The sequence below is a fragment of the Dermacentor variabilis genome, chromosome 7 (genome assembly GCF_050947875.1).
Source record: "Dermacentor variabilis isolate Ectoservices chromosome 7, ASM5094787v1, whole genome shotgun sequence".
NCBI classification, from domain to species: Eukaryota; Metazoa; Arthropoda; class Arachnida; order Ixodida; family Ixodidae; genus Dermacentor; species Dermacentor variabilis.
The window spans coordinates 159,028,562-159,095,338 of NC_134574.1; the positions used below are offsets into that span (position 1 = coordinate 159,028,562).

At 45.8% G+C, this 66,777-nt stretch overlaps 1 protein-coding gene and 2 long non-coding RNA genes across 3 annotated transcripts; all 3 read right to left on the minus strand.

Moving 5' to 3' along the window:
- Positions 1 to 1,348: 1,348 nt before the first annotated feature.
- LOC142587240 (uncharacterized) lies at positions 1,349 to 13,126 on the minus strand. The gene is made up of 4 exons (XR_012829408.1): positions 12,643 to 13,126; positions 12,501 to 12,568; positions 12,219 to 12,418; positions 1,349 to 1,507 (listed from the first exon to the last, which is right to left on the minus strand). It is a non-coding gene; the product is annotated as an uncharacterized LOC142587240 (long non-coding RNA).
- A 15,403-nt stretch (positions 13,127 to 28,529) lies between these two features.
- On the minus strand, positions 28,530 to 32,134 carry LOC142588919 (uncharacterized). The gene is made up of 6 exons (XM_075700730.1): positions 32,073 to 32,134; positions 31,638 to 31,845; positions 30,513 to 30,710; positions 29,962 to 30,161; positions 29,424 to 29,609; positions 28,530 to 29,345 (listed from the first exon to the last, which is right to left on the minus strand). Exons 1-5 carry the CDS (start codon positions 32,132 to 32,134, stop codon positions 29,429 to 29,431), a joined length of 849 nt encoding a protein of 282 aa, XP_075556845.1. The 3' UTR covers positions 28,530 to 29,345; positions 29,424 to 29,428.
- An 11,514-nt stretch (positions 32,135 to 43,648) lies between these two features.
- On the minus strand, positions 43,649 to 45,383 carry LOC142587241 (uncharacterized). The gene is made up of 3 exons (XR_012829409.1): positions 45,190 to 45,383; positions 45,049 to 45,105; positions 43,649 to 43,877 (listed from the first exon to the last, which is right to left on the minus strand). It is a non-coding gene; the product is annotated as an uncharacterized LOC142587241 (long non-coding RNA).
- Between the last annotated feature and the right edge of the window lie 21,394 nt (positions 45,384 to 66,777).

Sequence of the window (66,777 nt, forward strand, 5' to 3'; positions counted from 1 at the left end):
AATTGTTTATAAATGATAAAATCAAACAGGCAGTTAAGGGAGTTGTCAAAGTTGTCAGATGTGACCGAGCTTCAATTGAAGCACATGAAGTAAGCAACGTGAGCATTTTTGTAAACGTATCGAAGCACGGGAGTAAACCCTTTATGCCTAGCGGCATTGATAATACAGAGCGGACATGCAGTACACTATTATTGAATGCTTTTCATGACTACGTTGGAATGACCACGTTGGCATTTTAAACATGAAGCGATCTGGTAGAATAGGTGCTTTAGGAAGGACGAGACCAAATGCCACTGAGATGCAGGTCAAGCCCATCTTCGATACGATCACAGATCCAGGATGTATCGTCATGTGGGGCACAACTTCTAGCACTAAAATTAAAAGGCGAACGACGAAATAAAGCATTTCCTTTCGCTTCAATACTGCCGAAGAACAGACTACTAGGGATTCCAGAGTTCGTTACAAAACGAACCACACAAGTGCATACTGGCGACATTAATACTGAGGTTAAGAGATCTACAAAAAACTTGAACCAAGGACAAATTACGGCAGACAGCCTTGACTTCTTGAACCCCGCTGTCGGGAATGGTTGCAATATTGAAACTGAAATTCAGCAAGCGCAGTCCTAGAAACATTTCAGAAAGCTAACAATCCTTGTTTTTTTTTTTTTTTTGCCTACGCTTAGGTAGTATAAAGCATTTTCTTTTTTTTTTTTTTTTGCTTTTTAGATGCCACGTTTCCCGGGGCTATCCAAGTTCACGCTACAAACTGTTAGTAGTGTTTTCCTCGCCTAAAAAAGTTTTGTATTGCCTTATCGTTGTTACAGACTTGTTCTTTCATCTTTACTCGCTAACGGTGCATACTATCTTCGTACTCCTTTTTGCTAATTCCCTGTATCCTCCCCTCACGCAATACTCCTTCGGGAGCCTGTGAGGTAACTTAATAAGTAATTGCTGACAGAACGTTAAGCTTTGTTTAGTCATGTGATGAATTATAATTACTACATAGTTATTGCATTTCATACTTGCTTATGAAATGGTAGTCCAGAGAAGTGAATTTTGATGAAGTGCATAAAAATTTACATTTCTTCCTATTTTAGTGACAATTTTTTGCTGGAATACAAAATTTTGGTGACAGGGACTTAAGTCAGCTACCGACAAGCACTTGTATTCTCTGGTATTCCTCATTCCATTTCCTTCGTCGTATATTTGTTTAAGCGATCAAACAACTTTATGTAACGAAAGGGAAGGTGAATCTGAAACGAACTGAAGCAATAAGGCTCATTTTTCAACCACTCGTGGACACAGCCGTACTACGAGTGGCCTGTGCATGGTACTTGCCCGTAGCTAAGAAGGGCGACGAGCGATCTCGTCTGCCGGCGAGACCACACCGGCGAAGGGGAACGGTCGGTCACGGTAGGAGCGGTGCTCGAGGCCATCTCCTGAGGGGGACGTTGGGAGGATGGCAAACGTGGAGCAGCGCGCTGGATATCCATCTTACACGTGGGCTGCAATCGAAAGCACAGGTCAAGATTCTGGAACAATAAGGCATGGATGCAGTAAGGCTAAGTGCTGGGGGAGTTGGTGCATACCGAACGAGGAATTAAACCAGTTAAACAGGCGCATACAATGCAAAGAAGAGCATAGGAAGGTGCTTTATTTTTTTACTATCAAGCGACTCAACAAGCATCGTGCTGTGCACTTATTTGTACTGTATATGCATCTTGAGGGCTGGTTGCTTGTTTAATAATGCATGGGCATGGCAGTGCTACCAGCACTCACCTCGTAATTCACAAGTTCTACGTCCTGCAGCTAACGTTCGCGCCGGATCTGCCGGCGCGCGTGAAACAAGCGGTGCGGTTCAATGAGACTTTGGCTGCGCAGGAGCACATCGCCACATGCTGCTCCCTGCTACATCTTTCGTCGGATTAAATGGCATGACTGAACGGCTAAACGTGTGGACGGCTCTGCACATATCGACATAGCGCAACGATACCTCCGAACTTGAAAACGCCGCACCGTCAACGCCTTGGTGACCGGGCATGGCAGCGCTACCTGAACTCTGGTCTCAAATTAACCCCTCACCTACATTGTGCAGGTGGGTAAACGTTGTGGTACGTGTGTTAGCGCGAGCAGTACCTTTTTAGTAGCGCTGGCTTTCCCACGACCATTCTTTGGGATCGACACGGTTGTGTACTTCAGCTAGTTTATGCGAGGGCACATTGAAACCAACCCAAGACTAGAGCTGGAGGTGATCGCTAAGGAGCTTGAGGAAATTGCTGTCGATATTAAGGACATTTAGTAAAAGAGACTGGTTGAATAAAAGAAACTCGTTAAGAATGTCGCAAAAAAAATTTAATGCTTGCGAAATCTAGGTTATTAGTATGAATGGAATGATTGAAACAATAACAAGACCATCTAGAAAACGTCGATAGGTTATCAAATTATATCGGTTTACGGCATACGGTGTCTATAGCAAACGAGTACGCAAGCAGAATATACCGTTGCTACGGGGTTTGACAGTTGGAAGCCAGGTTACGTGGAATCGTGCGCAGAGCACCCGAGTCATTCCCAACAGACGCAAGCGGGTGTTGGAGCGCCGAACTTTGCATCATCTCGGCAGTAAAGAGGCCGGCGTGACACACGAGCTCTCTTCGGCTTACACAATCGGGACGTGCTCGGTCCGGAAGCGGCAACTATCGAAAGCATCCACGGTTAATGCAAGGTAAGACGAAAGGCAAAGCAAACCGTCTTATATGCAAGCTCTCCAATTATCGAAGGATATTTCGATGAGGTTACAAATTGAAAAATACGGGATATGGTTTATCGAGGAAGACGGCAAGAAAAGCACGAAAAAAAAACAGAAGCTCGGGACGGGACTAAAGAATCCGTACGAGACACGAGAAAGCGTCGCTCGCGTTCGACAAGCTATGCAACAGCAATCGGCCATGCTTGTGTGGTGCGACCGTAAAAAACAAAGGGCCATTGGAGACAAATGTGGGGTCATCGAACATGTTGGAATTTCTGTGAAACGAAGCTTTCTTAAAGCTGTTCATACCGGCGTGTTTGTCGGAAAAAAAACAGGTGAGTGCAAGTTCTATCGCGTAATTAACCGCGCTACACAATTACACATCTTAAGCAGGCTTGTATTGGTTCGTGTCTTATTTTAATTGCACCGGCTGCGTCCTCGGCAATGACCCGTTATGTGCATGTGCCATTGCACCACCCACTTTTTGGCAGCTCCCCCGCTGAGGCTATGAGCCACAGTATTAAAATCTATTGTAAAATGTCATGGAAGCACTCGAACAATGAGCAAGAGAGCAATTTCTTGTCGCGAGCACGTGCTACTTTAATAAACCGCTCATACTTGAAGCAGTCATCGGTCTATCGTTTTCATCAATGGTGCTGTGAACCAGCCTACTACCTCTCCGCCCATAAGGAAGGTCAACCTGCTAAGAAGCAGAATAGGAAACGGTGGTGGAGCAGTGGATCGGGCAACATGACCGAAGAGAAGACCATATATAAGCATCGGACCAGCTCACTGAGAAGCAAGACGCCATTGTTACACGACTAGAAATGAGCGAAGCATATATTTACGAAGAAAAGCAAAGCGATTCACCCTAGATCACGAAGCTGATCAACGCAATTACCAGACAAAAGTTGCACACAACGCAAGAGAATAAGCGAAAGCCTCAACAGCGCCAAAGAACAAATGGAGGAATTTGTAAGAGAAAATACTTCCGAAGCAGCATTTGAATTATAGAGTGCGACATGAAAATAACGACTATCTTGCCTAGAATAGAGTTCAGAATTCAAGAGGCCATACAGTTAGATTTGGACAATGGAACGCAGGTGGCATCACAGTTCAGAAGACGCAAGTGAAATACATGAGCTTCCAATTCTGGAAATAAAGTTTGGCGGAAGAGCCCTGGAGTGGAATCGCTTCTGGACTCAATACAAGTGAGCAGTTCACTTCAGACCTAACATGAGCAAGGGACAAGTTTATTAGCACCTCTAACCGGAAACACAGCGTATGCTCTAGAAGGGCTTCATTGCTTTATCTGGATATGAAAGTTCCGATGAAGCGATAAAAATACTGCGAACAACGTTCGGAAATCGTGAGCAATCACTGGAGCTGCGCATGAGTGCGCTCTGCAGTCTAGAGAAAGTGAGGTCTGTGCAAGAAACTGATTAACTACGCAAGATAGTGCCCCGAGAGCAGTTGAAGAGATTGTCGGTATGCGCCTTCAGTGATTCCAGTGCCAGTTTCGCGTCGATGCTGACAGCGTTGAAGAGAGCAATTCCACCGGAGTTATCAGTGCAGTTCAGGTCAAACGAAGCAATGAAAAACAGCTCAGCCATGAAAGCTAGCGCGCAAAGCAACAGGAAAGCAATGCAAGGAAAAGCTGGGCAGGCTTAAGTTATTCCAGCGAATGACACGCAGAAAGGCATGTCATTAAACGACTATCTGGAGGCAGGACATCAACTCTAAGGAAAAAGTGGCCCTATTTGGAGACGTTTAAAAGGCATTTCTGCAAATTTCGATGCACTAAGAGGACAGATGCCATGAGATTTCTGTGGTGGGTGCATGATGATGAGAGAAAAAGCTGCGGAATGAAGTACAAACCTGCCGCATGACGAGTGACTTCCGGTAAAACTCCGAGCCCGTTACTTCTGGCAGCTACAATCAAGCACCATTTAAAACAAGTGGCTGAGTGATTTGAAGATGCGAGAACCAGTGCAGAAAGATTTACGTGGATGATGTAATCCTAGGGGCAGCAATGTTTTAAGGTGCTGTCAAGTTATACAAAAAGGCAAAACAACTGATCAAAGAGGTGGCGATAAACTTCGGGTAATGGACAGCTAATGAAGAGAGCCTAAACAAGATAGACGAAAACGAAAGGGACGACGATGACATAGGGATGCGATCGAAAGGATACACCATGCTTCTTGCCATTTTATGGGAGTACTCAAAAGACGTGCTATCCTTTGAACAAGTATGCATCCTTACCAGCAACAACGTACTTAATCGAAAGGACAGTGCAGCACAAGCAGCAGGAAAGATATTTGATGCGCTTAGCTTGTCACCTTTTACGATACGCGCAGAGATAGCCTTTCAAAAATTAGAGAAGGGAGGATGCGCGAGATGAGCCACTCCTTAAATCGGAACGCGACAAGTGGAGGGACCCGATTTCTAAAACGAAGGAGCTGCTGGTTTCAGTTCTCCAATACTACGCAAGCAAGGATCAAATAGAACAAGCATACAATCTGTACGTCGACGGAAGTGCAACAGCATACGAAGCGGCACTATACTTGGCAGTCATGTAAACCGATGGAACAAAGTCAAGCCTACCGACAGCGAAAAGCGACGCAGTTCAAATCAAAGAGCCAAGTTTCACGAGACTTGAGCTAATGGCAGCGGTGATGGCATCAAGGCTAGGCGTCTAAATCAAAAGTCATTTCACCACAAGAATTGAAGCGGCCTGCTTGACCGACTCAATGATTGTACTTCATTCTATCACAGGAACAAGCAAAGGGGATACATTTGTTAATAGTCGCAGAAGCAAGAGGAAACACAAACGAGCGAATCGTGCATTCAAGTTGAGGACAATCTGGGGGATCTACACACACGTGGTGTAAGCGCAAAGACGTTGACGGACTCGAAAAATAGGGTGGCATGTACCCGAATGAGTTACATCTGTGGAGCCGCAAAGAGCAAGCGTAATTCACGCGAATGTAGAGGTGGACGATGAAAACGAATCACATTGTCGCACCCGCACAGGAACAAGAGAATAAACTAATCTTGGAAATCAAATTAGTCATACGGGCGGCATCTAACAGCATGTGTCTGCAAGTTCATAGACAACGCAAGATCACAAAGGCCGTTTACAGGCCGTTTAATTGCAGAGACATAGGATACGACGAAAGTACTACTCAGGCAGGCAAGTGAAAATGTCGATTCCAGCTCTGAGTAAATTAAAATAAATGGTCAAGTATTGTCACAACAAAGGACTCTCAAGACAAAAGACTTGCACCACAGCCGAGAATCAAAGCCGGCACGTCATCGCATTTCCAAAGGACGGGTATTTCACTGAACCGCCAATACGTCACGTTGATCAAATATTGCTTGGCGAATTTCAAGCAAAGCTAGCGCAAGTGCGGGTTAAGTTGCGAATATTGCAGGGCCGCCAAGATGTGAAGAGTGCTTTAAATAAATGCATAGTCTGCAAGGGCCGTAACACATCATCAGCATGGTTACGCCCACTGCAGGGCAAAGGCTTCTCCCATACTTCAACTACCCCGGTCATGTACTAATTGTGGCCATGTTGTCCCTGCGAACTTCTCAATCTCATCCGCCCACCTGACTTTCTGCCGCTCTCTGCTACGCTTCTCTTCTCTTGGAATCCAGTACGTAACCCTTAATGACCATCGGTTATCTTCCCTCATTCTTTTTTTTCCCTCCCTTTTTCTTGATTTCAACTAAGATATCATTAACTCGCGTTTGTTCCCTCACCCAATGTGCTCTTTTCTTATCCCTTAACGTTCAATTCAATTCTATTTTATTTCCCAGAAGCACCTGGATGGCTTGTTGGCTAAAAGCTGCTAGAGCAGCTTGACAAAAGGCGCAGGAAGCCGTTACAAGGCATAGCGGACAAGACACAAAAAAAAGTGTTATAATCGCAAGCAATGGAATCAAACACGATTTCAGTTTGAGAAATCAGTTTTACAAGATACGCCAAAGATCAGCAAATTAAGTATTGAAAGAAAGAAACAATATTGAGAACAGGTAACGAAAAGACACAAAGTTGTAGTTCATTCTCAAATAACAAATTCAAGTGCACTGTACGCAATCAGTACGCATGAAAACACGAAATAAGAAAACAATATGAATTACAACACGATACATAAGCAATCGCAAACACTCTGTACATAAATACACAATAGGCCAGAAACACTTGTGTCAAACCTAAAGGTCACTCACATTACGCTGGATCTTTTATTTAGTTACAATTGCACAACATATGTTCAAAGCTGCCTTCTACTATATCCAGCATTATTTTGGTGCTTATCAAGTGTTAGGGGAACATTGTGAGCCAGTGACTGAAATATAATTCGTACGAAAATGTGGTATCGCCCACATATCAGTACATCGCGTTTTAACAGTCGACCAGTAACGTTGTAACGATGCCAGAGAAGAGAGGTAATTAACGATTTTAGTTGATGAAAAATTAAAATTAAACCAACAACGTTACACCTATGATTCTTTCCATAGCTCATTGCGTCATCCTCAATTTAAGTAGAACCCTTTTCGTAAGCCTCCAGGTTTCTGCCCCGTGCGTGAGTTCTGGTAAGACACAGCTGTTATACTTTTCTCTTGAGGGATAATGGCAACCTGCTCTTCATGATCTGAGAATGCCTGCCAAACGCACCCCAGCCCATTCTTATTCTTCTGGTTATTTCAGTCTCATGATCCGGATCCGTGGTCACTACCTGCCCTAAGTGGATGTATTCCCTTACCACTTCCAGTGCCTCGCTACCTATCGTAAACTGCTGTTCTCTTCCGAGACTGTTAAACATTACTTTAGTTTTCTGCAGATTGATTTTCAGACCCACCCTTCGGCTTTGCCTCTCCAGGTCAATGAGCATGCATAGCAATTCGTCCCCCGAGTTACTAAGCAAGGCAATATCAGCGAATCACGAGTTACTAAGGTATTCTTCATTAACTCTTATCCCCAATTCTTCCCAATCCAGCTCTCTGAATACCTCCTGTAAACACGCTATGAATAGCATTGGAGAGATCGTATCTCCCTGCCTGACACCTTTATTGGGATTTTGGTGCTTTCTCTATGGAGGACTACGGTGGCTGTGGAGCCGCTATAGATCTCAGTATTTTTACATACGGTTCATCTACACCCCGATTCCGTAATGCCTCCATGACTGCTGAGGTTTCGATTGAATCAAACGCTTTCTCGTAATCAATGAAAGCTATATATAAGGGTTGGTTATATCCCGCACATTTCTCTGTCACCTGAAAGTGTGAATATGGTCTTGTATGTAACCTTTACGAAATCCAGCCTGGTGCTTTGGTTGACAGAATCAGAAACACCTTAGACTTGCATATGTAATTAATACTTTGTAGGCAACGGACAGTAAGCTGATCGGTCTATAATTTTTAAAGTCTGGCGTCCCCTTTCTTATGGATTAGGATTATGTTAGCGTTTTTCCAAGATTCCGGTACGCTCGAAGTCATGAGGCATTGCGTATACAGGGTGGCCAGTTTTTCTAGAGCAATCTGCCCGCCATCCTTCAACAAATCTGCCGTTACCTGATCCTCCCCGGCTGCCTTCCCCCTTCGCATAGCTCCCAAGGCTTTTTTTACTTCTTCCGGCGTTACCTGTGGGATTTCGAATTCCTCTAGACTATTTTCTCTTCCATTATCGTCGTGGGTGCCACTGGTACTGTATAAATCTATAGAACTAGCCACTTGAACTATCTCATCCATATTAGTAATGATATTGCCGGCTTTGTCTCTTAACGCATACATCTGATTCTTGCCAATTCCTAGTTTCTTCTTCACTGCTTTTAGGCTTCCTCGGTATTCATTATCCGCATCTTATTTTGTTCTGCAAAGTCTACTAATAGCTCTCCCCTGCTATTCCTAGTGCATATGCCATATTCCCTCACTGCCTTGTCTCCAGCCTGCTTCTTGCCTACCTTGGCATTGAAGTCTCCCATCAGTACAGTGTATTTTGTTTTGACCTGACCCATCGCTGATTCCACGTCTTCATAGAAGCTTTCGACTTCCTGGTCATCATGACTGGATGTAAGAGCGTACACCTGTACGACCTTCAAATTGTACCTCTTATTAAGGTTCTCAACAAGACCTGCCACCCTCTCGTTAATGCTATAGCATTCCTGTACGTTACCAGCTATAGTCTTAATCAGGAATCCGACTCCTATTTCTCGCCTCTCCGCTAAGCCCCGGTAACAGAGGCCGTGCCCGCTTTTTAGCACTGTATATGCTTCACTTGTCCTAACTTCAATGAGCCCTATTATATCCCATTTACTGGCCTCTAATTCCTCCAATAGCACTGCTACACTCGCCTCACTAGATAACGTTCTAGCGTTAAACGTCGCCAGGTTCAGATTCCAATGGTGGCCTGCCCGGATTGGACAGGCCGCCAATCCGACAAGACAGAGTCAACGAATCGGGGTAATTGCAAGTCACAGGAGCTGACCTCACCGGAAGACTTTATGCGAAAAACAAATACGACATTGTGGAACAATACGTTTTCCCCTGCGCGGTAACGAGAGGAGTACACTTGCAGATGACCAATGAGATGTCGATGTGCAGTTTTCTTTTTGAAGCTTTCCGGCAATTCACCGCACGACTGGGTATACCTGCCGTAATCTGTTCGTACAACGCCAGCACCTTTACTAAGGCCGAGAAGGAAATGCTTGAAGCTGTTGGGCACGAATGAGCGAAGGATTACTGCAGTACCCACCAATGGAAAACAATAGCCGAGTGTGCCCCGTGGAGGTGTGGGAGGATTTTTCGAGTGCCTCACACGAAGCCTGAAGACATTGATGCGAAAAATATTCTCAGTGGAGCAGCCACGCACAAATGTAGCAGAAGTTGAAGGAGCGCTCAACAATTGACCGTTAACATACGTGCATGGCGAACCTAATGAGCCCATGCCTCTGATACCTGCCAACATAGGCGGACGCCAACAACTTCAAAGTGGACAAACAAGGCTATACAACGGAGACGTTGAAGAAACACGGCGAAGCAGATGCGAACTCGTAAAAGCTTGGTGGATGAGATGGCATCGCGAATATTTTAAGTAAATAGGTGCTAATGTTCTGGTGTTAAGACCGAGTCAGGCGTTTTTTCATCATTCATCATTAGTACAGAAGGAGGTCCCGGAGTTACAAGAACTGTCAGGGGGACCTCCTATTAGTAATTTAACATTGCATGATTTAATACATTTTGGCAACATAGCAGCGACAGACATCAGAAAACACGAAGTTAATGAAAAAATAAACAAATACAAAAAGTTGCTTACAATAACTGAAGTTCAAAACATAAGCAAATGAAACCGATACAGCGTATGAATAAATAAATAGGTAGTAATTGACACGTTATGGAAACATAGGAATGACATATGTCAAAGGACACGGGGTTAATTAACAGATAATTAGAAATAGATATATGCTTACAATACACAAAGTACAAATGTTATATAGACTATGCGACAAAAAAATTGAAATGCCTAAGAAAGGATAAAAAAGAAGACAAAGGAAGATATAGAATAACCAATAAATAAAGGCTGTCGATAAAATAGGTATGTACAGAATCATTGAAAACTGGGGAATAGATTTGTACACAATATATACTTCTAGCAATGAATCAGTAGCCAGTAGTGTCGTTAGTAAATATTTCTTCGTCTCTCTCCTGAATGTTAATGTGCGGCAGGCTTTAATATGGGGTGCTGGTTTGTTCCAGTATTTAATGGCCGTAAAAAGGGAAGTAAACATTCCATAATTAGTGTTTATTCGAGGGAGCAAAAAATTGTTAGAGGAAAATCTCGTATTGTTAGTGTTGGTAAGAGCAGAGTTATTAAATGCATCTAAAATTATTTCATGATTTAGTGTGCGGTATATTAGTAAAACCAATTTGAGCTGGAGCATGTAACGTAATGGTAGTATTTTTAAGGAACTGAAAATTGGTACTGCATGTGACATGTAACTAGATAAATTAATGATCCTCAAGGCTTGATTTTGTAAATGTTGTAGATGTATTATGTGCGAACAATATGTGTTTCCCCAAACTGAGATTCAGTATTACAAGTGACACTGAATAAATGCGTAATAAAGTGAAGTTCTAACGTTTTGTGGAAAATACGAGCGCGTTAGGATTAGTACTCTTATTCCAAAGACAATTTTTTTTTAGACCATGTCAGCATGCAAGTTAAATTTAAGTTGGGGGTCAAGTTTGACGCCAAGGAAGACAACTTCATGTGCAGGTGACAGAACATGAGTTTGTAAGACGAGCGATGGCGCGGGCGTGATGAAGCGTTTATGTGCATGAAAAAGCATAACCGAGTTTTCGAAGGGTTGACGTGAAGTTTGTTACTTGTGCACCACGCAGATAAGTTGCTTAGGTCAGAATTTAGTCGTTTTATTACAGTATTTATGCATCGAAGAACATATTGGGAAATGTGCCGAATTGAAAGAAGTTACCCTGGTCGCGACGAAATAACAAGGGCTTGTCTAATTCAGAAAGGCAACAAATAATTTCTAGGAACATCTGCGAACATCTTTGAAGGGTGCCTCAAACATCCCGCCATAGCCTATCTCATGCAAGTTGGAAGGCGGGAGCCTGTAAAATATCTTCACAAAGTACTCGAAGACGAGAAAGGCTCCTTGTCGCTAGCTACTGCAATAAACCATTCACGTTCGAAGCAGTCACCGGTCTCCATCGTTCTAACATGCGTCATCAACACGCCGCGGTCATCCGAGAGCTAGTTACGTTGTGCGCAGTGGGGCATATCCCGCTTCTCGGTCCGATACCTCGCTCTGGAAAAGTGCCACACGTATTATTGGTTTGGCAAGTAAATACACGTAATTTATTTAGAGTTTACCACTTCTATCACTCGCCGTGTGAGGGAATGACAGTGTCGACCCTTCTCCCCAACTATGAGCAATGGTGCACAAGCAAAGCCTGCATCGCTGTATGTCCTGTACTACGTAGACAAATCGTGTACGCAAGGCAACATATCACACTAACTCGGCGCTAGAGTGCATACGACGTGAAAAATCACCAATTGCCGTCAATTAACGGAAACAGTACAGAAAGCTTCGCTTATATGGATTCGAACAGCACGTGGGAGCCGCGTAATTTATTTTTCATGCGCTATGGCGTCCAGTACCACCTACGACATGCGAGCAACTGGCAAAGCGGCCACACGTTGCGGCTCTTACTAAGGGCGTTTGTGCCTGAAGTAGTCCCACCTGCTGTGCTCAGAGTCAAGAGCGGCAGTATTGGGAAAAGCACTAACAACTAAATATTAATAACAATGAATAATAATATTACCAATTAACAATAATAATAACAATAATAATAACAATAATAATAACAATAATAATAATAATGACAATAATAACAATAATAATAGGACATAGCGATAGTACGAATAATGTTTAAGCGATATTTACCAGTAGTAGCAAACGAAGTTCCCCGGAGCAGAAGGACGCCATGAACGTGGAAATGCAAAGGAGCCAACGCGGTCAGCCACGGTAAGGGGTGCTCAAGGCCATCTCCGGTGGAGGACGTTGGGAGGATGGCAAACGTGGAGCAGCACGCTGGATATCCTTCTGACTCGTGGTCCGCAATCTCGAAAGCGGACCTCGGGATCCTGGAACGACAACAAGGCTTTTTTTAAGCACTCGAGAAAACCAGATGTACTCCTATTCATCTGTACTGTACGCGGTATTTACCCGGTACAGGGCCACAAGGCAACACCGACGAGGGAACACGGTAGACCGGGCGCGGTGCGAGTGATGCTCTGGAAAATAGCGAGGACACTAAGCCCACATCGAAAAACGAACAGCAACAACGGCAACGAAACGGGCCGCTTACTGTAGCTGCTGCCCGGCCCAGCTCCGACGAGAACAGCAGGCGACGTCCGGCGTCGAGGTGCTGCGTAGAGCGGGTTAGTGCCTAATAGCTGGCGAGGTTATGTCCGAAGGCCGTTTGCTTCCGTCATTCCCACATTTCGCTCGATAGCACGCGCACTGACGCGCGCGGGCTATCTATGTCACGAAATAGTGGGGTCGGGTCGCAAGGCCGTTCGGATGGGTCCATGTCCCTGACGCAGTCGTAAGAGGACGGCTATCAGCTGTAGCCTGCCTAGTGTTAGCTAAGCCTGTGTGCCAGCTAAATCCTGAAGCTATACACCGCCACCCCGCAACACGTGGCCCATCCTCTTCGATTCCGGCACGGAGAAGACCCGTGTGGCCGCAAGCCATGCCCACGAAACCTCGGGCTTACAGCTAAGCAAGAACACTAACTTTACGCAATTCTGTAGTGCAGCTATACAACCCTAGTGAGCGCTAGCTAGTGCAACTGAACAGTTAACTTCTCTAAGGCATGCGCCACCCTCGCCAGCTAGACCATCTAGAAATAAATGCACAAAGTGCACACACAGGCCTTTTGAGCGTTTAGGACGCTCGATGCGAAGCTCGTAGAGACGACGCTCGCCGTGACGAGGGGTTGTCGCGCAGGTCCTGGGGTTAGTGGCCACGCTCAGAGTTCATCCACAGTTCAATAGTCCCGGCGCCGTCGGGGGGTGGGAACGCGCACAAACAAAAGAACGAGTACTCCGCAGGAACGACTTGCGGCTCATATACGCTGCGCCGGCTCGACCGGAGTGTCGTCGGCGTTTAGTAACGTAGTTACGCCGGCTGGCGGTCACTTACACTCCGGGAGCTCGAAAGCGGGGCCAGGAATTGCCGAGACGGAAAAGGCAGGCGGGTCGGGCAACAAGTCTCTCGAGGAGTGCCTCACGTTTTTCAGGTCCGGTGCATGAAGCCAGTGCTTCCAGAGTCAGCCGAAGGCGGGAAGATGCGCAGCGTGTAACTTCGACAAGCGCTGCCACTGTTAGCGCGTAATTAAGACCAGCAGGAGCTCGAGGTATGGTGCGACGCAGAAGGCAGCAGACACGACGCACGCCGAAGCAGACGGAAAAGGCAAAATGGCGGCCCAAGCCCCCGGATGCTCGCTATGTGCCCTCGACGACCGCGATGCCAAGCTCTTCGGCGCATGCGTTGATACACCCGGGCAATTTCTTTTCTTCTCTCATTGGTCTAATGTCGAACTATGTCACCGGCTCGCTAGCCGCCGTGCCGCTGTTATCACCGCGACTGACGCGAGGCCGATGGTTAAACCAAAGGAATAAAAAAAAAAGTTGCAGCCTGCGTACAACTGCCGACCTCGGAATGTTCTAGAAGCTTCCACATGCTTCCACTGTGTTCTTGGACATGCAATGGCGTTAGCGCTATCGGCGTAGTTTCATGGATATTATAACCCGTGGACGGAATCTTCGCGGTTCCGCCATACAGGTTCCGTGGCCGCCTTCGCAGTCGTGTTGGGCTCCGGCAGCGAGCATGACTTGCAACTCGTGAGCGCGCGCCGCGACATGTGTCGAGTTGTCTGTACGCGCAGTCGTCTGCTCCTGCCGCATCGTTTCTCTTGGAACAAAAAAATTGAAATTATATACCTTCAATTACGTGCCCGAACAACGCGATCTTATTTTGAGAAATACCGTAGCAGCGGCACTAACGGGCTAATTTTGACCACCTGGGGTTCTTTCACGCGCACCTAAGACCAAGCAGACGAGCGTTTTTGCATTTCGGCCGTTATCGAAGTGCGACTGCCGCGGCTGTCATCAAACTCTCGACCTGGAGTTGAGCAGCGGAACCCCACAGTCACTCCACTTGCGCCACTTGTGCTTTTTCCGGATGTAGGTGTCCCAAAACGCTAGCATTCGGTCTTTGTTGGTAACGTAATAGAGAGGCGAAGAACGAAGAGCTCAGTTAATAGAAAGCCATTCTTCCTCTACTCTGAATGATTCGGCGCAAAAGACATCGCGAAAGATTTGGGACGAGAAAAATCACACGCATGAAGAGTTCATAACCGCAAGAAATATCATGACCAAATTATTCTATGAAGCACCTAATCACAAATAACACTTTTCAATAAATTTCGATTCCTTGTTGAAAACTTCATTTACTAAAGATTAGTGCATCTGATCCCACCACCCGTTTCCTTCGCGTTGGTATGGTCGATAGTATATAGAGTTAATTTTCTTTACTTCCTAATTTTTTTTCATAACCTTACTTAAATATTGTTTTGCTTTTGCTTTGCGCAGCGACCTCTCTACAGTGGCCTCATTGAGCTATGACCTTCTCGTGCTAAGCGCGAGTTGTCGTCGGTTCGATGCCTTTGGCCAAGGAAGGCAGCTGCTGCTTAGCATGGGTGCCAGTTTAGCGCAGGGTAAAAGAACCTTCCATTTTGGGTTCAGAACTGTACGTAAATAATGTAGGGAATGAAGTAGCTGCGTCTCTAATCAACAAAACGTTTATAGCCATGACAACTTCAATGAATACTGCACGATTCACCGCGAGAGAGAGAGAGAGAGAAATAAACTTTATTGCTAGACCAGGCTTCTGTAGCCCAAAGGTGGGTGGCCTCCTCAGTCCAGGTAGCCATGGCTCGCCATCGGCGCCCGAGCCCTGTTCACCAACCGTAGCTGGTTGTCAGGGTCTTGCAAAAATAATAATAATAATAATAATGATAATGACAATAATAATTGTCAACGCGGGTATGTTTTCTGTTCTTTTGCGTAGAGGTCCGAAATGCCAAGAGGCACTTTACATCCTAGAAAAATAATTATAGGCATGTACAGTCGCGGACAGATTAAAACGGACCACGGCGAAGGCGGCCGGAGCGGCTGCGGGGCCGGCGCTGCTATCGCGCTTGGCGAGCTCACGACCAGAGCACGCCGTGTGACGTCAAACTTCTCATTCGCACCATCGCCCTCGCGCTGGTGCTTGTCATGCTCGGGAAATTTCAAGTGCAGCGTTCGGCTGCTCTGCTGCTGACGGTCGGGACCATCGAGTTTCTAGATAAGTACCCTAGAGGGAAATGTGGCGCTAGTGTCTACGGGGCTCTCCTGAGCGTTGCCTCAACCTACATGGGAATGACGGGAAGTACAGGCTTCGGATTGACTTCGATCTTTAGAGTAGTGCCGTTTGATTTCGGCGCAGTAAACGAAGCTATACGCAAATATTATCGCGAAGGATCTAATTTTATTTATTTTTTTTGTATGTTATATAATGTACAACAAGCTACATAAACTTTGTATGACTTTGAGATGGAAGCATGGTTTACTATGGCTTATCACCAGGACACACCAGTGTATGCATTCTGGTGCGATTTTGTTCCCGATTTAACGCCACAGAATAATTATTTATTTATTTTGCAACTGTAATAACAACCGTGCATGTACGTATATAAAAATACTCTTGAAGTATTTATGGAAATAATTTTTTTTTTTATTGTGAGAAAGTGTTGCGCCCTTGAGAGGGATGCTAGAAGTGTCGTCTGCTACGAGCCTGCTCGCTACAAACGCGAGAGTTTTCCCCCCGAAGACAGGCGCTTGCGAAGTCTCTCGCTCTTTCGAAAGGCTGCGTCGGCTGTCACGATTGCTGAACGTCTTCAAGTACTTTTAAGCACATCTGCTGCAGTGCAAGCTAGGACGCTTGTGGCCTCCTACGAGTATGCTTCATTATACTTTATATTGACGTACCGCTTCCGAAGCATTATGGCGTGGCTTTGCACTTACCCGTCTTGCGACGCTAGGCTACAGCCAGGAAGCAGCAACCTTTACTACCACAAGTAAGTTTGTGTTCTCCAAGTCTTAAAAAACGCATTTCAATGAGCACATAAACGAGCAATGCATAATGAAGCCCTCAATAAAATTTGATTGTCAAGCCACTGGAAGTACAACTGTCTATGTCTTGTATCAGTAGTACCGTCTTTTCCTATTCTGAAGTTTCATAAAGCATGTGACGCTACAGCGCCAACCTAACACACTTAACAAACCAAAGTCCAAACGCTCAAAACATGTTCTTTCAACGTTTACGATGCCGTCGCTTTCTCTTCAGGGCTTCGACACCACACCGCGACACAAACATCGTCCCAGCCGCTGGCCCAGCGCGCTATCGCCACTTCGAGCAACATAACAAAGGCAGAGAGCTTTGCGTTGCACTGTCCCACTGAAAGTTATAGCAATTGCGCTTGGAGCGAAACCAAAACTGCCAAAAAAATACTTGTAGACTAGTTCGCCAGTCAATAGAATGCCAATCCGTAGCCTTCATTCTCATCATGGTTGAACGATCGCAGCGCTAGATTTCCCTCTAGGTGTACTAATATGAAACTCTATGGTCGGAACGAATGGGCACGTGAATCGCCAGTAGTTCACCACTAGCGCTGTCGCGCAGTACGGACGGCCGCAGGCCATCAAACCACCGCGCTGTGAAGGAACCAAAACCAGATGTTTTTTTTTTCCTTTTTTTGTCGGCGACTTGCAGTCGCGGACAAAAATTCTTCTCTGCGCCCAGCTCAAGCTGCAGCTGACGGCTGCCACCTTAAAGCCGCAGGCTCTATACATTTTTTTTTTTTTTCTGTCGCGTGACCACGATACCGCGGAGGCAAAGGATCGCTGCGGCGTCTCGTATGCTAGACTCGGAATTATCCGTGCGCGATAGGTTGTTGGAATGACGGTGCGCGACCCATTTTTTTTATATTTGCCCATGCTATCTCGCACTGCTGGGTTTATTCGCAGTAGATGAAGCGTCTTCGGTAGGCTTTCTCCAATAGTAACTGCCATCATCGAATCTTGGATTTTTTTTTCTTTTTGCTGGAACGTGGAGCGCTTGACGCCGTGCAAACCGTGTGCCTTGATGCTCTACCGCCGGCGACTCGTTATTAGCTGACTGCTTGGCCGGTGTCGTGAGCTTGCTGGCGGACAGTTCTTACGCCAGCATGTTCCTGGTGACAGTTGCACTGAGGGGTCCTTGTTGGGGTGGCGACCACGTTAAATGGAATTATCTCTGTTTCTGGCGCATGGTATTAAAATGTGTTCGTTCAAGATTCGGCGATAGCAGTGCTTATCGGAGAAAGCCTGCCGAAGCCGCCTTCGCCGTGGTCCATTTTATTCTGTCCGCGACTGTAGAATTAGCATTGATTATGGCGGAATAGTCAAGAAAGAAATGTCCAATCTTTTTTATTTTATTTCTTTTTTTATGTACAACACTGAAACGTCATGAAACATGTTTACAAGGGCATCCATATCTCAGAGGTGTGCGACGACCTTAAGTTTGAATTTTCGCTTTCCCAAGAAAACACGCCGTGGGAACCGCGTAATATCTCCTTAATCGCGTGTCGCCTCGGATAAGCGCAGCGATAATCTGGACCGCAGACGAAACGATACGGAAGATATCGTCTGCTCTGTATGTTACGTATTCTTCGGCAGTTCACGTTTAGAAGACCAACGCCATAGTCTCCCGTGTGTCTTTTGCAGGCGGGACAATCAGCTGTTTACCGAAGCTAAGCTCCTGGGAGAGTAATTTCGATGATAGAGTGATCAGTACCGAGGTTGTGTTGGGTGTTGCGCCAATGGGCGTTGTCTGAGTTTTTGGTTAAAGTGAGGTCTGGTGTCGTGACTTGTTCAGTAGAAGTGCCGAGGCGAGTGGGGAAAGCTGGGTCAATAATGAATGTAAGCCCGAGATCATGGGAGTCTTGCCATAAGTTACGACCTGCCGCAGAGCAGTGTCTGTAACGCCATCCTGTGTGCGGGAGATTGAAGTCGCCCCCGATGATAAGGGGGCTGCTGCCTGCGATGTTAAGGGCCTTTTCGAAGAGGGTTAGAAATCCGCTATGGCGTTGAGATGTAGTATTGTAGATATTGAGGATAAATATTCCTTCCTTTCGTTTTCTGTGCGGGATGAACTCAATAAGGAGGTGTTCGATGCGCCGATCGTGGAGATCGCGTTCGATTGCAGTAATTCGTTTTCGAACGAGCGTGGAGACTCCGTGTGGAGCGTTGTTCGCGGTGAAAGCTTGATATCCGGGAAGGTTGACCGGAGTGTCGTGCGTTTCCTGGAGCAAGATTGCGTCGGGTTGACATGAAGTAGTACGGAGGTGTTGATGGAGAACGGGTTGTTTATGGAGGTATACCTCCATAAACAACCCGTTCTGACGAGGATATAGCCTCGGCAGTTCCACTGCCTGAACGTTGTGTCAGTGTTAGTGTGGGCCATGTTGAAGGATAGGGGATGCCACAGGTGGCAGGGTGGCGGCGACGGTTCCTGTTGTGTCCATGGCTACGGCTTGAGCGGTGGAAGCGGTTTGTGTGAAAACGGTTTGAATATTAGCTTCCATGGCGGTGACTCTGTGCATAAGGGTGATCAGAGAATTCTGTGAAGTTTCTACCGTGCTTTGGAGTTGTATGAAATTCAACTCGGAGCAGTGCATCTCCCACCTGCACGCACTGCTGCGCTCGCAAAGTCCATTGTCACAACAGCAATCGACTGGAAGCACTTACCCGCCGACGCCGTGCACCACTCCAGTCCCGATGATTTCAAGAAATACATCGAATAACTCATCCATTGTTTCTAAAGGCCCACCCATCAGGTAGCACCCCAAATGCAGGGGCATTAGTGGCAGAAGAAAGAAAGAAAGAAAGAAAGAAAGAAAGAAAGAAAGAAGGAAAGAAAGAAAGAAAGAAAGAAAGAAAGAAAGAAAGAAAGAAAGAAAGAGAAAGAAAGAAAGAAAGACACGTAGTGTTAGCTAGAGAAGCTCAGCTCATTGTGTACGGCAACAGCAGTTTCTGAGGACTGGATTGATGCAAACAAATAATTTTAATATATCGTACCAGGGCGGCCTGAATATTAACTCCTTCGCGATTGTCTTAATCTCGCCTACTATACGGTGGCATCTCAATTTCCTTCACCGCAGCAAGCGTGAACAAACCCACGCGCCCAGTAGCTCGCGCTGTGGCTCACATTGATGAAGCGGACGTTTCGGCCCTCTTGCCATTTGCTCTCCTTCGCGGTTGTCGTGGGCAAGCGATTAAGAAGCGGCTGCGAGAGTGCGTTGCTGAAATATCCGTCCCGGGTCACCTCGCGCGTATCGTGATCGTGATATGCAAAATAGTGGGAGGACAGCCTGTGGTAAGACGCCTGACGGACGACGCTGTAACATAGCCTGCGTCGTCTGCGTAAGCGTGGCGACATGTCGGGAGAAGTTCTTCAATTCCTTAGAAATACTAGTGGGCGTCTCGAAAGGAGCTCGGCGCCTCTGCATTGTAGGCGCCAGACAAATGACGTCAGACGCACAAGACATGACTTTGCATGCGCAAATCCACGGCACGTTGACAGTGAAAAATACTTCGGGGGTAAATAGGCACGCCAGGAGAATGCGCATCTCTTCGTGTTTGCAAAGCGTAATACAGTTATTGGTGTTATGAGGAAGCTTTAGCTCGCGCCCAACTCCGACGCGGCCTATTCAAATATATGTAAAAGCGCAAAAACTTTTTTTCCGAGATAACCCCTGCACCGATATTAATGAAATTTGTTGCATTTGAGAGGGAAAGAACTTCTAGTGACCGTTGGAAGCGGAATTTTGATTTAGGTCTTGAATATTGTTAAAAAGGTATTGAAAAACTCAGAAGCTTGAAAAAAATAGAAGCATGAAGTTTACTAATAGCTCTGCATCGATAGCAGATATCGCGGTTCTGAAAACGGCATCTAATAGATCATCAAAGCGGACAAATTTCAAATGTCATTTCACATCTTACGCGAATTTGTTACGTTGTTTACGAGGGTTCTGCAAAAGTTGTAATTACATATTAATGAATTTTTCGACATTCATGTGCAAGATTTCAAATTTCTCCGTGTTAGATGTGCTATCAGATATACACAGAATTGAGATATCATTTTTTCTTGTGGAGTTACGGAGTTGTAAACATTATAGTTCCGCTTTCTGAAAATTTGCGATTTTTGCCAATTTTTTTATGACAGATTGACGACCTAAATCGAAAATTCGAAACCAACAGTCACTAGATGTTAAGTTTTTCTTTCAATTGCAACAAACCCCATTAAATTTGGGGCAGTCTTTGAAACGAAAAACGAATTCTCCGTTTACATGCATGTAGAGATGTTTACAAAAACGTGACAGATATTACCTGCGCTAGCTGAGTATCAGAAAGTCACAGTGGTAATGTTACAGAGGCTGTTATTAGAGTGGTGACATTAGATAGGCTGTTTTATGGCACACAATATAGCGAGGAAACGGAACTAATTCTGAGACACAAGGCATCACGAAGTTCTCGAAATTATGGTACGTATCTTGGCGGAAACGTTCTCTTGTAGATCATGTTCTTATCACCCCAACCTGACTAAATGCGAAGATACTATATGCTCTTAAAATTTTCACACCCTTACGAGTGTAATGGGGGTGTTTCGGTTTTTTTCCGCTTTGTAAACACCCATGAAGCGCCCTTTTTCTCCCAGAAAAGCGTGTTCCACAAGGGAACACCCTTGGAACAACCCAGTCCTATTTTATACCCCAATTTTATCGGTGTAAATTAACAAGGCTATGCTGTGATAAACGATAAGTAGGCAGGTTACGCATTTATATTGGATATACGTGAAACGCACGCTACCTGGCTGCCCCCGGGCCACAAACATTGTACAGTGCCAATTACCAGCTGCATTTCCCTTTAGATATGAATACTGATCCATAAATCCTCCTATATGGATCAGTATTCATATCTAAAAGGAAATGCAGCTGGTAATTGGCACTGTACAATGTTTCTGGCCCGGGGGCAGCCAGGTAGCGTGCGTTTCACGTATATCCAATATAAATGCGTAAGCTGCCTACTTATCGTTTATCACAGCATAGCCTTGTTAATTTACACCGATAAAATTGGAGTGTAAAATAGGACTGGGTTGTTCCAAGGGTGTTCCCTTGTGGAACACGCTTTTCTGGGAGAAAAAGGGCGCTTCATGGGTGTTTACAAAGCGGAAAAAAACCGAAACACCCCCATTGCACTCGTAAGGGTGTGAAAATTTTAAGAGCATATAGTATCTTCGCATTTAGTCAGGTTGGGGTGATAAGAACATGATCTACAAGAGAACGTTTCCGCCAAGATACGTACCATAATTTCGAGAACTTCGTGATGACTTGTGTCTCAGAATTAGTTCCGTTTCCTCGCTATAATGTGTGCCATAAAACAGCCTATCTAATGTCACCACTCTAATAACAGCCTCTCTAACATTACCACTGTGACTTTCTGATACTCAGCTAGCGCAGGTAATATCTGTCACGTTTTTGTAAACATCTCTACATGCATGTAAAAGGAGAATTAGTTTTTCGTTTCAAAGACTGCCCCAAATTTAATGGGGTTTAATGGGGTAATGGGCCGGACAGGCCGCCATTGGAATCTGAACCTGGCAACGTTTAACGTTAGAACGCTATCTAGTGAGGCGAGTCTAGCAGTTATTGGAGGAATTAGAGGGTAGTAAATGGGATATAATAGGGCTCAGTGAGGTTAGGAGGACAAAAGAAGCATATACAGTGCTAAAAAGCGGGCATGTACTGTGTTACCGGGGCTTAGCAGAGAGACGAGAACTAGGAGTCGGATTCCTGATTAATAAGGAAATAGCTGGTAACATACAGGAATTCTATAGCATTAACGAGAGGGTGGCAGGTCTTGTTGTGAAACTTAATAAGAGGTACAAATTGAAGGTGGTACAAGTCTATGCCCCTACATGTAGCCATGATGACCAGGAAGTCGAAAGCTTTTATGAAGACGTGGAATCGGCGATGGGTAAAGTCAAAATACACTATACTGATGGGCGACTTCAATGCCAGGGTAGGCAAGAAGCAGGCTGGAGACAAGTCAGTGGGGGAATATGGCATAGGCTCTAGGAATAGCAGAGGAGAATTATTAGTAGAGTTTGCAGAACAGAATAATATGCGGATAATGAACACCTTTTTCCGCAAGCGGGTTAGTCGGAAGTGGACGTGGAGGAGCCCGAATGGTGAGACTAGAAATGAAATCGACTTCATACTCTGCGCGAACCCTGGCATCATACAAGATGTAGACGTACTCAGCAAGGTACGCTGCAGTGACCATAGGATGGTAAGAACTCTAATTAGCCTATACTTGAGGAGGGAACGGAAGAAACTGGTACACAAGAAGCCAATCAATGAGTTAGCGGTAAGAGGGAAACTAGAGGAATTCCGGATCAAGCTACAGAACAGGTACTCGGCTTTAACTCAGGAAGAGGACCTTAGTGTTGCAGCAATGCACGACAATCTCATGGGCATCATTAAGGAGTGCGCAATAGAAGTCGGTGGTAACGCCGTTATACAGAAAACCAGTAAGCTATCGCAGGAGACGAAAGATCTGATCAAGAAACGCCAATGTATGAAAGCCTCTAACACTACAGCTAGGATAGAACTGGCAGAACTTTCTAAGTTAATCAACAAGCGTAAGACAGCGGACATCAGAAACTATAATATGGATAGAATTGAACAGGCTCTCAGGAACGGAGGAAGCCTAAAAACAGTGAAGAAGAAACTAGGAATAGGCAAGAATCAGATGTGTGCGTTAAGAGACAAAGCCGGCAATATCGTTACTAATATGGATGAGATAGTTCAAGTGGCTGAGGAGTTCTATAGAGATTTACGCAGTACCAGTGGCACCCACGACGATAGTGGAAGAGAGAATAGCCTAGAGGAATTCGAAATCCCACAGATAACGCCAGAAGTAAAGAAAGCCTTAGGAGCTATGCAAAGGGGGAAGGCAGCTGGGGAGGATCAGGTAACAGCAGATTTGTTGAAGGATGGTGGTCAGATTGTTCTAGAGAAACTGGCCACCCTGTATACGGAATGCCTCATAACCTCGAGCGTACAGGAATCTTGGAAGAACGCTAACATAATCCTAATCCATAAGAAAGGAGACGCCAGAGACTTGAAAAATTATAGACCGATCAGCTTACTGTCCGTTGCCTACAAAGTATTTACTAAGGTAATCGCAAATAGAATCAGGAACACCTTAGACTTCTGTCAACCAAAGGACCAGGCAGGATTCCGTAAAGGCTACTTAACAATAGACCATATTCACACTGTCAATCAAGTGATAGAGAAATGTGCAGAATATAACCAACCCTTATATATAGCTGTCATTGATTACGAGAAAGCGTTTGATTCAGTCGAAACCTCAGCAGTCATGGAGGCATTACGGAATCAGGGTGTAGATGAGCCATATTTAAAAATACTGGAAGATATATCTACAGCGGCTCCACAGCCACCATAGTACTCCACAAAGAAAGCAACAAAATCCCTATAAAGAAAGGCGTCAGACAGGGAGATACGATATCTCCAATGCTATTCACAGCATGTTTACAGGAGGTATTCAGAGGCCTGGAGTGGGAAGAATTGGGGATAGAAGTTGATGGAGAATACCTTAGCAACTTGCGATTCGCTGATATTGCCTTGCTTAGTAACTCAGGAGACCAATTGCAATGCATGCTCACTGACCTGGAGAGGCAAAGCAGAAGGGTGGGTCTGAAAATTAATCTGCAGAAAACTAAAGTATTGTTTAACAGTCTCGGAAGAGAACAGCAGTTTACGATAGGTAGCGAAGCACTGGAAGTGGTAAGGGAATACATCTACTTAGGGCAGGTAGTGACCACGGATCCGGATCATGAGACTGAAATAATCAGCAGAATAAGAATGGGCTGGGGTGCGTTTGGCAGGCATTCTCAAATCATGAACGGCAGGTTGCCACTATCCCTCAAAAGGAAAGTGTATAACAGCTGTGTGTTACCAGTACTCACATATGGGGCAGAAACCTGGAGGCTTACGAAAAGGGTTCTGCTGAAATTGAGGACGACGCAACGAGCTATGGAAAGAAGAATGATGGGTGTAACGTTAAGGGATAAGAAAAGAGCAGATTGGGTGAGGCAACAAACGCGGGTAAACGACATCTTAGTTGAAATCAAGAAAAAGAAATGGGCATGGGCAGGACATGTAATGAGGAAGGAAGAACCGATGGTCATTAAGGGTTACGGACTGGATTCCAAGGGAAGGGAAGCGTAGCAGGGGGCGGCAGAAAGTTAGGTGGGCGGATGAAATTAAGACGTTTGCAGGGACAACATGGCCACAATTAGTACATGACCGGGGTAGTTGGAGAAGTATGGGAGAGGCCTTTGCCCTGCAGTGGGCGTAACTAGGCTGATGCCTGATCCAATCTTTGTAGATGTGCAAGTACAGCAGGACTTACTGCAGTTCCCGGGCACTGAAAAAGAAACCTGCACAAAGCCACCAGAAAGCCTTAGTTTCAGCAGGTCTCTGCGAGCTGCATCTGAAACTAACTAACCAAGCATTTTTTTTTTCATTTCGGCCGTTATCAACGTGCTACCCCCGCGGCCGAGGTCGAACCCCCGACTTGGAGCTGAGCAGCGGACGCCCACAGCGACTCTGCTACTGCGACGGGTTAACTGCTTCGGACTGTTACAGTGACACGGGTTTTGCCGTCCATTAAAGACATACGCATTACCAACGTTTCGATCTCTGTATCACTTGCAGCACATTACACTTAAAATTCCTGATGTTAGTGCCCTCAAACGCCAGCATCCTGTCTTTGGTAGCAACGCAACGAAGAGGTGGAGAACGAAGAGAGTTCACAGAAAGCCAGTCTTCCTATACTCTGAATGGCTCCCAGCGGTGCTCCCATTCAGCCGGTGTAGCTTGACCAGTTGCAGACAGCGGATGTGCCATTACGGTTGGCTGGCACGTCACAGTCTGCACTACATGAAGTGAGTGAGACGGGCAACAATAAGGAGTTTTATTCTGACAGATGATTTGGGTAAGGTGCAGTTTAATGCAATGCATGCTCAGTACAACCAGCGCAAAACACAACTGTTGAATAAACGGAATTAAAAGATTCAATGCTACTTCACTAGAGTTAATCCCAGATGCTGCGAACAGCAGCATATATACAGTACATTAACATACATTTATGCATTTGAACAGGAATGCATGTCAAATACATACCGAAATTTACATAGCACCGATAATTTCAGCTTCACGATACGTCGATGTATAAAAATGTAAAACAGACAAGTTTTCTTAGATCAATAAACGAAAATAACAGCTCAAGTCAAGGTGCAGTAACAGACTTTGCATACATTAAAGTTCACATAGCTTCAAGCTGTAAAATTTGAAATGGGTAAGCGTTGTAGAGCGCCTTCGCTGGGAGACCTAAAAACGTTTCCGGCATTTGCTTTCAGACAACAGTACAGCTCGTATGTATGCGAACTTTCCCAGTTAGATGCGAAACGCACGGAAGGGATTACAACACATTTCTAGGCGACGATCTATATATACCACGTCACATCCTCTAATAATATGACCTCAATGTGCAGTTATTTCGTGCATCGCTGTCGTATTGCGAACTATTCAGTGCTGTGTGGGTGTGTCTTTCCTCTGCTTCCACGTACCAGTTGCATTATACAAAAACAACGAAAAGCCTCCAAGATGACAGATTAACAAAAATTACGAGGTTTTACGTGCAAAAACCACGATCTGATGATGCAGGCCACAGTGGGAAACTGCAGAAATTTGTACCACCTGGGCTGCTTTAATCCGCACCTAAATTGCAGTGCACTGGTGTTTTCGCATTTCAGCCCCATCGAAATGCGGCCGCCGTGGCCGGGATTCGATAGCGCGACCTCGTGCTTAGCAGCCCAACAGCACAGCCATTAAGCAACCACGCGGACGCATAGCAAGAAGTCAAAATCTTCACACTGGTCCTATCGTAAACCGATTGCGAGCATCGTGTGGCGCAATTGCAGGACTGTCGTGTGACTGAAGATGGAAAATAAAAAGACAATTCCTACAGTAAGGCGACATTGCGCTGTCTATGTTCGAGGTTAAAGGGACACTAAAGGCAAATATTAAGTCGAGCTAAGGTGATAAATTATGGTTCGGGAATATCTAAGGCGTCAATATTATGGCGAACAGAGCCTTGAGAAATTGAGGTAAATACCGGACATGATTAGAGACAAGTATAGTTGCCCGATGACGAAAGCACTCCTCAGTTAAGTTCTGTCACTAGTACTCAACCACTCGTTGCACAAAATGTCCTTGCATTGTATTGCAAGACGGAATAAAATCCTGCTTGACCTGTTCTATTTCACTGTTCAAAAAAAAAAGCTCATTGACATAACACTGACAACGACGCGGGCGGTCGAAAGGTTTCGTTATCTCTCGACTCCGTGCCACCCACGCTTTCGCGTTTCATTAGTTATGGCGCAGTGCTGAGCTGGTGTTTGCCGGATCGCGATACTCGCACAAACTGCAAGTAGCTTAGAATTCAGTTTCAATGTGATGACGCGGGATGCCCGAACGGTCTACGCCACTTGAAGCAGCTGCAGCGGCGAATCCGCCCATCTGTCTTGGCTCGGTACCGCCGTCTGTCGGGCTCCGCTTTGCTCCCCGACGGCAGGAAAGGGTGGCGACGGCGTATGCAACGTCACCACTCCCCGGGCTCGGTGGCGGGAAACTTCAATTTCGAAACAGGTATTCAGGCCCTTCAGATGCAATTTTCTGGTAAAGAGTGTTTTCTTAGCACGAAACAGGCGTTGCGAGGTTTATATAATGATGTTTAAACAGACCACGTCAACTTATCTGCCTTTAGTGTCCCTTTAAGAAAAATGCATTTGAGTGAGCACAATCGCGCATGCATGGTTGCCCGACTTTTTAATCACAGCAGATGAAAGCAGCGAAAAAATAGGCAAAGTAATGCGGCACACGCAACCATTTACCAAGAACAGTGCTCCTATTTTCGTTATGAAGCAACGCAGAGGTAAGGTTATTACAGGTTGAGAACAATGAAAGTAATTCCTAATAAATCAAGTGTGGGTTCTTATATCGAGATTAGCATAATAGCTGTAGCATGTGCAAATTCAAACACTATTCACAGCAAACGCATTCATATGCTTTCGAAGAGCAATGGAGATCAACATAGCGTACATAAAAAAAAAATTACGGGGGAAACTCCGGTAAGCTTAACTCCAACACAAAAAATACAAGTAAAGCGGACATTTTCTAATGAAGATTTCTTTGAGCGTGCTCGTGCCCGTCACTTGTCTGGACGCGTTCGCACACGAGTTGGCATAATGGGAGTGCATGCAGCCCCTTCGCAGCAGCTGTTTGACAATGGCTCACGCGATGCATTTTAATCACGAAATTGCACAAGTGTTCGTAATCTGAACTACAGTCAGCAGGCAACGACGGTACAGCCGCCTGAAGGGTGCCATGGCACTTCAGTATGAGTACCGATCTTGCAGGGTACGCGATAGTTGTGGACACATGAAACTACGGCGAAGTATACGCGGTGAACAAGCGACGACAGCAGGTAGTACTATCCGATAAACAAACGACAGGTAATACATAGGTTCCACCATGTAGATCCATAACAGCATTTGATGAGTCAAGGACACCAAAAAAATTGAAAAGCGAGCCCGGTGACACTTACCACCAACCAGTCTTAAAGAGCGACGTCATTGTCTGCATGAGCAAATCAGGAAATTTCCGTTGGTGAGAATAACCACCCTCCCCTTTCCCATTCATTGACATTGTGTCCTTTTGTAGTGGCATGTTATTCTTTTCGAGTCAGTGATGAGCGACGTGGAAGAACCGAAAATGTGTGAAGACTGTTTCTGGCGCGAGAAAGACGCCTCAATACAACTGCTGAATGCTGGAACGAGCACAGAGATCAACCCAAGGAACAAAGCCAAAGAAACCAGTGGTTCGACCAACCCAAAAGCGGATGTCCATAGACGATAATAAACCATCAAACCAGGAATCTCTCAACAGGAATATACCGGGAAAAAGTGAAGCAACTGTGACGCTGGAAATGCTACCAACATATGAAAAATTCGAAGTGCGCCAGCTAGCAGCTGAGCTCGTATCATGCGTTCTCGATCGAAAAAGAAATGGAGCACGGAGTAGGCGACACGTGTACGCAGGCAGGCAGGCACGCAGGCAGGCACACACACACACACACACACACACACACACACACACACACACACACACACACACACACACACACACACACACACACACACACACACACACACACACACACACACACACACACACACACACTACAATAAAAGTGCACAATGCCAATGAATGTCCATTACTCTCGCCACCAAAAATTTACAGATCGGCTCATGAAAACATTGACGTCCCTTATTAAGGACTAAGTAGTGTCCACGTAACCAGACCTTTTTCTTATTGTTCTGCTTCGTATTAACCCGATTCCCGCAAGCGCCGTCATTCCCAGAGCATCGTACCCCCCTTCCAAAGCAGAAAAGCTTGCTACGCTAAACTTCCTAAATATGCCTGTGCAAAAGGCAACACAACTGTAGGAGCACATCCGATGGACGATCGCGGGACGGTGACGACACGCAGTCCTTCAGAGCATGAAAACGCCGTCCACACAGTGCAGGACACCGCCATGACAGACGTGCGACGCGTTCACGATTATGAGGAAGCTTGTTTGTTGTATAGAGGACGCGGCAGGACGCCCTTGCTGAAGATGGTTGCTCGTGAGGCAAGGCCAGGAATGTTCTAGTAAATGAGCGTGCTGGAACATTTCTCTTGCACCACAAGCGACAGCGAACACTGGGAACCTGGAATGACACAAGCCCTGTTTGTTGGTCATTCGAAAACACGTAGGTACAGTACAGACGTGTGCACGCGATATTTACCAGAATTAAGTGCAAGGGCGCCAGGCTAAGTCCAATCTGCCAGCAAGACCCGTCCGCGAGAGAACGTAGAAGCAATAGCAGTCGCTCATGGAATGGCTGATGCTGGTGCCCGAAGTAAACTCTGAGTGCAGAACAGAGAGTCGATGTGCAGGGTACCCACCGCAGTCGAAAACGGGAGCGCCGCACCTGTAACGACACAGTGCCCATTTGTTAAGCTCTGGAGGACAGTTCTAATACGAGTCCCGTGTAAACGAAACTTACCAGTAGTAGTGCAGGGCGTGGAGACAAGTCCAGTCTACCAGCAGGACGCCACTGGCGAGCCAATGTAGAAGCAGTAGTGGTCACTCCTAGAGCAGCTGATGCTCGTGGCAGACGTAATCTTTTGTAGCGCTGACCGTAGAGTAGTGCAGGGGCACGCTGGGTAGGCTTGCGGACCGCAGTTGAAAACGGAAATGCAGAACCTGTAGCGGCACAGTGCTTATTTGGTAAACACTGGAGGACAGAGTCCTAATACGAGTCCCGTGTAAACGAAACTTACAAGTAGTAGTGCAGGGCATGGAGACAAGTCCAGTCTACCAGCAGGACGCCACTGGCGACCCAATGTAGAAGCAGTAGTGGTCGCTCCTGTAACAGGTGACGCTCGTGGCCGAAGTAATCTTTTGTGGCGCTGACCGTAGAGTAGTGCAGGGGCACGCTGGGTAAGCTTGCGGACCGCAGTTGACAACGGAAATGCAGAACCTGTAGCGGCACAGTGCTTATTTGTTAAACACTGGAGGACAGTCCTAATACGAGTCCCGTGTAAACGAAACTTACCAGTAGTAGTGCAGGGTGTGGAGACAGTCCACTCTACCAGCAGGGCGCCACTGGCGAGCCAACGTAAAAGCAGTAGTGATCACTCCTAGTGCAGCTGATGCTCGTGGCAGACGTAATCTTTTGTCGCGCTGACCGTAGAGTAGTGCAGGGGCACGCTGGGTAGGCTTGAGGACCGCAGTTGAAAACTGCAATGCAGAACCTGTAGCGGCACAGTGCTTATTTGTTAAACACTGGAGGACAGAGTCCTAATACGAGTCCCGTGTAAACGAAACTTACCAGTAGTAGTGCAGGGCGTGGAGACAAGTTCAGTCTACCAGCAGGACGCCACTGGCGACCCAATGTAAAAGCAGTAGTGGTCGCTCCTGTAGCAGGTGACGCTCGTGGCCGAAGTAATCTTTTGGGGGCGCAGGCCGTAGAATCGATGTGCAGGAGCGTGCTAGATACCCACCGCAATCGAAAACGGGAGTGCAGAACCTGTAACGACACCGTGCTTACTTGGGAAACACTGGTGGAGGTAGGGGACAGAGGTGGCCGTCCCGTATGGCCTAGCGATCTCCACATTGTTCATCGCGTTCCCACCACATCTAATGACAAGAAAAATATCACCGCTTGTTTCCATTAAAGAACTAAGAAAGCCGACTGTTAGTAAAGCGCGCGAAGGCAAACATTGTCTCATCGACATTAGATTTTGCGGCTCTTCCAACAGTTCAGAACCGAGCCATCACGCTTTTCCAATGCCTCTCCCTTACTGCACGAGAATAACATCCTTAGTATTTCTGGGCTCACTAAATACAACCTAGGTATTTCTTCCTAATGAGTTCTACGTAATGAGCTACCATCGATCACATTTTCACCACCTAACCTGACAATTCATAGTACCACTAGATTCACGTTGAATAACGAGTTTCACCAACAATCCGCACTAACTACGGTAAACAAACGGTGGAATTCTTCCATGTTAGTATGGAACACTTCCTCTCATTATGAAAAGCAAAAGATCTTTACACTAATTCAAAAAGGAACACTCATTTATTATTGACAGACTAATGAGAAAATTTACTGTAACCATTTTCTGTCCGTTCTTTTTCTTTTGTTTTTGTAGATAAACTACTGGTATTTTATTCCCATACCATTCTTGCTACCATGAGATAAACTAAACCTTGTTATTTGTAATGAATTCTGTATTTTGGCTTTGTTCATGTTCATTTCCTGTTGCTTGTATACTACATTATATGCTACTGTTTGAGATCTCAACTATCGTAACTTTTCTTGTACAGAAGGTCCCGATGCAGTCTGGCTATGGGATTTCCTCGTGCATACTAAATACTTGTAATGTATCCCAACTTGTAACAATTCCGATTTAGACAGCCGTAGTGCGAGTGCCAAGCAAACGACATTTACCAGTAGTGGTGCAGGGCGATGAGACAGCCAGTCTTCCAACACGGCCGCCACTAACGAGGGAATGTAGAAGCAGTAGTAGTCGCTCCTGTAACAGGTGATGCTCGTGGCCGAAGTGATCTTTTGGAGCGCAGACCGTAGAGTAGTGCAGGGGCACGCTGGATACGCTTTGGCGCCGCAGTTGGAAACAGGATTGCAGAACCTGCAGACCCTGTAACGACACAGTGCGTATTAAACAGTGGAGGACACAGCCGTAATACGAGTCCCGTGAGTTTTCACGTGATTCACTGTAAATATTTGTTTCTCTTTTTTTTCATGGCCTTGCTCTACCCCGTTGACGTAAAATCTCGTCTTACCGCAAATAAACGATCACTCATTCACTTCAATGCTCGTAGCCTTCGTAAGGACATGGATGTAATTATAACTTCATTGCCTCACTTCAACATGTCTTCACTTTGATCTGTATCGGAGACCTTGCTTTGCGATTCCCAGAACAACATGAGCGGTTTTCCATCTTATCAACCCGAGTATTGTCATCGTCCAACTAAGTCATGGAGGCGCCGCCATTTTTGTTTCACAAGCGGTCACCCAGGCTCGCAGATTTGATCTGGCACTTAACGTGAATCATTGCGAGTCAGTGTGGATAGAAGTCGACCGGTCATTCCTTAAGAATAAGCACTTGATCCTTGGTTGCATTTATCGCTCACCGTCATCTTCCCTTAACGATTTCTTGCTTTCTCTTGATGCAGTATTGTCCAAGCTAGCTTTTGAAAATAAGGATGTGGGGATTGTAGGTGATGTTAATATTAACTTACTTGACACTGAAGCTACCTCGTACACAACTTAGATTGTTTTGCTGGATTCGGTTTTGAATAACTCATTGACTGCCCAACTAGAGTAGCCTCTCGTGGGAGCAGTACGCTAATTGATCACGTGTTATCTAGCATATCACCATCGCCTTGCTTCGGGGTTATTAATACTAACATAACCGATTCAGTTTCCTGTTTTTCTTACATTTAGGAATGAAATACATGAGAGCGATAATAGCTACTTCACTTCCGTATTTAGTGCAGATACCTTTATTGAAGCCATCAGTGAAACTTATTGGTCGCCAAGTAATTCTATGTCTGATCCCGAAGAAGCACTAAACAAATTCTGTACTTTATTTTTATTGACCGTTTCGACTAATACGCGCACTATAAAATGTGGGAAGAAGTATAAATATCCGCGCAACCCATGGATGACGGGCGGTCTTCTAGAAAGTTTAAGAAGAAAAACATGTACAAGAAAACTAAACGTCAGCCCTTTAATACTGGACTAGCTAGACGCTATAGTAGGTACTGTAAATTACTGAATGTTACTTAAACCGGCGAAAAAGAAAAGGTACTACGAAAATAAATTTGATCAGAATAAGGATAACCCCAAAAAGCAATGGCAGTTATTGAACTCTTCTTAAAAAAATCGTCTGTTAATGCCTCTATAACCAAAATAAATTACAATAGTCTCGCTCTTTCTGAGCCCAACGAAATTGCTAATGCTTCTTCGGACTACTTTTCTTCTGTTTACACTAATAACATACATGCGCAGTTGCGTAATACTTTGAGCCGTACGACACAATCAATCTTGTTACCAGCTACACCAAATGAAGTGTGCTCCACGATTGCCAACTTTAAAACACAGGGCCTGGCTTAGACAATATTTGTGTCAGGCATTTAAAACTGGTTGCGCATTTAGTTTGCGACACCCTCTAATATTATCAACCTTATGTTTAAAGAAGGTGCATTCCCTTCATTTTTAAAGAATGCCAAGATTATTCCTGTTTTTAAAAAAGGCGACAACACGCAGTTAATTACCGATCAATTGCAATTCTTTCCTGCCTTAGTAAACTCATTGAGAAATTATTTGTTAAACGTCTTGACAACTACTTAACAAAGTTTAACTGGCTAAAGAACAATCAATTTGGCTTCCGCCCTGGAAGTTCCACGAATCTAGCTGTTCTATCTCCGACTACATAAAGAAATGTATTGATTCGGGGAACTTATATCTGTATCTTTAGACTTCAGTAAAGCTTATGACACGGTTAACCATCAAGTCCTGTTTAATAAACTTGACTCTTATCGTATAACCGGTCCTGCGCTAACATTCTTAAAATATTTACTTCACCGACCATACACAGTGCATGCAGCGAATACTTTCTCAGCAACAATATGTATTAACCAAAGTGTACCACAGGGATCAATTCGGGGCCTTTGCTTTTCCTTTTATATATTAATGATCTTCCGGATTCTCTCAACTCCACCAACTAGGTTCATTGCATTACGGCATTGTTTCATGGGGCACCACGTACGCTTGTCACTTATGAATTCAACATATCCAAAAATCCGTCAGTACGCATTATGACTTCTATCTCCATGCAATCCAATGCCTCGGTTACTTCGCGCGTATAATATCCTGCCTATTAATAATTTGTTCCAGTTTAACATACTCGTCTTACTCCACAAGTTGCTTCACAACCTTACGTTTCCGTTTATTGCAGTTGACCTTTTGCAGATTAAAAATATGACCAGATTTGCGACTAAGAACAATTTCTCCTTACACATGGTTCATACCAATTACGGCAAAAAACATCTTCCTTCGCTGCATTTTCTCTTTGGAATGAATTACCACCAACCATAAAATCCTGTACTTCTCTTGCAATGTTTAAATTAAAAAATTAAATTGTGGGGTTTTACGTGCCAAAACCACTTTCTGATTATGAGGCACGCCGTAGTGGAGGACTCCGGAAATTTTGATCACCTGGGGTTCTTTAACGTGCACCTAAATGTAAGTACACGGGTGTTTTCGCAATTCGCCTCCATCGAAATGCGGCCGCCGTGGCCGGGATTCGATCCCGCGACCTCGTGCTCAGCAGCCCAACACCATAGCCACTGAGCAACCACGGCGGGTTACTCTTGCAATGTTTAAAAATCATCTTAAGCATCATCACCTGCCATAACTTGACTACGATCTGGCGGTGTACCTTTGACTTATCTCACATGTCATTTCTTGTATTACATCCATGCTTTTTTTCCGATTTTCTTTTATAACGTGCGTTTTCGTGTTTGATTGTAAATGACATGTCTAATGATGTATTTGATCTGTAGATGTTTATAATAACGCTAATTTGCTGACTATTGATATCACCATAAATGTCATTAACCGAGGGTCCTACAACAGTTCTCTCACTTTGGGACCCTCGTCTGTATATTTGTCGTATACTTTTTTTTTTGGAACCAATAAATCTGGCATCTAAACGACGCTTACCATTAGTAGTGCTAGGCGAGGAGACAAGTCCTGTCTACCAGCAGGGCTCCACTGGCGAGGGAATGTAGAAGTAGTAGTCGCTTCTATAACAGGTGATGCTCGTGGCTGAAGCAATCTTTTGGAGCGCAGACCGTAGAGTAGTGCAGGGGCACGCTGGATACCTTTGAGGACCGCAGTTGGAAACAGGATTGCAAAACCTGTAGCGGCACAATGCTTATTTGTTAAACATTGGAGTACAGAGTCTTAATACGAGTCCCGTGTAAACGACACTTACCAGCAGTGGAGGTGAGGATGAAAGCCCAGTAGGAAGACGAAACGAAGATACAATGGAAAATCGAAAATGCCCGACTGGATCGTGCCTGACCCATGTAGTTTAAACGAAACGCTAAACTCGCCATGGTTCTTGACGCCGCAGAAGCTGGCGACTTCCATTTTGAACTTTTTGATGGTGGAATATACTGGCTTAGCACCTCAGAAAGAAACGATGCATGAAGTGGACTATGTGGTCACAAGGACTGTACAGAAGGATAGAGCAAGTTAACGTGGAAATCGACGAAGTAGCAATCGGAAGACGATCTCGAAGACAGACGAATTCAATACCGAGATAAAAATACGGCTGTTGAATGCGAGATGTTTCACGCTTGAAATGGAAGAACGAGCGTGCTCGGAAGAATCCGAACAATAACTACCATATCACGCCATGAAGCAATTCGAAAAGACCAACTAGCAAGAAAATTAAGCGTAGTATTTGACGCCTCGTGATTAAGATCAGGAATGTTCTGAATTATTATCTTCAGACAGGAGCAAATTTGAATGCAGATGTACCAACATTGTTAATGAATTGTCGAGGAAATTCTTGTAATGGCAGCAAACGTAAATGAGTTTGCGTTGATGAAGTTATGCTTGGAACATCATAAGAAAACAGACAGAAGGCGTGTACATAGAAGCGAAAAATTTCACCGAGCTGCAATGAATATTTTCAAAGGGACATCAAACGGTGAAGAAATGAGAATTTATATGCGCATCAAGGTGCCGTTCTCACGTGATCAAGCCAAGCCAGTGTTCTAGGAATGAACTGGGACACGGCCGACGGTAGTCTGCTTTCATATCGATACGAAGACTCGAGTGAAATGCCAACGAAGGGAGGACTACTTCAAAGCCAGGGCAAAAATATTCGGTTGGTTGGAATATCTAACGTCCTGTACTGTAACAGCTAATAACGGTATTCAATGACGGGAAAAACAGGAATCTTGGGACAACCTTCTCCCAGATGAACGTAATTGATCTATGGAGAAATATACCTTAGAAGATAAAGGACTGAATGCCTCAAGAGCGCATCGACAACAAGAAAACGGAACGTAAGCACCGACACTTACCGGATGCAAGCGCGGTGGTGTATTCAAGTGCAACATTCATGGTACTGTTATGTCAGAGTGGAGACACTGCTGGTCCTGGCAAAGAAAAGTAGCTCTAATGAACACCGTGGTCAGTCTCGCAAATTAGAACCTGCGAGCAACAGTAAAGTATTGGACCACTTGTACAATCGTGCTGCATTGGAGAAAGAAAATGCATAAAGCACCCGTTGAACACAGAGAAGAAAAAAAAGAAGACTTACTCAGAAGAACAATGGAGATACGTCAACAGTAGTGAAAAATCGAGCAGGTATAACCAGGAGTGAACGCAGAAAAGATGTCGTAGTGAACAATTTTGTAGAAGAGATCCCAGTTGCTGCAGGCAAAATAGCCGTTACAAAATGCCGGATAATGAAAGGAGACGATTCTCGTGTCAGATATACGTCGAAAAGGATCTCAAGACCAGGCACTGAAGTTGACAAGTTCGGCAGTTACTTGAATATTTGGAGAGGAACAACGTGAATGTTTCGTTCCGTGAATATTAGATGACAAGTTCTACGGTCCACTAAAAGCAGAAGAAATAAATACCGACGAAACCTGTCTGATTTGGCTAGAACAAAGTGTGTATATTGAAAAATTGCAGAAATTCAGCAAGCAAGCGAATGTGCAGCCAGTAGGCGAATACCAGGTATATTAAGATAAAGACCCAATGAGACTTCACGGGCGCTTTCGGTAGGGCCCGTTTCACAAGACGAGCAGTACCCGATCACGTGTAGATGGAATAGTTCATTGCCTATTAGTGCGACGCATATATGAACAATCTTCACGGTGGAGTACGCGGTACACTGTCGCGTATACGTGAAATACGACTGTGCGTTTTGTGGCGAAGATGCAATTCCAGATCGTAAGAGCAAGAACTTCCTCTTGAGGGTGAGTAACGAAGACCACTTTGTCTGAAATAGCTGGTGTATGTTTCAACGGTGCGCTGGGAGCAACTACAAAAAAAGTAAGGAGACATAGCCAAACTGTGTACCAGCTTTCACATTTGCCGTGACAAGAGGTACATTGCGAAACCGTTCGAGGCGCTTCACATCGGTTTTCTGCATTATTTCCGGTGTTTCTCAGCTCTAACATGAATGTGCTCAGCAACAATGCAAGACTTTCAGGAGAACGAATAAGGTATTCAATGCGGTCACAGCAACATCACGTCGATAACAACTGAACATATTATGACCTATCACAAAGTAGAAATTTCTTCCACAAAACACCTTGTGGGGGCGGTTTCTGTGAAAGGCTCATCAGTAGTTTTCAAGTCTACCGCGGAAAGCAATCGGTGGATGTGTACTGCATAATGGGGAACTATATACACGAATATACGAAGTAGGTGGTATCATTAAAAAACAATCGTTCACACAAGTTCACGATGGACTTTGAGAACCTATTCCTCTAACTTCTGCGGGCCCGATGGGGGGAACCAGAAAACTGGGAGGAAATATTGAAGAATAGGACGACAACCTTCGACAAAAGACTACGTAAAGTTACAAATGCATTGTGAAAAACGTGGCACTCCGAGTAGACGAAATAAATTGCGGGTGACGAAATGAAATCAGCTAAGAAATATAACCAGGAACGGAAGAAATTCAACGTCGTCTTACTGGGAGAGCGACATACAAAAGCGTTTTGGAAACTGTGTGGCGAAGTTTTCCGAAACAAACCTAACCTCGAAGGTCTGCATAATAAATACATTCGACAGCAAATTTCATCGGAAGCCCACAAAGTGTGTACTTGCGGAGCCGGCAAGGTGTAGCAACAGGATTAAGACAAGGAGCACAGAGAACAGTAACCATAGCCGTCAGCGGAAAACACGGCTTAATTCAAAACCAGACGTTCGGAACCTTAAATGCCACAGGGCTTATCCGCCACACCAGAAAACAACCGCAGTACCATTGGAGTGGATAGATGGTACTTGTCAGAAGTAGTGCAGGGAGCTGAACTAATCTGCGTCTCCCAGCTGAAAGCTACCAGCGAGAAAAATGCAGGCGTAACACGGCCGGAAAATAAATGTGCAGAACCGCCCGCTCGATATGCTTGTGAATAGCCGCAATGGAAAGACGGTAAGAACGAATGAAGGAAAAGTGGAGAAGGAAGGCAGGGAGGTTAACCGGTTTAGCTTAACCGGTTTGCTTCCCTACACATGGGAGCGGGATGGAGGGGATGAAAGATGGGGAGAAGAGATAGACAGCACATAACACGGCACACACATACTTAGTCTCACTCTTGCGCGGTACGGGACATCACTGTCACAGCCGCTTGTCCAAGCCCGTCTCCTTCATAAACCGAAGTAATCCCTTTGTCACCTTCAGCTGCGATGTCTTCTGTCGGCAATATGTGAAAATAGTTGCAATGACAATAGTCTATTTTCAAGGTGCGCTAGAACGGACGCCAGGGACTGTCTCTGAATAATATATTCAGGACGGTCGCACAGAATGTGTTCCAGCGTCCCCTCGCAAAGACAGGCATAGCAGAGAGCGTTGTCGGCCATTCTAATTCGAAACGAATAAGATTTCGTGAAGGCCACCCCCAGCCATAAGCGATAAAGCAGGGTGGCCTCACTTCGGTGGAGCCCAGTTGGCATACAGAGATTCACCAAAGAGGGCAGGTCGTGTTGACGATTGCTCCGGTTGGTTTGGCTGCTTGGTGTGCACCATAGAGAGCGTGATCTCGGTGCAAGCACTCGAAGTCTGCTGGCTGCGTCGGACCGTGAAAGTGGTATAGCCTCTTCCTGTGTGTGTTCAAGAGCTGTCCGAGCGGCTTTATCGGCGTCATTTCCTATGACGCCGAAGTGACTTGGCAGCCACTGAAACGTCACGTGCTGTCCTTTCTCATGTGATGTATGGAGTAGGCATCTAATATCGAGCACGAGCTGTTCGAATGGCCCGCAACGCAGGGCTGATAGCACAGATTGTAGGGCTGCCTTTGAGAGTCACTGAAAATTGACCATTGTGGAGATTGTTCCCTATTGACGAAACAAAATGCAGCGCGAAAAGCAGTTAGTTCCGCAGATGATGTCGTTGGGTTGTCAGTCCTAAAGCTGATGGTAATACCTCTTGCTGGGACGACCACAGCACCAGAAGAACATTAATAATAATATTTGGGGTTTCACGTGCCAAAACCACTTTCTGATTATGAGGCACGCCGTAGTGGAGGACTCCGGAAATTTTGACCACCTGGGGTTCTTTAACGGGCACCTAAATCTAAGCACACGGGTGTTTTCGCATTTCGCCCCCATCGAAATGCAGCCGCCGTGGCCGGGATTCGATCCCGCGACCTCGTGCTCAGCAGCCCAACACACCAGAAGAACATTTGATGTGTGTGGAACCATCAGTATAAATATGTGTACTGTCCGCGTACCTCGTGCAGAAGAAGCAGAGACAGTTGTTTCAGCACAGGCAACGACAGCTCAGACTTTTCCCCGATTCCTGGTACGCTGAGATGGACTGTGGGGCTGACCAGACACCAAGGGTGTAACGATGGTTTAGATGCAGCGGTGAAGCCCGAGGGAATTTTGTCTGTACTTGACGATAGTTTTAGAGAAGGATGATTGGTGCCTGTCTGAAGGTAGTGTTGCAAGGTGGTGATAGGCGGCACGTGCAAAATGTCTGATGTGCGTTCTCAGGGCTTCCACCGTGATGCGAGTTACCATTGGATGGTCCCGAGCAATCGCAATAGCCTCTGTTGACGTGCATCTGGGCAAACAAAGGCAAACTGAGTGCTTGAGCTTGTGCTGCCTGCAGAACACGAATATGTCTTGCAGGTGTTGTTCACTACAGGTATAGACAACATCTTAAAAAACCGAGAAAGAGCTCTGTAGAGTCATCATTGCGTCAACTGACATTCGCCACGTCTTTCCTGTCAAGTATTTAAACAACTGGGAGGTTGCTGTCAGGCGCCGTTTCAATGTAAGCCATGTGCGGGCTCCAACAGAGGTCTGTCGATAATTGCGCGAAGAAATCTGGGCTCCGACATAGTAAATGGTCCACCCATTGATTGAGACGACATAAGGCGTCATTGGTTTGCGAGTAAATGCCACTAGGGCGCATTTTTCTGGTGATATGCTGAGACCTTGTTCACACAAGTAGCTCGCTGTCAAAGTAGCCGCTCTTTGAAGCCGTGTACGTATCTGAGGACGTGTGACTGCCAAAGTCCAGAAACAGAAATCTGCGTATATTGAAATGTTGGTGGTAGATGGCAAGTATTAAGCAAGCCCAATAAGAGCGAGGTTGAATAGCGTCGGGCTGAGAGCACCGCCTTGAGGAACGCCCCTGCTGGTATAGCGTCGCGCCGTTGGGCCATCGTCAGATAACACATGATCTTGCAGATAAGTAACTTGCAATCCACAAAAATACTCGACCAACTGGGCCAACCGTCACAAGAGCGTCGAGAATGGCCTGATGTAATACGTTATCGTATGCCCCTTGCACATCTAAAAATAAAGTTGCAGATAAACGTTTTCGGGAACTTTCGTGCTGGACATGTGAAACGAGATAAACTACATTGCCGATGGAAGAGCGGTCACGTCGGAAACCAGCCATGGAATTCGGATAAATCTTGTATTCAAGGTACCATTCCAGGCGGTCAAGGATCATCCGTTCCATTATCTTTCCTACACAGCTGGCCAACGCTATAGGGCGATAAGAGGTGAACTCTAGCGGGGATTTGCCCTGCTTCAAGATTGGCACCAGGCGGCTGACTTTCCACTCGTCAGGAACATTTCCCTCTTGCCATGAGGTGTTGTAGAGACTCAATGCTATCCGTGCGGATTCTCCGAGATAGCACAAGGCTCGGTAGGATATACCATCTGGACCCGGAGATGATGAGCGCCTGCAGATAGCTAGTGCCGCCTCGAGCTCCTCCATTGTAAAAGGAAGGTCCATGCGGCAATCACGGGAATGGGGGACGTCATCTCGGGCTGGAGGATCTGGACGTGTCGCTTGGTCTGCCATCCGCGGACAAAAGTCTTCTGCGACATTGATGTCTTGCCGCCCTTGGAAAAGCGCGAGCGCCTTGAATGGAAAACGCTGTTACGGAAGGCAACGCAGACCTTGCACCGTTTTCCAAATGTGAGACGGCTGCTTGCGGGAGTCGAGTGTCTGGCAAAACATTGCCCAACGTTCCCACGCTAATATATCCATTCGACGCTGAATCTTCTTTTTAATCCTCCTGGTTGCCCTAAGGTCATGGATTGATTTTGTACGTCGAAATCGACGTTCCGCCCGGCGACGAAGTGCTCGAAGTCGCTTTAATTCCATGTCGAAGTCGTTTCGCGTGTAAGAGATCGTCAGCACGCGAGTGGCGTTTTGCATCGTATGTTTAATTGTTTGCTCTAACCCAGAGGGTAGGCCCTCGCGGCAGGCATCTTCCATATCAGATTTGCAGTTGGCCCATTGAATCGTCCGAATGGTATTCCGTGGGCCAGATCTAGCCGACAAGCCTCTGATGTTCAGATAGGTGGGAATGTGATCACTCCCATGTGTCTCAATATCTGGAAACCACTTCACATATCTGGCGAGAGAGTTGGAGACGAAAGCAAGGTCGAGGCAGCTGCCGTATTTCACGCCTCGAACAAAGGCGAGGCTGCCATCGTTGAAGAGAGTAAGGCCGTAGTGTTAGGCGATGCTTGCTAATCTTCGTCCTCTTGCATTTGTCTTTGTACTTCCCCGTGCTGGATGGTGTGCATTGAAATCTATGATGACCCATGGGGCGGGACAAACACTCAAGATATCCGCTAATCTTTTAGTATCGAAATTGCTGGAAGGCGATATATACACGCCTATGAGAGTAAACAAGAGTTTTTAACTGCGATGCATATATATTGATTGTTGTCGTGGGGCGCAATTGGTTGCCAAACATAGGCGAGTTCACGACCACAAAAAACTGATTTTGCTGAATGCACTATTTGTTGATGACATGATACGTGCGTATCCTGATAGTTATTGGTTTCGACAAGTTTGGCTCACAAATGACGATCAGTAGAAACACATTGGTGCACACATACTGACTGAAATCTGAAATTCGTGATTCGACGGACGCTGCCTTGACTTCTTTTCGGAAGGATGGGGTATGGGCAGCCATTTTTCTAGTTGAGGGTTTCGAGCATTGGGCTTAAGGCGTCCAGCACTTCAATTGCGCTTCGAGCAGACGGTGTCCCCATGTCCACTAAAATCATTCGGATGGCCTCCAGTAGGGAACGTAGCACCGAGATGACTTGACGATCTGTCTTAGGTGACTCATCAATGGCCGGAGAAGGCTCCGGTGGGGCCGCGACCTTTTGAGGTTCCTTAGCAAGGTAGCGGCTCGGTATAATAGGCCATTCCTCTAAAGAATTATCTGATTCCCTCATGGAAGTGTTGGGCCCTTACGCGGCGCGACTAAGTGGTACCGTAGTGGAGCGGGTACTATCGCTTCGCGCAAGCGCCTTCTTTGAAGACGTACGATGGCGTCGACGCCGGACTACTTCGGCTGCCTCCCTGTGAGCCATATTGTCTCTGGTCATTTCCTTCAGAACCGCGCGCTCTCTCTTGATGCGGGGACAGTCTTTCGACGAAGCTGCGTGAGGGCCGCTACAGTTGGCGCACTTCAGAAGCAGACTGTAGGAATCTGAAATTAGGCAGGGCTTGTTAAACACTCGAGAGCACAGCCATACTACGATTCTAGTGTTCATGGTACTTGCCAGGAGTAGTGCCGGGCGAGGAACGAAGTCCAGTCCACCAGCAACACTTCCCCGCCGAGGGAATGCAAAAGAGTTAAGACTGTCGGTGACTGCACGAGTGGTGATCAAGGTCATCATCTGCGACGCAAGGAGGAAAGTAAACAACCAGAAAAGAACAGCGGGAACCGCAAAGAGATGGACCACTCACCGTAGCTGCTGCACGGCCGGGCTCCGCTCCAGACCGTGGGCGACGTAAGGTCGCCGCAATAGCTAATAGCTGGCGAGGCAATTTCCGAATGGCGTTTGCATTCCGTGATTCCACATTTCGCTCGATAGCACTGACGCGCCCGGGCTACCTTGTCACGAAATGGTGGGGTCGGGTCGCAAGGCCATTCGGAAGGGTCCATGTCCCTGACGCACTCGTAGAGGACGGCTATCAGCTGTAGCCTGCGCAGTATGAGCTAAGCTTTATATCCGTTAAAACCTGAAGCTATACGCCGCCACCCCGCAATACGTGGCCCGTCCTCTTCGATTCCGGCACGGAGAAGACCCATGTGGCCGCAAGCCATGCCCACGAAACCTCGGGATTACAGCTAATTAATTTTGTAATGTAGGTTTACATTACAAAATTAAAAAACAGTTAACTTCCCTAAGGCGTGCGCCACCCTCGCCAGCTAGACCATCTACAATACACACAAAGACCACCTGATGAGCGTTTAGGACGCCCGATGCGAAGCTCGCAGAGACGACGCTCGCCGTGACGAGGGGTTGCTGCGCAGGTCCTGGGGTTAGTGGCCACACTCAGACTCGGATGTCCAGTTGCCGCCGATGTGCAAACGGCCACAGCCGTGGGAGGATGGTTGCTCAGAAGCATCTGATCTGGAACGTAGGCAAGAAAACACTTGGAATTTCGAGCAGAAACCAGTGCTGCCAAATAGTCACGTGTATTATTGTCACATCTGTGGGCGAACATTTTCCACACGCCAGGACCAAATATATTCAGGAAAGCATCTATACGCTGCGAGGAAGTCACTTGCTGATAACCTGCGGCCAAATTCTCTGCAGCTGACTTAACTAAAACCCATTCAACAAGGAACCGCTAAACAAGCGCGATGGAGTCCAAGTTATGTGCGTCTGAGTGGCCGGCGCTTGAAAAAAAAATATGGCAGTTCCGAAACCAGGTACAGCGCCTTGATAAAATGCCTTTCAAACCTCTGACATCGAGTTCTAGTGTCAGCTATTCACGCGTTCAAGCAATATGTAATATCAATCAAGAAAGCCATCTGTAAATAAGAAGCTACACTTCCCGCTCCTCATCGTCATGTTTCAAGCATCATATTCGGCTTTGAAAATAAAATTACACGATGTTCAGTTTGGCCACGTTCTTTCTGAACATATGATGGCCCAAAACGTATGAAACTGGTGGTCATCACACCGTAGTGGAGCAATTCAGCGCCCTAACGAAAGCGCTAACCAGCTTTGCTGAAAGCATCAAAATTTAGTCTTACTCGCGCTGGAGACGCAAAAAGTGGCCGAGCTCGGTTACGTGAGCCTTTGGTAACGCGTGTCATTGAAACTTGCAGTCAGCTGCAGAAAGCTCAACCGGAGCTGGCCATCCATAAGATGACATTCAGAAATCTCGCAAAATAGCATCCGTGTAATAATTCAGGCATGTCGCATTGACTTCAGCTGTCTCCTAATATAAACAACTATTGCCCATATTTGTACACTGCATTTTTTTTAGGCTTGTAGCGCAGCTCAGAAAGAGCAAAAAGGAAGGTGGAAGGGGTAATGAAAGGGAATGGAGAACAGAGTGAACGTTCCCTTTCATTACCCCTTCCACCTTCCTTTTTGCTGTTTGAGCTGCGCTACAAGCGTAAAAACGTCATGACATAGCAACTCGCCCAAACAGCCACGCTTTTTTATACTGCAGCATGTCAAAGCGAAAAAGCAGATCTCACGTCAAAAAAATTTAACACGTTTTCACTGCCAGAATAATATTTCCCCCGAGATCTCGGACATATTGTCCACAATATGTAAAATTTCCCACCTTTTGGCAAAACTGCCTCGGACGTTCTCCTCGCTCACCGCCATCCAGAACGATCATCTGCAAAACGAGAACAGCAGCGGGCATATTGTTGAGCACTCGAGGACCGAGCCGAAGTACGAGACGTCGGTGGGCGATACTCACCAGTAGTGGCGGGCGAGGAGCAAGGTTCCGACTGCCAGCAGGACGCCATGGGTGCGGGAAGGTAATGTAACAAACACGGTGCGCCAGAGTACGTGTGTTACTCTAGACTATCTCCCGAGGGGAACGTTGAGAGGACGCCAGACGGGGAGCAGCCCACTGGATAATTTATGGGCTTCAATCGAACGCAGACGTCGGGATCCTGAAAAGACAAGATTCCGTACTGAGCATTTCCACTAAAACATCCCAAAGCGTTTTGCACAGAAAAGATTTCTCGGTTTCTTGAAAAAGCACGAAAGTGGTCTCGCGACACCAGTGGAGTTTTGAGCGGGACAAGTTAACTGAGCTACCAATGTTGCAAACAAAGGAAGCAATAATAAAATATTGAACGGTAGCTAGAATGCAGTATGAATATCTATAAATTTAAGATGGGCCTTTGATGAAGTCAAATAATAAGCACTCTTCAGGGAGTTTTCTTACAGAATTAGTGGGTGGGGGCTTAATTAGAAGCTGTCTCCGTAATTGTAGCAATGTGTTTCACAGGTGCATCTATCTCCAAGCTAATGTCAGTGAATAAAGGTGTATCACAAGGGCATTTTAGGGCAGCTTTTATTTTTGCTTTATAGTAAATAATAACGCTAACATTGCACCAATAGAAAAAAAAAGTTTTGTACGCGGATGATATGATGCCTCATGCTAACCTTCAATCTTCATCAGATCGTTTCACGCCCCACCCGCTCACAGGGAAATACTCGGAACATATTAGATCTAATGTTTTTCAGTAACCACTTCGACATAAATCGCATAAAAACTGATGTAATTCATGGTATATCAGACCACGACGTACCAGTGTGCACCGTGCTTCTTGGTGGCAGCATAACCACTCATTCTTCTGTATCTGCAGTAACAGACTTCGAAAACGCTGACGATAATAGCATACTAATGCACCTCGCTCATGAATTCCAGCAGTTTTCAGAAATTGGCTCCGATGCTTCAGTAGATGTAAATTCCCTTTGGTTTCACTTCAAACCGGTTGTACTTTAATGCATTACTCATTACGCAACCAGAAAAACAAAGCGTCCTCCAAAAAATAATCCATGGATCACGCGAGAAGTTATTCAAGCAAAGCGAGGTTTGAAAACATTACGTAAGGCAATAAAAACAAAAGGCAGTGGAGAATCCAGAAATTACCGGACGCCATCGCGGAATTCAAGCTTAATGCTAAACGTGCTAAACAGCACTACTTTGATGTAACACTGCCTAATTTTCTTGTTGACAACCCTCAGAGTTTCTGGAATTACTTTCGTACTAATAAAAATACCACATCACATTCTCTTCCCGAAGAAAAAACTGCCAAGGCTAACGCATATAACGATTTTTTTTTCGGTCAGTGTTTACTATAGATAACATTATTCCCCCACTTGCAACGCAACATCACGCGAAAATCGCTAAACTAGACATGACGGCTGCCGGTATTTTCAATCCACTGCTTAAACTTGACCCTAAGAAAGGTAGTGGCCCCGACGACGTACCTAATACTTTCCTCAAAAGATATGCAGAGTGGGGCAGTAAATATCTTGGCCTAGTTTTCCGGAAATCACTTAAGACCTCACAACTACCTCATGATTGGAAAATTGCAAAGGTAATCCCGATCCACAAGGGAGGTGACACATTACCTTCAAATTTCAGACCCATTTCACTAACTAGCACGCCATGTAAACTTCTAGAACACAATCCTGAAGCACATGACCGTATTCCTAGAGCACATTAATTTTTTTCTCACCCAGCCAACACGGTTTTCGCAGTGGTCTATCGACAGTAACTTAACCAACGGAACTAGTCCACGATCTTGCTGTTACAGTTAATAACCGCGTTCAAACTGACTTTATTCTACTCGATTTGTCCAAGGCTTTCGACTATGTATGTCACAGCAAATTAATAGCTAAAGTTGAAAAGGTGTTCGGTATAGGAGAACTTTCTGCTTGGATAAAAGGTTTTTTTAAGTAACCGCTCGCAATTATTGGTTTACGAAAAAACGCTTCCTAACAGTCGCAGTGACATCAGGAGTCCCCCAAGGGTCTGTGCTCCGAATATTACTTTTCTTACTCTATATTAGCGATATCACAGCTAAAATCGATTGCAATATAAAACTATTCGCAGACGACTGCGTCATATACAGAGAAATTAACAATTACAATGATATTAAATTAAATGATTCTGTAGCTGACATAGCTGATTGGTGCTCCAAATGGCAGGTGGAAATAAACATACAAAAGTCCGCGATCATGACTAACCAGGAAAATGTTATCAATTTTTGTTTACGCAATTAACGGCACTCCTCTTCACAAAGTTGAAGAACACAAATATCTAGGCGTTACATTAACCTCGGAGCTCAAATAGGACAAACATATTAGTAATATAATCTCAAAGGCACTGCGCAAACTATTTTTCTTAACAAGAAGCCTGGCGCTCGCAACCAAGTCAACGAAGCCGCTAGACTACACATCATTTGTAAGGCCTGTTCTTGAATACGCTAACACAGGCTGGTTCCCGCATACACTGACTAACATAAGTAAGCTAGAATCAATACAAAGGAAAGCTGCGAGGTTCATCCATAAGAAATATAGACGTACCTGACTCGCCAACACATCTTTTAACCCAGTCCGTTTGCAAACGATATCCACAAGAGCGAAACACGCTAGACAAAATTCTTGTTTCAACTACTAACTATAACTACTATAGAATAGATACCTCCCAATACATTTCATTCTCCGAGGCTCGACCTTCACGTAACAAGCATGCGCACACATTGACTGAATACGCATGCAAAAATGACACATTTAAGCATTCTTTTTTCCCGCTCGCGATAGCACAATGGAACCAACTAGATCCTACTATCACCAACATTGAATCATTATCCGGATTTATCTCACAAATAGAAAAAACTGAATAACAGTACCTTTTATGCATGCAGGGACACCTATCTGTGCTATTATAATATCTGTGCAATATCTGTAATATCTGCAATATCTGTGATTGTTATAAAGCATCTTGCTCTTTTACATTTCTTTTTTATTATTATTTATTATTTCGTTTAATCTTAACAGCGTTTAATTGTATAGTACTATGTATAACTTGCACTGCCTATGTCTTTTTTTTTTTACTTTTTGTATAATCTATACTTTGATTTCCTTGCATTGTACAGCTGAATTATTGTACTGCCCAACTGCCACGCTCTCGAAGGAGAGCAGCAGTATTGAAAAAATAATTGTTTATAAATGATAAAATCAAACAGGCAGTTAAGGGAGTTGTCAAAGTTGTGAGATGTTACCGAGCTTCAATTGAAGCACATGAAGTAAGCAACGTGAGCATTTTTGTAAAGGTATCGAAGCACGGGAGTAAACCCTTTATGCCTAGCGGCATTGATCATATAGAGCGGACATGCAGTACACTATTATTGAATGCTTTTCATGACTACGTTGGAATGACCACGTTGGCATTTTAAACATGAAGCGATCTGGTAGAATAGGTGCTTTAGGAAGGACGAGACCAAATGCCACTGAGATGCAGGTCAAGCCCATCTTCGATACGATCACAGATCCAGGATGTATCGTCATGTGGGGCACAACTTCTAGCACTAAAATTAAAAGGCGAACGACGAAATAAAGCATTTCCTTTCGCTTCAAAGCTGCCGAAGAACAGACCACTAGGGATTCCAGAGTTCGTTACAAAACGAACCACACACGTGCATACTGGCGACATTAATACTGAGGTTAACAGATCTACAAAAAACTTGAACCAAGGACAAATTACGGCAGACAGCCTTGACTTCTTGAACCCCGCTGTCGGGAATGGTTGCAATATTGAAGCTGAAATTCAGCAAGCACAGTCCTAGAGACATTTCAGAAAGCTAACAATCCTTGTTTGTTTGTTTTTTGCCTACGCTTAGGTAGTACAAAGCATTTTTTTTTTTTTTTTGCTTTTTAGATGCCACGTTTCCCGGGGCTATCCAAGTTCACGCTACAAACGGTTAGTAGTGTTTTCCTCGCCTAAAAAAGTTTTGCATTGCCTTATTGTTAGAGACTTGCTCTTTCATCTTTACTCGCTAACGATGCATACTATCTTCGTACTCCTTTTTGCTAATTCCCTGTATCCTCCCCTCACGCAATACTCCTTCGGGAGCCTGTGAGGTAACTTAATAAGTAATTGCTGACAGAACGTTAAGCTTTGTTTAGTCATGTGATGAATTATAATTACTACATAGTTATTGCATTTCATACTTGCTTATGAAATGGTAGTCCAGATAAGTGAATTTTGATGAAGTGCATAAAAATTTACATTTCTTCCTATTTTAGTGACAATGTTTCGCTGGAATGCAAAATTTTGGTGACAGGGACTTAAGTCAGCTACCGACAAGCACTTGTATTCCCTGGTATTCCTCATTCCATTTCCTTCGCCGTATATTTGTTTAAGCGATCAAACAACTTTATGTAACGAAAGGGAAGGTGAATCTGAAACGAACTGAAGCAATAAGGCTCATTTTTCCACCACTCGTGGACACAGCCGTACTACGAGTGGCCTGTGCATGGTACTTGCCCGTAGCTAAGAAGGGCGACGAGCGATCTCGTCTGCCGGCGAGACCACACCGGCGAAGGGGAACGGTCGGTCACGGTAGGAGCGGTGCTCTAGGCCATCTCCTGAGGGGGACGTTGGGAGGATGGCAAACGTGGAGCAGCGCGCTGGATATCCATCTTACACGTGGGCTGCAATCGAAAGCACAGGTCAAGATTCTGGAACAATAAGGCATGGATGCAGTAAGGCTAAGTGCTGGGGGAGTTGGTGCATACCGAACGAGGAATTAAACCAGTTAAACAGGCGCATACAATGCAAAGAAGAGCATAGGACGGTGCTTTCTTTTTTTACTATCAAGCGACTCAACAAGCATCGTGCTGTGCACTTATTTGTACTGTGTATGCATCTTGATGGCTGGTTGCTTATTTAATAAGGCATGGGCAAGTTCCGACAGCTGATCTCAGAGGCACCATCTCAAGACAGCTTATTTAAACTTATGAGTGAGTGCTTACGAAAAGCTACAGTACAACGACGACGGAGTATCGGCAAACCAAATCCCGATCTAAAGCTTTTGCGGCTCCGCGCATGTCGACGGCGCGCTTATAGACGGGCACAGCGCTCTAAACGACGCACCGACTGGACTATATACAATCGCATTGATGCAGCCATACAGCGGCATACGAAACAGCTTCGTCGAAAGCTGGGAAGCTTTGTGTAGTTCGTTGCACACTGGAAGTGGTTTTGGAAATGTATGGCGCTTACTGAAGGCTCTCCGCACTCCTCAAATCTGCAAGAATCCTACGGCTGCATTGAGCATAGCGACTGACCAGTCACCAAAAGTAATAGCGGAGGCATTCGCAGACATTTTCGTCTCTTCTGCATCCAGTGACACCACAATTAGAGACCTTCGTTCTTTGACAAGTCACAGCAACATAACCGCTTCCTATGGTCCAGCCTGCCAGATGGACGAGGGAGATTTCACTCTTGAGGAGCTGCGACACGCGCTGAGCCTCTCCAAACGCCGCACTGCTCCAGGCGAAGATGGTGTGACGTACCAAGCATTGCGGAACGTTGATAAGAGTTTCCATGACCGTATATTGGACGAGTATAATGAAGTATGGAGAGCCGGTGTAATCCTTGCTGAATTGAAATTGTCCGTGGTAATACCAATTTTAAAGCCCGGGCGTCCTGCAAGGCACCTAAAGTCTTACCGACCAATATCCCTAACTTCAAATGTCATCAAGTTAATGGAGCGAATGGTCTTGTTTCGTTTAGATGTCAGGCTAGAGGAGCTGAATTTTTTCCCTGATGTCATGAGTGGCTTTCGGCGCCGCCGTTCGGCTCTGGACAGCATATCAGACCTTGTCTCAGCACTCGAATTTGCTAAAGAAAACAAGCACTCTGCCTACATGCTCTTCCTAGACATACAGCAAGCTTTCGATTCAGTTCCGCATAAGGCGATTATTTTCGCTCTTGCAACCGCGGGAATTTCGGGTCGTCTGCTACAATTTGTGCATAATTTTCTATCGGAGCGCCGTATGAAAGTGCGTGTCGGAGGAGTAACTAGTGAATACCGAAATGTGAAGTGCGGTGTGCCACAGGGCAGCGTATTATCGCCGCTTTTGTTTAACACCGTACTCGCCGCACTTCCAAGTCGTTTGCCTCGGGACACTGATTTCCCTGTGAGCATAGCTGTCTACGCAGATGACATTGCTCTGTGGATAAGCGGCCCTTCGCACCTTGGTCCGCGGCTTCGTGCAAGCTTGCAAAGAGCTCTAAACGCTACTTCGGAGTATTTGGGTGAAGTTGGCCTGCTCATATCACCTGCTAAGTCGGCTGCAATAGCATATCACCCTAAACAACGCGCTCGTCGAACGATGAGCCGACTGTATCTTGATGATGATGATATGTGGTGTTTAATGGCGCAAGGGCCAGGTGTGGCCAAAGAGCGCCATGACAAGTGGTGATGTTGGCGATGTATTATGGAGATGTGACTTGGCTGTAAAGTGGCCTAAAAATAGTTGCTGTAAAGTGCATAAAATCTACGTGATATAAAATTATGGCGATGACTAATGACGAGCACTATAAACATTAAAATCCATCGTAAAAGAATGACATAGAATTGAAAGTATATGAGATGGTTAAAATAGCTGGAGCACTGTTGCCTCGCCGGAGCCCTTGAAACACAAGGGCCTAGAGGCACGTGCTATACGAAAGAACTATCACAGCGCCATCCTCTGAAGAGAGGAGGCGCTACGAACATGTGGCGCTAACAACATGCAATACAACATCTTTCAGATAACTTAAAAGTGCATTGGTGTCAAATAGCGGTTCTGGGCCGAGTAACATTAATGGGTGAAGGGGAATGTGCTGCCGATATGCTAAGGGAAAATGTCTCCTCTCAGATTCGGCTTCCCGACACTCCAGGAGGACGTGGAGTACGGTCAGCCTCTCCCCGCATCTACCACAGGCTGGAGGCTCACTTCCGGTTAGTAGAAAATTATGTGTGCCAAACGTGTGTCCTATTCTGAGACGACAGAATAGGACATCTGTTCGGCGTGATTTTGTAGTAGAGGGCCAGAATCCTAACTGGTTTTATCAGGTGGAGCTTATTATCTGTTTCCGCGTCCCAGATGCGTTGCCAGTGATCTCGCAGCCTCCTTCGCAGGAAAGGCCTCAGATCTGTGACAGGCACCGCAGCGGTAGGGTTAACCTCTTGCATTGTGATTGACGTGGCCATCTCGTCCGCCAGAACGTTACCTTCAATTCCCCTATGGCCAGGGACCCAGCATATTATGATATTCTGGTTAGATGAGTACGCTTTGCACAAGACCGAATATAATTCATTAAATACGGGATTTTTATGTTTGCTGAGTGACATTAAGGCCTTTACGACGCTGAGAGAGTCTGTATAGATCGCTGCTTTTGGAAGTTTCGATTTTCTTATGTGCTTTACAGCAGAGAGTAGTGCGTAGGCCTCGGCCGTAAAGATACTTGTTTCCGGATGCAGTACATCGGATTCCGAAAACGATGGGCCGACGGCTGCATAGGATACCCCGGCATTTGACTTCGAAGCGTCTGTGTAGAACTCTGCGCAGGAGTGCTTGTGCTGGAGTTCTAGGAAATGCATTCGGATTTCGGCCTCAGGAGCGTGCTTTGTAACTTTCATAAAGGATATGTCACATTGTATCACCTGCCACTCCCAAGGAGGTAAGAGCTTGGTTAGGTGCATTAAGCGATGCTCGATGAGTGGGACATGCATTTCATCGCTAAGCTCCTTCACACGCAGCGAGAAAGGCTGTCTTATGGAGGGACGATTGCTGAAAAGCGTAGCGCACGTCATATCAGTAACGGTATCAAAACATGGATGTTCAGGATTAGAGCGTACTTTAAGGAAATATGTATAGCTAAAGTATGATCTCTGTAGGTGGAGAGACCATTCATTTGATTCTACATATAGACTTTGTATGGGACTCGTTCTGAAAGCGCCAGTGGCCAATCGGATTCCTAGATGGTGGACAGGATCTAGGATCTTTAGTGCGCTCGGGGCGGCAGAGTTATATACTACAGCACCATAATCCAATCGAGACCGAATTAGGCTCTTGTATAGGTTCATTAAACACTTCCTATCACTACCCCATGTAGTCTGGGATAGAAGTTTCATTAAGTTCATTGTTTTTAGACATTTTTCTTTCAGATATTTAATGTGTGGAATGAAAGTGAGTCTAGTCAAGTATGATACCTAAGAATTTGTGCTGTTTGCTGATAGGTATTCGTTGTCCACACAGTTCTAAGGAAGGATCCGGAACCAGGCCTCTCTTTCTTGTAAAAAGAACACAAGAGCTTTTGTTAGGATTGATCTTAAATCCATTCTTGTCTGCCCACATTGAGACTTTGTTCAGGCCGTGCTGTACCTGTCTCTCGCACACTGCGAGGTTACAGGATTTGAAAGCTATTTGTATGTCGTCCACGTAGACAGAATAAAAGATTGCCGGTGGTAATGAAGCGCGAAGCGTGTTCATCTTCACGATGAAGAGTGTGCAGCTGAGCACGCCTCCTTGCGGTACACCAGTTTCTTGCGTAAAAGGACGCGAAAGTACATTTCCTACTTTTACCCGGAAGGTACGACTGGACAGATAGCTTTCTATTAGGTTAAGCATATTTCCATGGATACCCATTTCTAACAAGTCTCTTAGGATTCCGTAACGCCACGTCGTATCGTACGCCTTCTCCATATCGAGGAATATGGATAAGAAGAATTGTTTGTGTACAAATGCGTCCCGGATATTTGCTTCTACACGTACAAGATGGTCAGTTGTGGAGCGCCCTTCTCGGAAGCCGCACTGATAGGGATCAAGGATTTTGCTCAGTTCAAGGAAATGGATGAGTCGCCGATTAATCATTTTTTCAAACACCTTACAGATGCAACTTGTGAGGGCTATCGGGCGGTAACTTGCCACTGAGGAAGGGTCCTTGCCTTGTTTCAAAACAGGGACCACAATGGCTTCCTTCCATGCGGTTGGAAGGTACCCTGCATCCCAAATGGTGTTGAAAAGTGTGAGTAGTGTAACCTGCGTGTCATTATGTAAGTTTTTGAGCATTTCATACATGATTCTATCAGATCCTGGTGCGGAGCTGTTGCATACGCTCAAGGCAGCTCTTAATTCAGCAATACAAAAAGGACGGTTGTAAGGCTCATTCTCTCGACCTTTTCTTCTTAATGGCTTACGTTCTTCTGTTTCTTTGTATTTGAGGAAGGACTGTGTATAATTTGTTGGACTTGACACGCTCTCAAAATATTCCCCAAGTGAGTCTGCCTGGTCTTGCAGTGTATCGCCCTGTGTGTTCACCAGGGGGAGTGAATGTGTTTGCCGCCCTCTAATCCTATTAACTCTGTTCCAGGCTTTGGCCTCATCCCTAAACGAGTTAATACTCGATAAAAACCTGTGCCAGCTCTCTCTTCTGGCCTGTCGGCGGGTTCTCCTACCTTGGGATTTTATTTTTTTAAAGTTGACAAGATTCTCAGCGGTGGGAGAAGCTCGCAGCAACCCCCACGCCTTGTTCTGATTCTTACGGGCGGTCCGACATTCGCTGTTCCACCACGGTACACGTCGTTTGCATGCCAGACCACTCGCTTCGGATATGCATTTTGATGCGGCATCCATCATGAATGATGTAAGATACTCTACAGCAGCATCAATTTCTAGAGAAGACATGTCGGCCCATGAGATGTTAGTGAGAGTTCGAAATTTCTCCCAGTCGGCTGTGTCTATCTTCCACCTAGGAGCTTGTGGAGGACATTCGTTTTCTTTAGATGTTCTTATCAGTATCGGGAAGTGGTCGCTCCCGTAAGGATTGTTCATAACTTCCCATTCGAGTTCAGGCAGTATACACGTGGAAACTAGGCTGAGGTCAATTGATGAAAATGTTCTGTTGGCGAGAGAATAATATGTGGGTGCCTTCTTATTCAGCAGGCATGCACCAGAAGAGAAGAGGAACTGTCCAACAAGACGACCTCGCGCATCTATACGAGAGTCGCCCCACAGGGAGCTGTGCGCATTGAAGTCGCCAAGAACAACATAGGGTTCTGGAAGTTCATTTATAAAGGACTGAAATTCATGTTTAGTTAATTTGTAATGTGGGGGTATATAAAGCGAGCAAATAGTGATGAGTTTGTTTAGCAGAACAACTCGCACCGCCACTGCTTCAAGGGGCGTTCGAAGCTGTAAAGGTTGACATGCTATACTTTTATGTGTGAGAATCGCAACACCACCCGATGATGCGATGGCATCATCGCGATCTTTACGAAACGTAACATACGTACGGAGAAAGTTTGCGTGTCTGGATTTTAAATGTGTTTCCTGTAAACACAGCACTTTTGGATTATGTTTGTGGATGAGTTCTTGCAAATCATCAAGGTTTGTAAGGAGACTTCTAATGTTCCATTGAATGATTTGTGTATCCATATATAAAATAAATTGGTGCTGTGTTTACGGAAACGGACGGGATGCCTTAGATTACAGAACCCTTTCGAGGCCCTGTAATAGGGGTTTTGTTCTTTCTGGAGCGTTCGAGGGAGCCTCGCCGCTCCTTAGGCGCTTGGTGCGCCTTGCGGATGGGTGTAGTGTCCATTGCCTCTTGTGAGGCGCCGGACACGTGCTCTTGCGAGCGGGAAGATTTCAGAGGGAGTCCCGCCTTGGAGGGCAAGACCCCTGCGCCCACCAGCCCGGAGGTCGATGGGGCTCCCAGAGGGACTTGGCTACGCCGGCCGTTGCCAGCGCATGAAGGAACCTCGGAAGTTGAGGCAGCCTCGGCCGCGCCCTCCTTCGGGGTCAATGGTTCCTTCTCCTCGGTTGACGGAGCAGCGCTAGCTGCAACCGTCGCGGGGGCAGATGGCGTGACTGCCGACTCACTGCTTGTGGGTCGGACAGCCGCCGGAGGCCGTTGTGACGCTGCCCCCTGACGCGCCACTTCGGCAAAGCTTTTCTTTGGCAGGTATGCAACCCGCCTGCGTGCCTCCTTAAATGAGATATTTTTTTTCACTTTGATCGTTACGATTTCTTTTTCTTTCTTCCAGGATGGGCACGACCGTGAGTACGCGGCGTGATCCCCATCACAGTTTACACAGTGTAGAGAGTTCTTACATTCTTCAGTTGCGTGTTCAAGGGCACTGCATTTGGCGCATGTTTGGCGGCCTCGGCAGCTCTGCGAGCTGTGGCCAAAACGTTGGCATTTGAAACATCTCAAGGGATTTGGCACATACGGGCGTACACGAAGCTTGATGTACCCGGCCTCGATTGACTCGGGCAGGACACTTGAATTGAAGGTGAGTATTAGGTGTTTGGTCGGAATTTCTTTACCGTCTCGCCTTATCTTGATCCTTTTGACATTTATGACATTCTGTTCGCTGAAGCCCTCCAAGAGCTCAGCCTCAGAGAGCTCCAGCAAATCATCGTCCGAGACAACGCCGCGGGAAGTATTCATCGTGCGGTGCGGGGTTACTACTACTTGGGTCTCCCCAAATGATACTAGCTGAGGCAGTTTTTCAAATTGCTTCTGATCGCGGAGCTCCAGGAGGAGGTCTCCGCTAGCCATCCTCGACACCTTATATCCTGGACCAAAAACTTCGGTAAGAGACTTAGATACAAGGAACGGGGAGATTGTTCGCACTTGTTTAGCTGGTTTTTCAGAGTGGATCACGTGAAAACGAGGGAAGGATTCTTTTTGTCGACCAAAAAACTGGAATAAATCATCGGTGCGCCCTCTTTTCTGAGGGCGATCAGGAAGTGGAGGGAAGGATGTTGCCATAAAGGAATTGAATTTTCGGCAATAACGCCAGCCACCCACCATGGAGTCCTACAAGGGGACGCTACAGAGACTGTAAGAACAGGTCCTGTAAACGCCAGCTGTACGTCATCACTATAACCAAATATGAAATAACCTAGGTTGGTTAATCACACAAGGTTAACCCTTGCTGCCTGGAAACTATGGAAGTAAGCGGAAGGAAGGAGAAGACAGGAAAGATGAAAAGTGAGAGAAAGACGAAGGCTGGAGGGAGAGAGAGACAGGAAAAGGCAACTACCGATTTCCCCCGGGTGGGTCAGTCCGGGGGGGCCGTCTATGTGAAGCAGAGGCCAAAGGGGTGTGTTGCGTCCGCCGGGGGGCCTTAAAGGTCCAGACACCCAGCATCGACTCAACCCCCAGGATCCCCCTTTCCCCAGACACGGCTAAGCCGCGCACGGCTACACGCGGGAGGGTCCAACCCTCGTGTGCTCGGGTCCGTGGTGTCGCAACACACCAAACGCCTGCTGACGCAGACGCCCCTGCGGGGCCGACTGTATCTTGACGAAACGCCTATAAACTGGGTGCGACAACACCGTTATTTGGGGTTAATTGTGGATGATCGCATCTCTTGGCGTCCTGCCGTTAAATCTGTACGACGCAAATCGCACTCCCTTAAGTATGTGGCCGCCTTGACTGCTCGAGGTGCTGGCTGCGACCAAACAACGGCTCTTCAGGTGTACCAGTCATCTGTACTCTCAGGCATGCTGTACGCATTACCAATTTTGAACATACCACATAGTTTGATGTCCCAACTGGAGCGAGATCATCGCGTTGCCCTTCGACTAATGCTTGGATTACCTCGTGAGGCGCAATCTATTGCATTACTCACTGAAGCGCATCAGTTACCCCTGAGGCTGCAAGCAGATCAGAGAGCTCTGTATCATATTGAGCGTCTGCACCGCGCATCGAATGGTCAATCGCTCCTTGATCGTTTCATTAACCGCCCGTTATCTCGAATGGGAAAAATGGCGGCTTTATTTATGAATATCACTACCATTTCTGAAAATGCTGCTTCAGATACGTCTCCGCCTCCAAAAGGTATCACGAAACACGTACTTCCCATTTACCTCACAATCCCTGACATGCACACAAAGTCTGATATGGCTGTTTCGGCAATATTCCAATTGGCTCAGTCTCACATGTTCGAAAAGTTTCCAGATTATCTTCAAGTTTTCACAGATGCATCTGTACACAACGACGGTCAAGGCACCTCTGCAGCTTTTTTCTGCCTTCAACTAAAGTACGACGTATATTTCAAACACCTCATCCAGCTTCAACAACTGCAGAACTAGCAGCGATTAATGTTGCATTGAAATACGTGCAAGAGGAGTTAACTACATCGAAAGTTGTCATCTTTACGGACTCCCGTGCTGCCCTTAGCAGGTTACAACGCAGTGAGCTTGATTGCCCACTTGTGCGCAGCATTACTGACTCTGCGAGCAAAATTACATCACGTGAGGTATCTGTCGTCGCTCAATGGATACCTTCACACGTAGGAATCGCCGGAAATGAAGAAGCTGATCGGCTCGCTTCAAGTTGCGCTCATAACAACTGTGACTGCCCAGAAATTCTGTGCAAGCTTGATGACGCTCGTCTCCTGATACGTCGCCACCTACTTAAGCAGCATCCAGATCAACGTGTCGCAAATGGAACGTTCCCGCCTTGTGTTCGTGGTCGAGGCTTGCCTCGTCGCGCTAGAGCACAACTGCTCAAGCTGAGGGTTGGTTGCGTGAACGTGCACGAACGTTTATACAGACAAGGGCGTGTGGCAAGTCCATTCTGTGCGTCTTGTGGCTGCTACGAGACACTTCACCTTATATTTGAGTGTCCCGCTTTCAGTGCGCAGCGCATGTCGCTAGTGAGAAACTATCCCCTCCTTGGCCTGCGGTGTGCGACACTCGAGGAATGCTTATACCCCAGTGGTTGCATCTAAACGTGATCAGGCCCACCGCGCCCTACTAACCTTTCTAGAGCTAACTAACTTAAGTTCACGTTTGTAGCGTGAACGTTCAACATTCTGTAGTAGCGTGACCTTCAGTGACCGGCCCTACTGTGTGTGATCTGTACTGTGTCCTAACGCTTCTTGCTTCGAAGATGGGAAGTGGCGGGTTCAAACACCTTGTAGTGTATATTGTGAACAGACTACCAGTGAAACTGTGATTGCGTGCAGCTATACTTGGCGTCTCATCGTGGAGCGCACAATTAGCCGCGTAGCAAACTAGCCATGGATGTGATTGATAATTGTGGAGGCTGTTCGATGCGGCGTCACTTTAATTCCGGCTGCAGAGTCGAAACTCGGCGGAACAACGTGCTAGTGTACTGTATTCTACTTTAGTCTAGATTTGTCCTGTTGCTCTTCCTTTCCTCTTTCATCCCTTCCTTCCTATCTTCCCTTTCTGTGTTGCTGTGACCTCCCTTCAGAAGAGTAGGCAGGCGTTGTGCCCCTTCCGGTGGCAGTTGCCAGCCCGCTCCTCGCTTTCCCTTTCCTGTTAACTGTATATATGTGTATATGTGTTCAAAACAAATAATAATAATAATAATGGCAGTGCTACCAGCACTCACCTCGTAATTCACAAGTTCTACGTCCTGCAGCTAACGTTCGCGCCGGATCTGCCGGCGCGCGTGAAACAAGCGGTGCGGTTCGATGCGACTTTGGCTGCGCAGGAGCACATCGCCACATGCTGCTCCCTGCTACATCTTTCGTCGGATTAAATGGCACGACTGAACAGCTACACGTGTGGACGGCTCTGCACATATCGACATAGCGCAACGATACCTCCGAACTTGAAAACGCCGCACCGTCAACGCCTTGGTGACCGGGCATGGCAGCGCTACCTGAACTCGGGTCTCAAATTAACCCCTCACCTACATTGTGCAGGTGGGTAAACGTTGTGGTACGTGTGTTAGCGCGAGCAGTACCTTTTTAGTAGCGCTGGCTTTCCCACGACCATTCTTTGGGATCGACACGGTTGTGTACTTCAGCTAGTTTATGCGAGCGCACATTGAAACCAACCCAAGACTAGAGCTGGAGGAGATCGCTAAGGAGCTTGAGGAAATTGCTGTCGATATTAAGGACATTTAGGAAAAGACTGGTTGAATAAAAGAAACTCGTTAACAATGTCGCAAAAAAAATTTAATGCTTGCGAAATCTAGGTTATTAGTATGAATGGAATGATTGAAACAATAACAAGACCATCTAGAAAACGTCGATAGGTTATCAAATTATATCGGATTACGGCATACGGTGTCTATAGCAAACGAGTACGCAAGTAGAATATACCGTTGCTACGGGGTTTGACAGTTGGAAGCCAGGTTACGTGGAATCGTGCGCAGAGCAGCCGAGTCATTCCCGACAGACGCAAGCGGGTGTTGGAGCGCCGAACCTTGCATCATCTCGGCAGTAAAGAGGCCGGCGTGACACACGAGCTCCCTTCGGCTTACACAATCGGGACGTGCTCGGTCCGGAAGCGGTCACTATTGAAAGCATCCACGGTTAATGCAAGGTAAGACGAAAGGCAAAGCAAACCGTCTTATATGCAAGCTCTCGAATTCTCGACGAAGGATACTTCCGTGAGATTACAAATTGAAAAATACGGGATATGGTTTATCGAGGAAGACGGCAAGAAAAGCACGAAAAAAAAAACAGAAGCTTGGGACAGGACTAAAGAATCCGTACGAGACACGAGAAAGCGTCGCTCGCGTTCGACAAGCTATGCAACAGCAATCGGCCATGCTTGTGTGGTGCGACCGTGCAAACAAAGGGCCATTGGAGACAAATGTGGGGTCATCGAACATGTTGGAATTTCTGTGAAACGAAGCTTTCTTAAAGCTGTTCATACCGGCGTGTTTGTCGGAAAAAAAACAGGTGAGTGCAAGTTCTATCGCGTAATTTACCGCGCTACACAATTAGACATCTTAAGCAGGCTTGTATTGGTTCGTGTCTTATTTTAATTGCACCGGCTGCGTCCTCGGCAATGACCCCTTCTGTGCATGTGCCATTGCACCACCCACATTTTGGCAGCTCCCCCGCTGAGGCTATGAGTCACAGTATTAAAATCTATTGTAAAATATCATGGAAGCACTCGAACAATGAGCAAGAGCAATTTCTTCTCGCGAGCACGTGCTACTTTAATAAACCGCTCATACTTGAAGCAGTCATCGGTGTATCGTTTTCATCAATGGTGCTGTGAACCAGCCTACTACCTCTCCGCCCATAAGGAAGGTCAACCTGCTAAGAAGCAGAAAAGGAAACGGTGGTGGAGCAGCGGATCGGGCAACATGACCGAAGAGAAGACCATATATAAGCATCGGACCAGCTCACTGAGAAGCAAGACGCCATTGTTACACGACTAGAAATGAGCGAAGCATATATTTACGAAGAAAAGCAAAGCGATTCGCCCTAGATCACGAAGCTGATCAACGCAATTACCAGACAAAAGTTGCACACAACGCAAGAGAATAAGCGAAAGCCTCAACAGCGCCAAAGAACAAATGGAGGAATTTGTAAGAGAAAATACTGCCGAAGCAGCATTTGAATTATAGAGTACGACATCAAAATAACGACTATCTTGCCTAGAATAGAGTTCAGAATTCAAGAGGCCATACAGTTAGATTTGGACAATGGAATGCAGGTGACATCACAGTTCAGAAGACGCAAGTGAAATACATGAGCTTCTAATTCTGGAAATGACAAAGTTTGGCGGAAGAGCCCTGGAGTGGAATCGCTTCTGGACTCAATACAAGTGAGCAGTTCACTTCAGACCTAACATGAGCAAGGGACAAGTTTATTAGCACCTCTAACCGGAAAGACAGCGTATGCTCTAGAAGGGCTTCATTGCTTTATCTGGATATGAAAGTTGCGATGAAGCGATAAAAATACTGCGAACAACGTTCGGAAATCGTGAACGATCAGTGGAGCTGCGCATGAGTGCGCTCTTCAGTCTAGAGAAAGAGAGGTTTGTGCAAGAAACTCATTAACTACGCAAGATAGTGCACCGAGAGCAGTTGAGATTGTCGGTATGCACCTTCAGTGATTCCAGTGCCAGTTTCGCGTCGATGTTGACAGCGTTGAAGAGAGCAATTCCACCGGACTTATCAGTGCAGTTCAGGTCAAACGAAGCAATGAAAAACAGCTCAGCCATGAAAGCTAGCGCGCAAAGCAACAGGAAAGCAATGCAAGGAAAAGCTGGGCAGGCTTAAGTTATTCCAGCGAATGACACGCAGAAAGGCATGTCATTAAACGACTATCTGGAGGCAGGACATCAACTCTAAGGAAAAAGTGCCCCTATTTGGAGACGTTTAAAAGGCATTTCTGCAAATTTCGATGCACTAAGAGGACAGATGCCATGAGATTTCTGTGGTGGGTGCATGATGATGAGAGAAAAAGCTGCGGAATGAAGTACAAGCCTGCCGCATGACGAGTAACTTCCGGTAAAACTCCGAGCCCGTTACTTCTGGCAGCTACAATCAAGCACCATTTAAAACAAGTGGCTGAGTGATTTGAAGATGCGAGAACCAGTGCAGAAAGATTTACGTGGATGATGTAATCCTAGGGGCAGCAATGTTTTAAGGTGCTGTCAAGTTATACAAAAAGGCAAAACGACTGATCAAAGAGGTGGCGATAAACTTCGGGTAATGGACAGCTAATGAAGAGAGCCTAAACAAGAGACGAAAACGAAAGGGACGACGATCACATAGGGATGCGATCGAAAGGATACACCATGCTTCTTGCCATTTTATGGGAGTACTCAAAAGACGTGCTATCCTTTCCTTTGAACAAGTATGCATCCTTACCAGCAACAACGTACTTAATCGAAAGGGCAGTGCTGCACAAGCAGCAGGAAAGATATTTGATGCGCTTGGCTTGTCACCTTTTACGATACGCGCAGAGATAGCCTTTCAAAAATTAGAGAAGGGACGATGCGCGAGATGAGCCACTCCTTAAATCAGAAGGCGACAAGTGGAGGGACCCGATTTCTAAGACGAAGGAGCTGCTGGTTTCAGTTCTCCAATACTACGCAAGCAAGGATCAAATAGAACAAGCATACAATCTGTACGCCGACGGAAGTGCAACAGCATACGAAGCGGCACTATACTTGGCAGTCATGTAAACCGATGGAACAAAGTCAAGCCTACCGACAGCGAAAAGCGACGCAGCTCCAATCAAAGAGCCAAGTTTCACGAGACTTGAGCTAATGGCAGCGGTGATGGCATCAAGGCTAGGCGTCTAAGTCAAAAGTCATTTCACCACAAGAATTGAAGCGGCCTGCTTGACCGACTCAATGACTACTTCATTCTATCACAGGAACAAGCAAAGGGGATACATTTGTTAATAGTCGCAGAAGCAAGAGGAAACACAAACGAGCGAGTCGTGCATTCAAGTTGAGGACAATCTGTGGGATCTACACACACGTGGTGTAAGCGCAAATACGTTGACGGACTCGAAAAATAGGGTGGCATGTACCCGAATGAGTTACATCTGTGGAGCCGCAAAGAGCAAGCGTAATTCACGCGAATGTAGAGGTGGACGATGAAAACGAATCACATTGTCACACCCGCACAGGAACAAGAGAATAAACTAATCTTGGAAATCAAATGAGTCATATGGGCGGCATCTAACAGCATGTGTCTGCAAGTTCATAGACAACGCAAGATCACAAAGGCCGTTTACAGGCCGTTTAATTGCAGAGACATAGGATACGACGAAAGTACTACTCAGGCAGCCAAGTGGAAATGTCGATTCCAGCTCTGAGTAAATTAAAATAAATGGACAAGTATTGTCACAACAAAGGACTCAAGACAAAAGACTTGCACCACAGCCGAGAATCAAAGCCGGCACGTGATCGCATTTCCAAAGGACGGGTATTTCATTGAACCGCCATTACGTCACGTTGATCAAATATTGCTTGTCGAATTTCAAGCAAAGCTAGCGCAAGTGCGGGTTAAGTTGCGAATATTGCAGGGCCGCCAAGATGTGAAGAGTGTTTTAAATAAATGCATAGTCTGCAAGGGGCGTAACACATCATCAGCCTGGTTACGCCCACTGCAGGGCAAAGGCTTCTCCCATACTTCAACTACCCCGGTCATGTACTAATTGTGGCCATGTTGTCCCTGCGAACTTCTTAATCTCATCCGCCCACCTGACTTTCTGCCGCTCTCTGCTACGCTTCCCTTCTCTTGGAATCCAGTACGTAACCCTTAATGACCATCGGTTATCTTCCTTCATTTTTTTTCCCTCCATTTTTCTTGATTTCAACTAAGATATCATTAACTCGCGTTTGTTCCCTCACTCAATGTGCTCTTTTCTTATCCCTTAACGTTCAATTCAATTCTATTTTATTTCCCAGAAGCACCTGGATGGCTTGTTGGCTAAAAGCTGCTAGAGCAGCTTGACAAAAGGCGCAGGAAGCAGTTACAAAGCATAGCGGACAAGACACAAAAAAAGAGTTATAATCGCAAGCAATGGAATCAAACACGATTTCAGTTTGAGAAATCAGTTTTACAAGATACGCCAAAGATCAGCAAATTAAGTATTGAAAGAAAAACAAAGTTGAGAACAGGTAACGAAAAGACACAAAGTTGTAGTTCATTCTCAAATAAGAAATTCAAGTGCACTGTACGCAATCAGTAAGCATGAAAACACGAAATAAAACAATATGACTTACAACACGATACATAAGCAATCGCAAAGACTGTACATAAACAATACACAATAGGCCAGAAACACTGTCAAACCTAAAGGTCACTCACATTACGCTGGATCTTTTATTTAGTTACAATTGCACAACACATGTTCAAAGCTGCCTTCTACTATATCCAGCATTATTTTGGTGCATATGAAGTGTTAGGGGAACATTGTGAGCCAGTGACTGAAATATAATTCGTACGAAAATGTGGTATCGCCCACATATCAGTACATCGCGTTTTAACAGTCGACCAGTAACGTTGCAACGATGCCAGAGAAGAGAGGTAATTAACGATTTTAGTTGATCAAAAATTAAAATTAAACCAACAACGTTACACCTATGATTCTTTCCATAGCTCATTGCGTCATCCTCAATTTAAGTAGAACCCTTTTCGTAAGCTTCCAGGTTTCTGCCCCGTGCGTGAGTACAGGTAAGACACAGCTGTTATACTTTTCTCTTGAGGGATAATGGCAACCTGCTCTTCATAATCTGAGAATGCCTGCCAAACGCACCCCAGCCCATTCTTATTCTTCTGGTTATTTCAGTCTCATGATCCGGATCCGTGGTCACTACCTGCCCTAAGTGGATGTATTCCCTTACCACTTCCAGTGCCTCGCTACCTATCGTAAACTGCTGTTCTCTTCCGAGACTGTTAAACATTACTTTAGTTTTCTGCAGATTGATCTTTAGACCCACCCTTCGGCTTTGCCTCTCCAGGTCAGTGAGCATGCATTGCAATTCGTCCCCTGAGTTACTAAGCAAGGCAATATCAGCGAATCACGAGTTACTAAGGTATTCTTCATTAACTCTTATCCCCAATTCTTCCCAATCCAGGTCTCTGAATACCTCTTGTAAACACGCTGTGAATAGCATTGGAGAGATCTTATCTCCCTGCCTGACACCTTTATTGGGTTTTTGGTGCTTTCTATATGGAGGACTACGGTGGCTGTGGAGCCGCTATAGATCTCAGTATTTTTACATATGGCTCATCTACACCCCGATTCCGTAATGCCTCCATGACTGCTGAGGTTTCGACTGAATCAAAGGCTTTTTCGTAATCAATGAAAGCTATATATAAGGGTTGGTTATATCCCACAAATTTCTCTGTCAAATGAATGATAGTGTGAATATGGTCTCGTATGTAACCTTTACGAAATCCAGCCTGGTGCTTTGGTTGACAGAATCAGAAACACCTTTGACTTCCATATGTAATTACCTTAGTAAATACTTTGTAGGCAACGGACAGTAAGCTGATCGGTCTATAATTTTTAAAGTCTGGCGTCCCCTTTCTTATGGATTAGGATTATGTTAGCGTTTTTCCAAGATTCCGGTACGCTCGAAGTCATGAGGCATTGCGTATACAGGGTGGCCAGTTTTTCTAGAGCAATCTGCCCGCCATCCTTCAACAAATCTGCTGTTACCTGATCCTCCCCGGCTGCCTTCCCCCTTCGCATAGCTCCCAAGGCTTTTTTGACTTCTTCCGGCGTTACCTGTGGGATTTCGAATTCCTCTAGACTATTTTCTCTTCCATTATCGTCGTGGGTGCCACTGGTACTGTATAAATCTCTATAGAACTAGCAACTTGAACTATCTCATCCATATTAGTAATGATATTGCCGGCTTTGTCTCTTAACGCATACATCTGATTCTTGCCAATTCCTAGTTTCTTCACTGCTTTTAGGCTTCCTCCGTATTCATTATCCGCATCTTATTTTGTTCTGCAAAGTCTACTAATAGCTCTCCCCTGCTATTCCCAGTGCGTATGCCATATTCCCTCACTGCCTTGTCTCCAGCCTGCTTCTTGCCTACCTTGGCATTGAAGTCTCCCATCAGTACAGTGTATTTTGTTTTGACCTGACCCATCGCTGATTCCACGTCTTCATAGAAGCTTTCGACTTCCTGGTCATCATGACTGGATGTAAGAGCGTACACCTGTACGACCTTCAATTTGTACCTCTTAAGGTTCTCAACAAGACCTGCCACCCTCTCG

Excerpts from the sequence above, each read along its gene's own strand:
- LOC142588919 (XM_075700730.1), bottom strand. The coding sequence starts at position 32,134 with ATGTTGTTCTGGGAATCGCAAAGCAAGGTCTCCGATACAGATCAAAGT. Across the intron at positions 30,711-31,637 it reads ATCGCCCTGCACCACTACTG|GTTCTGCACTCCCGTTTTCG; the intron begins GTAAATGTCGTT and ends GTGTCGTTACAG. Across the intron at positions 30,162-30,512 it reads CACGCCCTGCACTACTACTG|GTTCTGCATTTCCGTTGTCA; the intron begins GTAAGTTTCGTT and ends GTGCCGCTACAG.